This window comes from Carassius carassius, chromosome 25 (genome assembly GCF_963082965.1).
Source record: "Carassius carassius chromosome 25, fCarCar2.1, whole genome shotgun sequence".
Classification (NCBI taxonomy): domain Eukaryota; kingdom Metazoa; phylum Chordata; class Actinopteri; order Cypriniformes; family Cyprinidae; genus Carassius; species Carassius carassius.
Genome location: NC_081779.1, coordinates 28,569,869 through 28,641,957, shown reverse-complemented (window position 1 = coordinate 28,641,957; position 72,089 = coordinate 28,569,869).

Sequence of the window (72,089 nt, the reverse complement as noted above, 5' to 3'; positions counted from 1 at the left end):
GGCATCAGGCTTGGTGTTCTTTGATCCCGGCCGGTACGAGAGGGTGAAATTGAATCTGGCAAAGAAGAGCGCCCAGCGGGCCTGACGCGAGCTCAGCCTCTTGGCCGAACGGATGTATTCTAGGTTCTTGTGATCCGTCCAGACCAGGAAGGGCTGCGCTGACCCCTCCAACCAATGACGCCACTCACCCAAGGCCAATCGTACCGCCAGCAGCTCTCTGTTGCCGATGTCATTGTTACGTTCTGCAGGGCTAAGACGATGAGAGAAGAATGCACAAGGATGAACCTTCCCATCATGGAGTGAGTGAAGTGACATTCAGCCAAGTATGGTGACCCATACTCAGAATTTGTGCTCTGCATTTAACCCATCCGAAATGCACACACACAGAGCAGTGAACACACACACACACACACACACACACACACTGTGAGCACACACCCGGAGCAGTGGGCAGCCATTTATGCTGCAGCGCCCGGGGAGCAGTTGGGGGTTCGATGGGCACCTAAGTCGTGGTATTGAAGGTGGAGAGAGAACTGTACATGCACTCCCCCCACCCACAATTCCTGCCGGCCCGGGACTCGAACTCACAACCTTTCGATTGGGAGTCCGACTCTCTAACCATTAGGCCACGACTTCCCCTTTCAGGTCCAGAGAGAGAGGCCATGGACAAGTACATACGTGAGTCACTTCAGGCTGGGCTCATCTGCCATTCCTCCTCTCCCGCTGGTGCAGGGTTTTTCTTTGTTCAGAAGAAGGACGGCTCCCTGCGCCCTTGTATTGATTACAGAGGTTTGAATGACATTACTATCAAGAACGCTGAGATAGAACTGCGCCAACCCCAACGTCAGAAGCATCAACCTCGACAATGAACTGGGCCTCCGGATCTGGAACCATCAGAATAGGTGCAGAGACAAAACGGGACTTTAAAATGTCAAAGGCTACCTGCGCCTCCCGGTTCCACCTGAAAGACACCTTAGTGGAGGTTAAGGCTGTCAGCGGTGCAGCGATCTGACCAAAATTCCGGATGTAACGCCGGTAGAAGTTGGCAAAACCCAGGAAACGCTGCAGAGCCTTCCGGGAGTCAGGGACCGGCCACTGGGCAACAGCTTCAATCTTAGCGGGATCAGGCTTGATCCCCTCCGTAGAAATAATATGGCCAAGGAACGTAACAGACTCAGCGTGGAATTCGCACTTCTCCGCCTTGACAAACAACTGGTTCTCTAGTAACCGCTGGAGAACCCGTCTGACATGCTGGGTGTGTAATTGGAGAGAAGAAGAAAAAATCAAAATATCATCCAAATACACAAAGACAAATTGATTAATCATGTCACCCAACACGCTGTTGACGAGTCCCTGGAAAACGGCTGGAGCATTGGTCAGACCAAACGGAAGAACCAAGTACTCGTAGTGTCCCGAAGGGGTGTTAAATGCCGTCTTCCACTCATCCACCTCCCGAATGCGCACCAAGTGGTAGGCGTTGCGCAGGTCTAACTTGGTGAAGACCCGAGCTCCCTGTAATAATTCAAAAGCAGAAGACATTAAAGGTAGGGGGTACCTGTTCTTGATAGTAATGTCATTCAAACCTCTGTAATCAATACAAGGGCGCAGGGAGCCGTCCTTCTTCTGAACAAAGAAAAACCCTGCACCAGCGGGAGAGGAGGAATGGCGGATGAGCCCAGCCTGAAGTGACTCACGTATGTACTTGTCCATGGCCTCTCTCTCTGGACCTGAAAGGGAATATAAACGACCCTTAGGCGGAGAAGAGCCCGGGAGGAGATCAATGGCACAGTCGTAGGGGCGATGCGGAGGTAGCGAGGTGGCCTGGACCCTACTGAAGACCGCCCGAAGATCATGGTACTCCGCCGGAACACCAGTCAGGTCAGAGGGATCCTCCTGAGGAACACAAGACACAGAGACAGGACAAAAAGCAGCACCCAAACATGACACGTGACAAGACTGACTCCAGGCTAAAACAGAATTATAGACCCAATCAATGTGGGGATTGTGCTTGTGCAACCATGGGTGTCCCAGAACTAAAGGAGCCTTAGGGGAATCAATAATAAACAGTTCAATCCGCTCATGATGACTGCCAGCAATATGGAGGTCTATCTTGGGAGTGACGTGGGTGATGGTGGTAAGGGGACGGCCAGCTAATGACCATGCTGAAACGGGGCTAGCCAAAGGAACAAGCGGGATCTTCCAACGTTGAGCAGAGGCAGCATCAAGGAAGTTCCCCTCAGCCCCTGAGTCCACAAGGGCGAGTCCAGTGTGTGAATGACTCTGGAAGGAGAGTTGGAACGGCAGCTGAGTGCGTGTTGCAGGAGAGCTTGAGCTGAGAACCGTGCCCACCAGGACGCTCCGCCTCACTGGTGGACCCTGGCCCTTTAATGGGCACTGAAGGGCGAAGTGGCCTCCCTTGCCGCAGTATAGACACGCCCCCGACAACAGACGCTCCTGCTTCTGCCGTGGTGTAAGCCGTAGACGACCCAACTGCATGGGCTCCTCCTCCGAGGGCTGTCGGCTGGCTAAACTGGCTGAAGAGGACTCTAGGTGGCGCCACGGGGCGGGTGTTTGCCGTTGTTTGCGGCGCCGGCTGAGACGACCCTCAATGCGGAGCGCGAGACTAATGAGCCTATCCAATTCCCGCGGGAGCTCTATGGCCGCGAGTTCATACGAAATGGCGAAATCCAACCCCTCAAGAAAACGAGCACGCAGCGCGCTCTCATTCCAGCCACATGCCGCAGCTAAAGTCTGGAACTGGATAGCATAGTCAGTCACGGAGCTCCTCCCCTGAGACAGTCGTGATAACTGGGCCGCCGCCTCGTCACCCTGAGCAGAGCGATCAAACAATTTGGCCATCTCTTGACTGAAACCGCGAAAGTGGCACAACAGGAAGCCCGCGATCTCCAAACGGCGATACCCCATTCGCGGGCACGGGCCGAGAGGAGTGTAAGGACGTAAGCCACCTTGGTCTCTTCATTAGCGTAACGCCGGGGCTGCAGAGAAAACACCAGCGAGCATTGGGAGAGAAACGCTTGACAGGCGTTAGGATCGCCATCGTAGACCGGCGGATTGTTGGCATGGGGTTCGGACTCGTGTGACATACCGGTGTGAGGAACGGGACCCCGGCTCGTTGCCTCTTGCTGAAGATCGTCCACCCGTGTGAGGAGTTCGGAGACTCGGGCACTGAGAACTTCCACATCCAGCGCGGTGGTGTTGAGCTGAGTGGCATGCTGCCCGATCAACACTCCCTGTTGAGCGGGAGCCGCGCGAAGCGGACCAGATCCCGCTGAATCCATAATATGGTCAGACTGTTCTGTCAGGAGAAAGCAGGCTGGATTCAGGTGCGGGTAAACTCAAGGCTTTATTCACAAAGCGGAGACAGAGAAGAAAGAGTCACGTTCCACAGGTTTCACTCGCAGTGACAGGATGAACAGCAGATGAGTCACGTTTCACAGGATTCACTCGTAGTGACAGGATGAACAGCAGATGAGTCACGTTTCACAGGATTCACTCGTAGTGACAGGATGAACAGCAGAAGCTACTAGGAGCTCTGGGCTTGTAAGAACTAGAGCAGAGAAATAAGCCAAACACACTGGAGCCTGAAGACAAGACACGACAGGGTGAGTACAAAGAGCTGCTAGATGATCGGAGCTATTGGAACGAATAACAACAGTCTGACAATAGACAGAGAAACACAGGGAATAATAAAGGGGAAAAAATTAGAAGGACATAGAGAACAGGTGGCGAGCAATTATGGTTAACAACGGGGAACAAGGGAGGCGGGGAAAACACAAACAGGCAGACGTGGTGAGCTGTCAAACCATCCCAACACACACACACACCCACACCAAAAAGACAGGTGATTAGCCCCGAGACCCGACACACACATATATATATATATATATATATATATACACACACACATATATATATATATATATATATATATATATATATATATATATATATATATATATATATATATATATATATATATTTAAATGCTGACATCCATAGTTTAATTTCATGCAGACAATTTAGGGATGTAATTTTCTTCACATGTGAACAATGAAAAGAAACCTTGCCTTTTAAAAATAGAACCTAAGGGCAGCATATACAGTAAGAACAAGATTGGTCTAAGAATTGAACCCTGGGGAACACCACAATTCAATGGAGAAGTTTTGGAATAAGATTGGCTGATGTTAACTGAAAAGGTCCTATTAAGAAAGAAATTATCTGAACCACTCAAGAGCCATATGCCTTGAATACCCACATGAGTAGGACCCTGCACATGTTGGACAAAGTTGAAGGAGTCAATTAAATCCAAAAAATCTTTAGCCAGTGGTTTTGATGAACAACTGACATGCACATTTTAGTCCCCCACTATTAAAAGTTTATTATATTTTAAACATACATTGCCCAAAAAGTTTAATTTAGTTTCTATTCTCCTTCCGCATCTCTGAGATTGCCAGTGTTACACAAAGATTGACATCCAACTCAACAGCCGAGTAACACAAAAAAACTATCCAATATTGGGTAAAAAAACAAACAAAAAAAACAATTCCAGTTCAATCCATCATTTGAATAGAAAAAAAACCCCAAAATTTTTTAATGTAAGACCCTCTAAAAATAGTGGATATAGACATTTAGTAAATGCAAAACTGTTGATTTGCAAATAAGCAGACATTTTATTTCCAAAATTATAGGGTTATTTCTCGTCTGTAAGGGGAAGGTGGGGACTCTCTATACAAACTAAATCAATAATAAACCGTAAATGTGTTCAGCATTCAGCATTCAAATTTTCTTGACACAATTAAAGTCATAAAGTGCACAGGATTTTATAGTTCATCGCAAGCTTTGGCAGGCACGTAAATTGATATGAAGTGGGGCAATTGTGTCGGTGTCCTCCCAAACTCAACATTGTCCCACAGATTTTACAATGTAAATGTGTGGTGAAAAGTGTAACTGCAGAACGCTCTAAAGCCCCGTTCACACTAGAGACTGGCGATGAGATTGCTAGTGGGCAATACTCAACACTGGTTGACTTGACAGCGAATCAGGTTTCCCACCTGAGTACAAACATTCTGGAGGCAAAAGACTAAATACAATCTAAATCTAAATTAAATGCGTACAGAAACACAAAAATGAATGAGAAACAGAGCCTACTTTCTTCCAATGCGTTTCACAAGTTCACGCTTACATATAATTAGCTGAGGTATGGTATGTGTATTTGGCGTGCTGTCTGGGGAAGGGCTCCGAGCTCAGGAATGGCCCGAACCTAGAGTACCCCTCCTTCCCCGTCTAATTATAAAGTGAACTCGAAGTGAGGAGATGGGGTGGAGGAGGGATGCTGATTAACCTTCAATAAATAGAGGTTAGTCAGTGATATTTATACTGTGGGATTGATTACTAGATTGTGGTCCACCTGTGTTGATTAGGCTAAGTATCTGATGCGCTCCTCCCGAACCTTGTTAACGAAAACATCATATGTTTATCTAAGTGCTGAGAGGAGAACCATAACATGAGCTCGACAATCTTCTTTCCTATTGGCTGTTGCTCCCGAAAGTCGCTATTCATTTGCATAAAGTTAAAGGATTCTGAACTTTGTCACGTCGCTGGACACACCCCATCTGGTCACCAACGGCCGCTGTTGCTTGCCAGCTCTCCATTGAAATTAATGGGATTGTGTCACTTTGATGTTGCGTGTTGCTTGTAGTGTGCACGGGGCCATTTGGGCAGTTTTGAGGCTGTCTCACTTACTTAAACGTTACCATATTTTGCTCCAGACAAGGAAGATATCAGTCAGCTTCAGCTATATGTATCAGGTCAGCAACTAGCTGGCATGTCTGTTTTTGCTACGTGGAGTAGTGTTTTAAAATAATGAATATGATAATCCTGATGTTTAAATATACTTAAAGCCTTTATATAATTCTGTTGTGTTTGTTTTTATGCTTGTTGTATTTATGTTCACTGAATATAAACAAGTGGAGTCCGCCTTTAGTTACTATGCCGCCCATAGTTGGAATCAGCATCCAGAAGAGATCAGATGTGCTAAAACATTAATCACATTTAAATCTAGACTCAAAACTCACCTGTTTAGCTGTGCATTTATTGAAATAGCACTGTGCGATGTCTAAACTGATTGCACTGTATTTTACATATTCACTGTATTTTATCCAAAACCATTTTCTATTTTTAACTTTTTTAAATTCATTTTAAATAAGTCGATTTCAAAATTATTTCCAGAGTTTCAAAATTGCTTGTTTTTATTTTTATTTTTGTGATTTTTTTTTCAGGATAATTTTACTTTCTTTTATTTAAAGCACTTTGAATTACCGTTATGTACGAAATGTGCTATATAAATAAACTTGCCTTGCCTTGTTTTGAGATGAGACGTGATATTCATTTCCTCACTTAAATTCCTCTACATTTTGTAATATTCTAAATCAACATTCAGATACAATATTAAGGCAATAATTCTATAGCATTCTCTCTCTCTCTGTGTGTGTGTGTGTACGCCAATCAATATTAGCGTGTAGCCTAGGCTGAATAACGCAAGGACATTAGATCTCTGCCAAAAGTGTGTCTGCGTGGTGTTCAGTTAATTCTCAGTTTATAGAGACTCTTTCACCTAGATATCACACGAGACTGTGTCTGTTCCCCAAACTAGAAAATACAAAAAACGTCCAAACCAAGTTAAGATAAACAATTTAATTGAGGTTCAACAAACAAAAAACAGATGCAATACGTATAAACAAATGATAAAGCTTGGCTTATTGAATATCAGATCCCTTTCTACGAAAACACATTTTGTAAATAATATGATCACTGATCATAATCTAGATGTGCTCTGTTTGACAGAAACCTGGCTAAAACCTCATGATTACATTCTTTTAAATGAGTCCACCCCACAAGATTACTGTTATAAACACGAGCTGCATCTAAAAGGCAAAGGGGGAGGTGTTGCTTCAATTTATAACAACATTTTCAGGATTTCTCAGAGGGCAGGCTTCAAGTATAACTTGTTTGAAGTAATGGTGCTTCATATCACATTATACAGAGAAACAAATATTAATGATAAATCCCCTCTGATGTTTGTACTGGCTACTGTATACAGGCCCCCAGGGCACCATACAGAATTTATTAAAGATTTTGGTGATATTACATCCGAGTTAGTTCTGGCTGCAGATAAAGTTTTAATAGTTGGTGATTTTAATATCCATGTTGATAATGAAAAAAATGCACTGGGATCAGCATTTATAGACATTCTGAACTCTATTGGGGTTAGAAAACACGTTTCAGGACCTACTCATTGTCGAAATCATACTCCAGATTTAATACTGTCACATGGAATTGATGTTGATAGTGTTAAAATTTTGCAGCCAAGTGATGATATCTCAGATCATTATTTAGTTTTTTGCAAACTTCATTTAGCCAAGATTGTAAATTCTACTTCTTGTTACAAGTATGGTAGAACCATCACTTCTACCACAAAAGACTGCTTTTTAAGTTATCTTCCTGATGTATCTGAATACCTTAGCATATCCAAAACCTCAGAACAACTTGATTATGTAACATAAACTAGGGAGGGACTCTCTCTTTTCTAGTGTAGCAGCATGGCCATAGGCAATCAGAAACTATAACACTAGACAAAGGACTATGCCACCCCAAGACTCGCACCCAGGGAAATACTACACACTCACAGGTGCTAATCAAGGCAATGCAGGTTCGGTTCCACAAAATAGAGCGAGAGACATGGGTACCAAAATACAAAGTTTTATTAATCCAAATAATAAATTACTAAAAAAGGGGAAAATCACATGAGCACTGACACACTTAATGTTTGGTTACTTGTTGCTGATCACACAAAAAGAGCAAAGATTACAGGGCTTTGGTCAGCTGGAATCAACTCCTAAAGAATCACAAAATGCAATTATCACACACTATCGGTGCACCCATTCACATACACACTCGATACCCAGTGAGATTTTGGTTGGTGATCTACACGCCACAACACTGCACACGGTGACAAGATAGCACCACCACCGCACACATGTGGAAATCTGCCTCCCTGCCCTTTTGGGGTTTGACCCACAGCACCTGTAAATGAACAAACCAGATCAAAAAAAAAAAAAAAAAGGAAGACAATTTACAATTCCAAACAAAACATTCACAAGAGAATAAAGAAGTTAACAAACTAAAAAACAAAAATGAAATACACACTGGGCTCAAAAGAAATGAACGATCAAATAATAAATTTAAATAATTAAAATCATCTGGCCTTCCACATTGAGTACATAGAGGGCAATATAAGCCATCCAACAAAGAAAATACAAAGCAAAACAAATGCACAAACAAACAAACTAGGAACAAGACAGCAACACTTCTTAATACTGATGTTCGGAGTGGCTTCTGGTTATTTGTTAATTTAGCCACTGTGCTAAATAAAAACCTTGGATTGTTTTGCTTATTTTCAATGAGTTTGTGGATATGCTTGGCCCTGGCAGTTTTTAGAGCCTTTCTATAGCTGGACATGCTGTTTTCCCATGCAATTCTAAAAACTTCCAAGTTAGTTTTTCTCCATCTGCGCTCAAGACCATGAGTTTCTTTCTTGAGAGAGTGAGTATTACTGTTATACCATGGCACAGTACATTTTTCTCTAACCTTTTTCAATTTGATGGGGGCAACAGCTTCTAATGTATTAAAGAAGATAGTACCCATGTTGCCAGTCATTTCGTCTAGTTCATGTCTATTTTTGGGTACACAGAGCAGTTGAGATATTTATATTATGCATTATGTAGTCTGGTTGCGTTTCAACACTGCAGAAACGCTCCACAACCGCAAACAAAGACAGAGATCTTGTTTTAAACAATACAATACAATACAACATAATAAATTTTTTTTGTCAACCATGGTTGAAATTGGTCTGACTAAACCAGCAAAAACCAAATACACATACAGACACGTACTAAAAAACACATACAAACCATCATACTGAATCACATAGCTTTTTGATTAATAAATCTGATCGCAGAAGGTACAAAAGATCTTTTATAAATATTTGACTGCATTAAAAATCATCTCCTAGAGGGCAATAAAACAAACTGATCACACAGAGGATGAGTTGGGTCTTTTAATATACACTCTGCTTTCCCAACACATCTTGAGATGTAAACCTCACCCAACTTACTCTGTGATCTGCCAATAATTTTACTAGCTATATTAGTGACTCTTGTCAGATTATTTTTCTGCTTACAATTAAGATGCCCAGACAGTGAAGTTCAATTATAGGTCAGCACACTCTCTACCAATGATTTGTAAGCAATCTCCAATCTGTTTTGACTTACTCCAAACCTACTGATTCTCCGTATTAGGAATAGATGTTACATGGATTTTTTTTTCAAAATATTATTAGTGTTATCCACAACACTCAGTTTACTGTCTATATATGTGCCATGATATTTTAAATGATACACAATCTAAACCTGGCGACTCTCTATCATTACAGGCATAACTGCAACATTTTGCCTAGTACGACTGATAACTAATTCATTGGATTTATTTATATTTAATTCCAGTGCACTATTATTACACCAGCCCAGGAGTTCCTCGACATATTTGTGGGAAGTCGTGGCCTAATGGTTAGAGAGTCGGACTCCCAATCGAAAGGTTGTGAGTTCGAGTCCTGGGCTGGCAGGAATTGTGGGTGGGGGGAGTGCATGTACAGTTCTCTCTCCACCCTCAATACCATGACTTAGGTGCCCTTGAGCAAGGCATCAAACCCCCAACTGCTCCCCGGGCGCTGCAGCATAAATGGCTGCCCACTGCTCCGGGTGTGTGCTCACAGTGTGGTGTGTGTGTGTTCACTGCTCTGTGTGTGTGCATTTCGGATGGGTTAAATGCAGAGCACAAATTCTGAGTATGGGTCACCATACTTGGCTGAATGTCACTTCACTTTCATATTTCATGTCACCTTTTTGGAGAAGTCCTCCCAAAGCAATCTGCATACTTAAAAAGTTTAAGATTGTGAATCATAAAATCATTAATGTTCAATGAGAATAATGCAGGGGATATGACACATCCTTGAGGGGGCTCTGTATTAACAGTGCATTCATCTGATAGCATTATACCATACCCTCTGAGTACGGGACAACGAAAAGTCCTTAATCTACAAAACCAGGTTCCTGTTTACACCCATAGATATTAACCATTCTAACAAAAAAAAAAATCTACCCTCATTGTGTTAAATGCTGATGTAAAATCTAAAAATAAAATTCTGGCATATGCATTTGAATTTTGTAAATGATAAATTACAAAATTCATCATAGTTAACACAGCATCATCAGTGCCCCTATTTCATCTATATGCAAACTGCAGACATTAGATGTGTAACAAGGAGTCAGAGACATTCGAATCCATCCGCAAGGCTTTATTTAGAATCGTCAACAGGCAGGAATAATCACCAGAAAACAGGAACAACGTAGGTAATCCGGAACACAGTTCAATAGATAGGCAATGGTCGCAATGGCAGGCAGCAGTAATCGTCAACGGGGTACACAGTCCAGAGTCATACACAGAAAATCCAACACAGAGATAAACGCTCAGAATTACGACCATAGGGAACGATAAGACTTCGCAAAGAACAAAGAAAGTCTGTGCCTATTAAAGGCAATAACTAATGAGATGATAAGCCACAGCTGAGACGGAAAATTACTGGGTCCGTGTGAGAAAAGAGTCCGGGCGGAACTAATATTCGGGTGATGGTTCCCGCTGTGTTCAGTCAGAAAGGGCCACAGAGGCGCTATTAGTGACAAGATGTTTGACAAGAATCCTTTACATAGTTTTACATACAACAGAAGTTAAAGCTATAGAGTGCAAATCATTCACAGTATAAACTGAAGGCTCATTTGGTACAGTGATTATCACACTTTATTTCCATAAGGAAGGTACAGTTCCAGCTTGCAACAAATCCTGGAATAGCCTTTATCTCAAACGAGAGACACTGTTTTGCAAATCAGGCAAAATTACTACCCTTATGATTGTAAAAATGTCTCTGCTTTATGAACTGTGGGCAGTTTTGATAAATGTTAGACATGAAATGCACTCTAGTGTAAATGTCATTGCACCGTTGGAAGGTGGTATATGTGAAAAGTGAGTAAAGTGCCTGGATGTCTGTGTGACAAGCATGAATAAAAAGGTAATTATTCTGGGATGAAAAAAAAGGTGTACAAATTACCATCTCACTATACCCACTGCAGCTGCTTGTCTGCAAATTATTTATTTTACTAATTTGCATCGAACACTGGTACTCAAACACTAGTACTCAAAGCCAAGTACCATGTCACATCATCAAAGTAAGTACCCCTAGTCACCGCAAGTGCTTACTGCATTTTCAGCATTAGGGAAACAGAAGTCTCTTTGACTGCAAGTCACGGAGTGTGAAAAGTATACACACAATGCCATATATTAATTAATATAATTATATAATTGTATTCCATTTCCTGCTCCTCACTCATTCCCCACTCACTGTTAGTAGCATTTACTTTACAGTTCTCTCTGAATATCTATGAATATCTATAGATGTCCACTAGTCATTAATTTCTCCATTATATTTTGTACATTTTGCATAATTATTGTGTGGGGGCAATGTTCGAGCAATTTTGGAGAAACTGTGTGTGATACTGCAGAAACTCTCCTTATTCAGATCATGCACCTCCCCACCTCACACCACTCACATACTCCAGTTAGATGCTAAGGTTGATGAAGAAACAGATGAAGCAAAATAAGGAGTTTTTCCAGACATTGACCTTGTGTACCCAACTTAGCTCACAGAAAAACATTACTGATTACAGTTATCAGCCTTAGGCGAAATTCCAATAAAACTGAACACATGGGTTGGTTAAGAACGAGATTTGAATTACCATTATGACAGTGTTTGTAAGGCACAATATATATATATATATATAAATATATATATTGTATATGCTATTGTAGTGCCATTTTATAATAAACTCAAGAAAGCTTATAGTCTTTTATAGTCGAACAAGTCAAGTCAAGTCGTCACCTTTATTTACAGTATATAGCGCTTTAAACAAAATACATTCTGTCAAAGCAACTGAACAACATTCATTAGGAAAACAGTGAGTCAATAATGCAAAATGACAGTTAAAGGCTGTTCATCATTGAATTGTGATGTGTCATCAGTGATGTCATCTCTGTTCAGTTTAAATAGTGTCTGTGCATTTATTTGCAATCAAGTCAACGATATCGCTGTAGATGAAGTGACCCCAACTAAGCAAGCCAAAGGCGACAGCTGTAAGGAACCGAAACTCCATCGGTGACAGAATGGAGAAAAAAACCTTGGGAGAAACCAGGCTTAGTTGGGGGGCCAGTTCTCCTCTGACCAGACGAAACCAGCAGTTTAATTCCAGGCTGCAGCAAAGTCAGATTGTGCAGAAGAATAATCTGTTTCCTGTGGTCTTGTCCTGGTGGTCATCTGAGACAAGGTCTTTACAGGGGATATGTATCTGGGGCTCTAGTTGTCCTGGTCTCCGCTGTCTTTCAGGGATGTAGAGGTCCTTTCTAGGTGCAGATCCACCATCTGGTCTGGATACGTACTGGATCCGGATGACTGCAGTGACCCTCTGATCTGGATACAGACTGGATCTGGTGGCTACGGTGACCTCGGAATAAGAGAGAAAAAGACAAATATTAGTGTAGATGCCATTCTTCTACTGATGTAGCAAGTACACCGGGTGTTATGGGAAGTGTTCACGGTTCCAGTTTACCTAATTAATGCAGCCTAAAAATCCTTTAACGGATTTGGATATTAAAAGCATATTAGTATGTTATGTGTAAGCCAGGTTAAAGATATGGGTCTTTAATCTAGATTTAAACTGCAAGAGTGTTTCTGCCTCCCGAACAATGTTAGGTAGGTTATTCCAGAGTTTAGGTGCCAAATAAGAAAAGGATCTGCCACCCGCAGTTGATTTTGATATTCTAGGTATCATCAAAATATCCTGAGTTTTGAGAACGTAGCGGACTTGGAGGATTATAATGTAACAGGAGCTCATTCAAATACTGAGGTGCTAAACCATTCAGGGCTTTATAATTAATAAGCAATATTTTAAAATCTATACAATGTTTGATAGAGAGCCAGTGCAGTGTTGACAGGACCGGGCTAATATGGTCATACTTCCTGGTTCTAGTAAGAACTCTTGCTGCTGCATTTTGGACTAGCTGTAGTTTGTTTACTAAGCATGCAGAGCAACCACCCAATAAAGCATTACAATAATCTAACCTTGAGGTCATAAATGCATGGATTAACATTTCTGCATTTGACATTGAGAGCATAGGCTGTAATTAAGATATATTTTTGAGATGGAAAAATGCAGTTTTACAAATGCTAGAAACTTGGCTTTCTAAGGAAAGATTGCGATCAAATAGCACACCTAGGTTCCTAACTGATGACGAAGAATTGACAGAGCAACCATCAAGTCTTAGACAGTGTTCTAGGTTATTACAAGCGGAGTTTTTAGGTCCTATAATTAACACCTCTGTTTTTTCAGAATTAAGCAGTAAGAAATTACTCGTCATCCAGTTTTTTATATCGACTATGCATTCCATTAGTTTTTCAAATTGGTGTGTTTCATCGGGCCGCGAAGAAATATAGAGCTGAGTATCATCAGCATAACAGTGAAAGCTAACACCATGTTTCCTGATGATATCTCCCAAGGGTAACATATAAAGCGTGAAGAGTAGCGGCCCTAGTACTGAGCCTTGAGGTACTCCATACTGTACTTGTGATCGATAGGATACATCTTCATTCACTGCTACGAACTGATGGCGGTCATATAAGTACAATTTAAACCATGCTAATGCACTTCCACTGATGCCAACAAAGTGTTCAAGTCTATGCAAAAGAATGTTGTGGTCAATTGTGTCAAACACATCACTAAGATCCAATAAAACTAATAGAGAGATACACCCACGATCAGATGATAAGAGCAGATCATTTGCAACTCTAAGGAGAGCAGTCTCAGTACTATGATACGGTCTAAATCCTGACTGGAAATCCTCACATATACCATTTTTCTCTAAGAAGGAAAATAATTATGAGGATACCACCTTTTCTAGTATCTTGGATAGAAAAGGGAGATTCGAGATTAGTCTATAATTAACTAGTTCTTTGGGGTCAAGTTGTGGTTTTTTGATGAGAGGCTTAATAACAGCCAGTTTGAAGGTTTTGGGGACATATCCTAATGACAATGAGGAATTAATAATAGTCAGAAGAGGATCTATGAATTCTGGAAGCACCTCTTTTAGGAGCTTAGATGGTATAGGGTCTAACACACATGTTGTTGGTTTAGATGATTTAACAAATTTATACAATTCTTCCTCTCCTATGGTAGAGAATGAGTGGAACTGTTCCTCAGGGGGTCTATAGTGCACTGTCTGATGTGATACTGTAGCTGATGGCTGAATGGTTGCAATTTTATCTCTAATAGTATCGATTTTAGAAGTAAAGTAGTTCATAAAGTCATTACTGCTGTGGTGTTGGGAAATGTCAACACTTGTTGAGGCTTTATTTTTCATTAATTTAGCCACTGTATTGAATAAATACCTGGGGTTACGTTTGTTTTCTTCTAAAAGAGAAGAAAAGTAATCGGATCTATCAGTTTTTAATGCTTTTCTGTAGGATATGTTACTTTCCCGCCAATCAATACGAAATACCTGTAGTTTTGTTTTCCTCCAGCTGCGCTCCATTTTTCGGGCTGCTCTCTTTAGGTTGCGAGTATGCTCATTATACCATGGTGTCAAACTGTTTTCCTTAACCTTCCTTAAGCGTAAAGGAGCAACTTTATTTAAAGTGCTAGAAAAGAGAGAGTCCATAGTTTTTGTTACATCATCAAGTTGTTCTGAGGTTTTGGATATGCTAAGGAATTTGGATACATCAGGAAGATAACTTAAAAAGCAGTCTTTTGTGGTAGAAGTGATGTCTCTTCCATACTTGTAACAAGAAGTAGAATTTACAATTTTGGCTATATGAAGTTTGCAGAGAACTAAATAATGATCTGAGATATCATCACTTGGCTGCATAATTTCAACACTATCAACATCAATTCCATGTGACAGTATTAAATCTAGAGTATGAGTTCGACAATGAGTAGGTCCTGAAACGTGTTGTCTAACAGCAATAGAGTTCAGAATGTCTATAAATGCTGATCCCAATGCATCTTTTTCATTATCAACGTGGATATTAAAATCACCAACTATTAAAACTGTATCTGCAGCCAGAACTAACTCGGATGTAAAATCACCAAACTCTTTAATAAAGTCTGTATGGTGCCCTGGTGGCCTGTATACAGTAGCCAGTACAAACAAAACAGGGGATTTATCATTAACATTTGTTTCTCTGGATAATGTTAAATGAAGCACCATTACTTCAAACGAGTTATACTTAAAGCCTGCCCTCTGAGAAATCCTGAAAACATTGTTATAAATTGAAGCAACACCTCCACCTTTGCCTTTTAGACGCGGCTCATGTTTATAACAGTGATCTTGGGGGGTGGACTCATTTAAAATAATGTAATCATCAGGTTTTAGCCAGGTTTCTGTCAAACAGAGTACATCTATATTATGATCAGTGATCATATTATTTACAAAAAGTGTTTTCGTAGAAAGGGATCTGATATTCAATAAGCCAAGCTTTATCATTTGTTTATCCATATTGCTTCTGTTTTTTATTTGTTGAACCTCAATTAAATTGTTAATCTTAATTTTGTTTGGACATTTTTTGTATTTTCTAGTTTGGGGAACAGACACATATCTCTATAGTGTGATATCTAGGTGAAAAAGTCTCTATGTGCTGAGAATTAACTGACCTCTGTGACGGGAGGCAGCTAGCAGACGGTCCGTTTAGCCAGTCTGTCTGCTTCCTGACCTGGGCCCCAGTTAGTCAAGTATAAACACTAAGACTATTTATTGACTCACTGTTTACCCCAGGAGGGATGAAGACCATCTCTTTTAAACAGGTCAGGTCTGCCCCAAAAGCTCGTCCAATTGTCTATGAAACCTATGTTATTCTGTGGGCACCACTTAGACATCCAGCCATTGAGTGATGACAATCTGCTATGCATCTCATCACCACGGTAAGCAGGGAGGGGACCGGAGCAAGTCGTGGCCTGGTGGTTAGAGAATCGGACTCCCAATCGAAGGGTTGTGGGTTCGAGTCCCGGGCCGGCAGGAATTGTGGGTGGGGGGAGTGCATGTACAGTTCTCTCACCACCCTCAATACCACGACTGAGGTGCCCTTGAGCAAGGCACCGAACCCCCAACTGCTCCCCGGGCGCCGCAGCATAAAAAATGGCTGCCCACTGCTCCAGGTGAGTGTTCACTGCTCTGTGTGTGTGCACTTCGGGTGGGTTAAATACAGAGCACAAATTCTGAGTATGGGTCACCATACTTTCACCTTTCACTTTCACTTTCGCATATTACAGTGTCTGACATCATGCTTGCAAGTTCACACACCTCTTTAATGTTATTTTTAGTGATCTCTGACTGGCGAAGTCGAACATCATTAGCGTCGACATGAATAACAATCTTACTATATTTACGTTTAGCATTAGCCAGCACTTTTAAATTTGCCAAGATGTCAGGCGCTCTGGCTCCCGGTAAATATTTGACTATGGTGGCTGGCGTCTCTATATTAACTTTCCGTACAATAGAATCACCAATAAATACAGCACTTTCATCAGGTTTCTCAGTGGGTGCATCACTGAGTGGGGAGAACCTGTTTAATGTTTTGATCGGAACAGAAGAGCGGTGTTTTGACCCACGACTACGCTGCCTCACCGTCACCCAGTTGCCGTGCTGCAGGGGCTCTGTTTCCGGAACCGAACAATGTACAGGAATCCCTGAGCTAGACGCATCCAAAGCCATATCTAGAGCCCTAACATTCTTACTGTCCTCAATTAAAGTTTGGATGCGCCTCTCTAATTCTGAAATCTTCTCTGTCAGCCTATTTCCCAGCATTTATCACATGTGAATCCCTCATCAGCGACAGAGATAGATAAACCGTACATGTGGCAAGAGGTGCAAATAACAATAACAGGAGAAGCCATTACTCACCGTGCTTGATGAAATATTCTTACTGTGGTTGTTTGATGAACTTGTGAAAAACTGGAGCGAGAGAGAGGAGAGGAGAGGAGAAAAGAAAAACAGCGATAGGTTCGAATGAAAACGCTAATGACAAGCTAACGAGTGCTAACGCTTTGCAGGTGTACTGCACTCATGGATATAAAATAAAAGTGAACGATCAAAGACAATCTGATAAGATTGATCAATAATATCAGAAATATGGTGTGAATTAAGTTATATTTTACCACTTTAAAAAACAGAGAGTGATAGTAAGATAAAGATTCTAGAGAAAAAATAAAATAAAAACAGCTACACGGAGCTACGATTTGCTACAGAAGGCCAACAGGAAGTAGAGAAAACCTACTGTTACTTCCTCTACAGTCAAAAATCTGGGTGTTATATTAGACAGCAACTTGTCTTTTGAAAACCATATTTCCCATGTTACAAAAACTTCATTCTTTCATCTTAGAAACATTGCCAAGCTACGAAACATGTTACCTGTTTCTGATGCAGAAAAGCTAGTTCATGCATTCATAACCTCTAGACTGGACTATTGTAATGCACTTCTAGGTGGTTGTCCTGCATCTTCAATAAACAAGCTACAGGTAGTCCAAAATGCAGCGGCTAGAGTCCTTACCAGGTCAAGAAAATATGATCATATTACCCCAATTTTACAGTCTCTGCACTGGCTACTTATTAAGTTTCGTATCAGTTACAAATTATCATTACTTACCTATAAGGCCCTAAAAGGTTTAGCTCCTGCATACCTAACTAGCCTTATACCACGTTACAATCCATCACGCTCCCTAAGGTCACAAAACACTGGACTTTTGGTAGTTCCTAGGATAGCAAAGTCCACTAAAGGAGGTAGAGCTTTTTCACATTTGGCTCCCAAACTCTGGAATAGCCTTCCTGATAATGTTCGGGGTTCAGCCACAGTCTCTCTGTTTAAATCTAGATTAAAAACGCATCTCTTTCGCCAAGCATTCAAATAATGCATCTTTTAAATTTTGACTGCAGTTGCATCTGATCAAATGAGCATTCTTATTCTTTTGCTTGGGTTAAACTAATTTTACTTTGTTGGAGCAGCAGCTATGCTAATTATGTCTCTATTTGTCTCTCTGTTTTGCCACCGCGATTTACATCCCATGGTAACTAGGATTTACACAAGCTCCAGTCTGGATCCAGAACACCTGAGAAGAGATGATGCTGACCCGTCAGAGGACCTCAGTTGATGCTAACCCTGAAACAACAAACAGAACTAACAAATATATTTCCTGGTTTCATCACAATGAGATTTTTTCTAGATCCTATAGCAGATTTATTATTTGATCTCATTATTTGGGGAACAGACACAGTCTCTATCGAATGGACTACACATGTGCTAATATCGATGAAGTTGGTAGAACTACAAAGACTGTGATTTGAGGTTTCACTTACTAGTCATACGGTGTGTAGTGTCTTGGAGATGTTTTATGACAGAAGACCCACTCCTGTTCTGCTGGGGTGCAGGCCATCAGCACAGAAGAGCCTAGTTCGCGCCCAGAAAAGATTCCAGTTATTAACACAGAGCAGGTTCTGTTCATTACACCATGACATTAGCCATTCATATAGCAAATATAGAGCAAATAGTCTACTGAACCTTTCATTTCCTCATTGGATTGTCGAAAGCGGACCCGAAACGATGATCCTTGTCGTTGTCGTCTTGATCAGGCTCCTGAAGTTCTGCTTCAGAACCTCTGGCTGCCACAGCCTGATGTTGTTCCCCTTCACGTGCAGCACTACAGCACCAATGCTCTTGTCGCCCTTCATGATCGCAGGTACCTGCGCTGCAACATTGAGAACATAAGCACCAAGAAAACAATAAATGTGCACCTTACATAGTTGAAGTAGCATGGACATGCTGGACGATCGAGTCACCGATAACAACAGCATAGTGTTCCGTCTCGGAGGGCCTGGCTTTTGCCTTCTGCTGCTGAAACACACCGAGTCTGTGGTGTCCCAGCACCGGAGTGAAGACCAGGCACTGACAAAGAAACACACTGAGTAGAGGTGGTGGGAGTATTCACATCTTGCAGAAGCTTACTGTGGATTTGTGGGCATCAGACCAGGATGTCTCAAGTGCTGTTCTCTGCTCTTGCAGCTGGGCCTGCTTCTCCAGTAGATTGTGGATCTGCTTCTCCACGGCCTCCAATTCCAACAGTGTGCAGATCGAACGTGTCCTCACCTGCACTCAGAGGTTGACAAACTTCTGACACATTCACCATTTAAAACAAATAACAGTAAGTTTCTGAGTAAAAAGTGTGTAAACAAGACAATTGGTAGCTGGGAACCACACTGCTGATGCTAACGGGCAAAACTAGAAGCGGATGTTTGGAAAAATGGGAAAAAAGATTTAAACTATCTTTTGTTGATGTTACTGTTAATACAATCTGAAAAATGTTTACCCACTGTAAAATAAGAAAATAACAGGTTATGGTTTAGTTTAAACAATAAATTTGACGGAGCTTCCAATTCAAACCAGTGACAGCATCACACGTGTGCGCAGTTGATGCTGAGAAAAGGGAAAAAACTGCAACAGTGAGGGAATGAAATAAAAAGCACTGGCTTTGACACAAATTGCAATTAATGGAGGTTTTTCTCTAAAATTATTATTTTTTTCTCTTAAACTCCAGTCCACACTTTATTGTATTGGTGCCTCTTGCCCTTTAATATCTTAAGCATATGGCCCATATCACATGACTTTCTAGAGGTGAAATCATTTCCAGAACACAGTATTGATAGTAATATATTTTTCTTACTTTCTCTTATTTTTAGAAGACTTATCTAATAGCAGAAAACATAAGTCCACCCTGTTGTGTCGATATATACTGAAAATGCTTGTATTCTATATATTCTTCATAAAGGCTAATCTACTACCATGCTGTTCTTTCCTGCCCAGCATTGTGTTTCATTAACTCAGAAGCTGTTAAGGTCTACCATGTTACACATTGCATTGTGAAATATTTATGTAACAGGGTTACACAAGCCTGAGCTTGATCAGTGTTTTTTTCTGATAGACATTCTCTTCCTCTGACTACACACACACACACGCGCACACACACGCACACACACACACACACACACACACACACACACACACACACACACACACACACACACACACACACACACATATCCGTAGGAATGAATGAGGCTAAGATAGGCAGAATGTGTGTTTTGTAGAGTAGTTTAACAACGTGACAATAGTTGGAACATTCGTAAATTGCAATAAAATCAATAATCTTTAATATTCAATTGTCAAAAGTACAAAGAAAATATTTCCAAAGTTTTCACAGATCAACTTAAATGTATTTTGTAAATAGGGTTAAGTACGTAACCGAGACGTTCCCTATCTGTCGGTCACTACGAGTTATGTCATGACGACATTAGGGGTCTATGGAAAACGCCACAACCTGAACACTGTCACAACCCTGTGGCACTGTAAATGTTGACAAGCTGTAGCATGTTAAGACAAAAGCTACTCTAAAGTCTTTTCCAAAGCCCCAGTGCAAATTCACTGACCTTGGTACTGAAGGGGACCAATGGTTAGTACATCAATGCTGGAGAATGCCATGCGGCTGTTCTGTCCACTTCCAAAAGTTTTTGGAAGGGCTTTCAACCTCCAGTGAAGATTGCTTCAAATCTTCCCTATTTGTTCTTTCAGCCTGGCAGAACAATGGGGAAGTGAGCCTTAAGAAAAAGGTTGCTACGTAGACCACATCCTACCTGTAGGGAGATGATATGTGGAGATACTAATATGGACTGACCCAGGGGGCAGTACTACATATGTAATGGGTTTCTGATGTAGGTCTTAAATTAGATTAGGGATGGAATGACTGCCAGAAGAGACTGACAGAGCAGGTCTGTCAAGGGTAGACACAAAGTTACAGAGAGGGAAACCTTACCCTGGAAGAATACATATATAGGGTTATCCATAGGGAATCAAGCTATGTGGACACCAAGCCCTGTACAGGGGCTGACCAGGACTCCGGAAATGCTAACACCAGTACTGAGCCTGGCATCAGACTGCTCCACTAAGTCTGGCTGGTGGGGGTGCTGAAGAATGCTCGACCAGGTTTTGCCAACCAGAGAACTCCACTAGGAGAAGAAAAGCACTCACATTCCCTTGTGAGGGGGAATTGTGCAGCAAGCATGACACTGAGCCAGACCTTCTCGCCAATTACCTGTTACCCAATACAGGGGATGAAACCAGTGTTGCCCAGCCTGCAACTCGACAGATGTCTGCCATAGAGGAGCCATGCACCAATGCCCAGGAGGAGCCAACACCATGAGTGGAGTGAGCTCTTAACCCCAGGGGCAGGGCCGGCTCTAGGTTATTTGGTGCCCAAGGCGAGAGAACCCCCCCCCCCCCCCCCCCACCCAGGAAAAAGAAACTCCACAGTTATTCCATAGATATTCATTTTTTATTCTAAATGTTCACACAACAACTCTTTAAAAGCAATCCCCCATCATTTAAAGCGCTAAAACCAGCTGTCAGATGTTTTCGCGCCACTCCCGGTTGCTGAGCAGCTGAGTTTGACAGCTGCCTGTCAGAGTGACTCAGTCGTTTTTTAGGATTGTAAATCTAGTAAAAGAAATGGACAAATACAAGCAGTGTGTGGACAGTGCACAGTAAAAGTGTACAGTGTTTGCGCAGCTTTCATAATACGATACATACATTTAATTAACTTTTTTTTTAATGCTGCAATTTTGCGGCCCAGGCGGCTGCCTGTGTCGCCTGTCGGAAAAGCCGGCCCTGCCCAGGGGCCATGGCTTGCCTTGAGATTGGTCCGCCAAGGTGATGGTATCCCTTATCCAGTGGGCCAACCTCTACTTTGAGACAGCCTTCCCTTTCTGCTGACCTCCAAAGCAGACAAGGAGCTGCTCAGAGCTTCTGAAGCTCTGGGTGCAGCCCACTTATAAGCATAACGCTTACAGGATACATCAATGCCAAGGCTGTATCTGCCTCCTACGGGGCCAGTGCTTGCAGATTCACCACCTGATTTCAGAAGGGAGAGGTGGGAACCTTGGGCATGTATCCAGGCTCTTTACTTACCGAAAATTTTTGGAGTATACCAACCCTTTTGATGGAAATGAGTGCAACCAGGAACGCTGTCTTAAGAAACAGGAACTTCAGCTCAACTGAATCCAGTGTCTCAATGGGACCCCTCTGTCCAGCCAGGACAACAGATAAATCCCAGGATGGTATCAGGGGTGTCCTAGGAGGTGTCCTCAGGAATGATCAGGTCATGTTTCCCCAGGAACTGGCCATCCACTGCATCAAGATGTGCTGTGATAGCAGCCTACGCTCCAAGCTTTCTTGCAGGAAAGAAAGCACAATTTTAATTGAGCATCTCTGGGGGTCTTCTCCACAAGAAAAACACCAATTCATGAACAGACTTCACTCCAAAGCACAGACGTGCCTTGTAGAGGGAGCTCTAGCCTGAGTGATAGTGTCTACCACAGCTGGTAGGAGATCACTTAGGTCTGCAGTGTGCCGTCCAGGAGCCACACATGGAGGGTCCAGAGATCCGGACACGAGTGCCATATGGTGCCCAGCCCTTGAGAAAGAAGGTCCTTCCTCAGGGGGATGCGCCAGAGAGGTGTCTCGAGGAGCATAAGTTCCAAAAACCAGGTCCGGGTGGGCAAATAAGGTACAACCAGCAGTGTCTGTGTGAGCAGGCTCACAGGACGAAATGCATACTTGCACAGAGTGCCAGTGCATCTGTGACGAAGGGGCTTGGGTCAGGGAATAGTACAGCCGGCAGTAGGAGTACTCATGGGAAGCAAACAGGTTGACCTGAGCTTCCCCGAATCATCTCCAAATCAGCTGGACTGCATGGCAATGGATTTGCCATTCTCCGGGGAAAGTGAACTTTCAGGAGAGCGTATCAGCTGCACAAATGAGTTCCCCAAAAATGTGTATGGCACGCAGCAACTTGAGCCGAGTCTGACTCCAGATAAATTTTGGGTGAGTTGAGACATGCAACATGATCGTAGACAACCCTGCCGCAGTGTCTGTGCGGACAAACATTTGCTTGTCCAGCAGAAGCAGCCAGAACTGCCGCAAGGATATATGTACTGCCACAACTCCAGACAGTTGATGTACCAATGCAGTCAAGATTCAGTCCAGGACACCAAGGCTGGCTGCCCATTTCACGAAGAGCCCCAGCCTGTATTGGAGGGATCTGTCATGACAACGACATGCCAGGACACTTGTTCTAAGGGCACCCCAGTCCGACGAAAATATCCCCTTGGAATTATAAGGTTCTAACTTACATTTTTGTCAAAATTTAGTTATTCCCATATTGTTATTCTGTGACAATTTATTTACATTATGTGATAGATTTTTTTTTATGTTGTATACATTATGGGATTTTTATTTAAAAAAAACAATAAGGTTTTATCTACACAGTCGAATGGAGTGCAAAAACCTTGAAGCTCAATATCTCAAAACTACTCGGAATGCAGATAGAACCTTATAATTCCAAGTGGACGATATGCCCCAGGAGCCTCTGAAAGTGTTTCAGTTTCCCTCCTGCCGCTGAAGGAACTCAGGCAGTTCAGGACCGACTGGGCACCTTTGTTGGCAAGACATGCCATCATACACATAGAGTCTAGCTCCATACAGTGCCCTCTGCGACTGCGACGTGAAGACACAGGGGGACAGGGAGAGCCAAAAGGGGAGGACCTTGTACTGTCATGTCTGACCCTCTAATGCAAACCCTAGCAACGGTCTGTGACAAGGAAGGATAGATACATGAAAGTATGGATCTTTCAGGTTGATGGCTGCAAACCAATCCTGGGCTTGAATGCATTGTATAATACGTTTCTGTATCAACATCTTGATCATGAGCCTGTGAAGGGCCCGATTCAAGACTAGCAGATCCAAGATAACTCGAAGGCCACTGCTTTTCTTGGGTATGATGAAGTAAGGGCTGTAAAGCTCCTTCCTCATCTTGGTTGGAAGGACTGTCTCGATTGCATGCTTTGCTAACAGGACAGCAATCTCCTTGCACAAGACAGAGGCATCTCCCACCGAAGTCTCGAGAACACCATTGAACTTGGGAGGTCGCCTGGCGAACTGAATCATGTAGCCAAATCAAACTGTGGAATGAGCCAGTGGTTTGGGTTTGGAAGTGCAATCCACACTCCAAGGGAAGTGGTGGGGAGTTGTGCTGTGCTGGGTGGCCCAGAATGCACTGCGTTCTAAGTCATCACAGCAAAACTCCCAGTGTCACCGGAGGGACCAGCTAGAGAAGTGTGGAGAGGCATGGCATCTTCGATCAGTTTTGCATCAAATTAGATTGGGCAAGAATTTTGCTTGCAAAACTTAACAATTAGTCCTCAATTCACAAACATTGAAATTAAAATTAAAGTTGATACGGTAGTAAACATGCCTCTCTCCCAACTTTTTGGAGTGTGTTGCAGCCATCAAAATTGATTTGTATTTACTAAATAACATTAAGTTGGCCAGTGAAAACATTGGAAATGCTTTCTTTTGTAATTTAGTCAATTAAATAAAGGTTAAAGAGAATAAACAAAAAAACATATTCTTGATTTTATTGGCATTTCACAAGACATCCCAACTTTTCTGGCATTGGGGTTGTACATTTTTACAGAGTATGCACTATTCTAAAGACTGTAGGCTATCCCCTCACAGCCTCATTTTCATCGACATAACATTTAATTCATACATTCAAGCAGTCCATGTGGGATCTCACCGACTTTGAGCTCTTCCCATCCAAACCCTCTGTGCCTCTATGTTTGAACCCACACCCTCAGGCCATCTAACACAGACAGAAAAAATAGAGATGAAGCACTTTTGAAATCTTGGCAAAGCACCAGTCAGTGTGATGAAGAGCATTTGTCCTCTCTGACCTAATTCATTCACACCTAAACAGTTTGGCTTCTCTTCTCAATCTTCTCTTCTCAAGTCAATTTGTCCTCTGTTAAAAATACAATGCATAATTGATGAAGTAGTGTCACCTGAACCTTAAAATAGTCTGACGGACATGGTAGAAATTTTAGGCTGAATCTCACAAACACTGTCAAGAAATGACTGGGACAAAATTAAAAGAAGAAAATAAGATGACAAAAGCCCACTCGTTCATATTACTGTAATGGGAAAATTGTATGCTTATTACTTTAATTTAAACAAAATAAACAACCCCAGCATTTCTTTGTGAGATTTGCCCTTGTGATTTAATTCTTGCACAAAAAAAATCTATAGATATGTACAGAGAAGGGAGAGCAGAGATATTTGGATTTTGTTAGAAAACGTCATCCTGTTGATGGAGTCAGTTAATCATGAAATAACAAGTGTTGGTATCATGCAAACACTTTCAAGAAAATCTTGGAATACAGACCATTAGCATAATGGTAACCGTGTACTTAAAGCCTTTATAAATAATGTATTATAAAATTATTGAATGCATTAATTATGCCTTGTAATCCACCGTATAATGCATTGTATCATTGTAAACACAGTTATAATACATTATAATAACTCTCAAGTATTATAATGTATTTTAACTTAGGCTACAATTATTTATGATAATATATAATGTGTTATATATAATGTTACAACCTACATTATAGATACCTTTATAATGCATTATACATAAGGTAAAGCATGATATATTGTTTCTGCTTCCCTTAACAAAACTGATTCTAAAAACCTGTTTTATCACATTTATGGTTTCTGTCAATTTATGGCCACTAAATGTAATGTTTGATCTCAAAGAAAGAAAGAAAGAGTCTTTCAATTCACCAAGGGGTTACTGACTTAAAAGTTAGAATCTTAGAAGATCCTTGCTTTATTCCAAATCATTAAATCTTTAAAAAAAGTACATGATCATATGATTTGAAAGTTTAATGACATTTATAAGCATTAGAAATAACATTAAATAAATATATTTTAATTCTTATATAATGTTTATTAAGTACATTAGTAAACATTGTTATTTCATATTTCAAGCAATGTGAATTTATATAAACTAATGATCTGTTAAGCATTATATAATGTTTGTTAAAGACATATTTATGAAAGTTATTCTAAAGTGCTACTGAAAGGGCAGACAGGGACAGTGTGATATGGTGAAGGTGGCTGACAGTGATATGTGACCTTATGACAATCAGCTAGCCACTGGCAAATATAATGGCGGCCTTACATAAATGCTTAGTTTCTAATTTTGATTCTTGAAAGGCCAATAGCATAGCATCAGCTCAAACCCTATGGAATGACTAGACAGATCATGAAATGTCAAGTTTTCAGCTTTCGCCATGACATTTCTGCTCTTGCTGACAAAACGTCATTCTTCTTATTTTAGATCTGAAAGTGCTCTCTCTCGAAAAATATGCTCCCGCCCCCCACCAAATAGCTTGCCTGAGGAGGACAGGCAAATTTGTGTTTCACAGATGTACTCTGCGATTTTAATCTTGTCTAACTCAAACGTGTCTCTGTTTTTCTTGCATATCTCAATGAAATTGATATAGCAAATTACCTACTTTTGTTCAGTTCACTTGGAATCCTGAATCATGTCCAGACAGGAATATTGTAATTGTGGTTTGTTATCAAAAATCTTCTCACTTATTTTGACCTTTGCCAAATACCATTACTGAAGCAAAATGTCCCACTGAAATGCCTAATACACTGTGAAACCATAGGCACCTTACCACATACTGTTTGAGGTTTGCTTGCAAAGTTTAATTTAGCCAGTATTTTATATATATATATATATATATATATTTTTTTTTTTTTTTCCTCCAGGCATAAGATGACAGAAATACTTCAGGCTGGCACAAAAGCACTTTATTTTTTTAGGTTTGGAGGCTGACTGGCATGATATGTTTCTCTTTTCTCAGTAATCTCTTGCAATTTGAGCCTCTTCGATGTGATGCTTTGACCAGATGCAAGTGGTTTTAAATGACTGTATTTGGTCTGTCAGATGCTATAATTCTCTCCTTCAATAACTCCAGCAATAGCCTTACAAAATGCTTTCAAATCAGATTTTGGATAACATTTTGTCATACAACATGAATCTTCCATATGTATTCTCTTCAATCTGTAATCAAAAATTATATTTGTACTAATCAGTTTTGCCTTTTCAAAAGCCAGTTGCTTAGAAATGCAAGTTCATGACTGCTGTGGAAACATTAACAAAGAAAGTTTAAATTGCAAACAGCAGAGGGCACAATCAGGCCAGAAGTTATTAGCAAATGCTATAGATGGAGCCTGGATGAAGATGCGTCTAGAGCTTACATGAGATGTTGTCTTTGGAAGGATCTTTCTGTTTCCGCTGTCAACAGCCTGAGACAAAGCCTGAGTCCTAAAGAGTATAAAATAAAAATTTCTGAGGTAACGGCTGGTGTTAATTTTGCTCTCTAAGATAACCGAATATCTAGAAATTCTTCTCTACATCAGAGATGCCAAGACTCGCTGATAGTTTAACTCGTCAGACTCTAAAGCGCTACAGATCAATCTGCATCTCAGATGCGTCACTGCAAGCTTTTTTCTGTCTCTCTCTCCCTCTCTGCTGTTTGTTCTCTCTCTTCCTTCTAGGGTGGTCATTTCAATAACAACAGAAAGGAGGACATGTTATTCAGTGAAACCAGGATAAAAGCTAAAAAATAATCCCAAACCTATAAGCAGTGACAAAAATCTACTTTTTCATTAGGAGGTGATGTTTGCACCTACATACGGAAGTCGTTGCCTAGTGGTTAGAGAGTTTGAATCCTAACCCTAATGTTGTGGGTTTGAATCTCGGGCCGGCAATACCAAGACTGAAGTGCCCTTGAGCAAGGCATCGAACCCCCAACTGCTCCTCAGGCACCGCAGCATAAATGGCTGCCCACTGCTCCGGGTGTGTGTTCACAGTGTGTGTGTGTTCACTGCTGTGTGTGTGTGCACTTTGGATGGGTTACTTGGCTGAATGTCACGTCACTTTCACTACAGCTGATTTTAGGAACTGTGTTTTTTTTTTTTTTACTTTTTAACTTCTGAAATGAATGCATTCTCTTTAAGAATCTAAAATAAATTTGTACTGTAGAGCTGTTGCTAATCAAAACTAAATCAGCATAAACAAAATCCCTCTTCACACTGCAGAGGTGGCACAGAAGCTGCATCTGAAGTGGCATACATTTATTTACACAGACTGTTTAATGCAGCTCAGAGACGCCCTGCATGCATTTGCACTGCAGTTAAAAATGCATAAATAATGTTACGAGACTAATTGTCATTCAAACACTCACACACTGGAAGACTGGTAAATTTTGAAAGCAAATCCAAAACACTTTATTAACAGAAGTGAATGCCAATCTTAGAAGGCAGAGCACAGGATATGATGGAGATGGGAGATGGATAGTGACTTGACACACACACACAAACACACACACACACACACACACACACACACACACACACACACACACACACACACACACACACACACACACACACACAGGATGATGACAGAAAAGTGTGGTGATTGTGAAGTGTGTGCAGGCAGGTGAAAGCCAAGGGGGATTGTGGGAGATGTATTGTGCAGAGGTGACAGGCACAAAATGTATTGAATATAGTAAATGCAATGCAATGCAAAAAAAAAAAAAATAATAATAAATAAATATATATATATATATATACAGAGTACAGACCAAAAGTTTGGAAACATTACTATTTTTAATGTTTTTGAAAGAAGTTTCTTCTGCTCATCAAGCCTGCATTTATTTGATCAAAAATACAAAATGTAATATTGTGATATATTATTACAATTTAAAATAATTGTTTTTACATTTATTATACTTTAAATTATCATTTATTTCTGTGATGCAAATCTGAATTTTTAGGATCATTATCACATGATCCTTTAGAAATCATTCTAATATGATGATTCATTATCAAAGTTGGAAACAGTTCTGCTGCTTAATATTTTTTCAGAACGTGATACTTTTTTAGGATACACTGACGAATAAAAAAAAAGAAGAAGCTATGTTTTTAAAATATTAAAATTTTGTAATAACAATATACACTACTGGTCAGTAATTTGGGGCCAGTAATTTTTTTTCTTTCTTTTTTTTAAATAAAATCAATACTTTTATTCAGCAAGGATGTGTTAAATTGATAAAAAGTGATAGTAAAGAAAATATATTATTAGAATATATATTATTAGAATTTTTTTTTATTTTGAATAAATGCAGTTCTTTTTAACCTTTTATTCATCAAATATATTAGACAGCAGAACTGTTTCCAACACTCATAATAAATCAGAATATTAGGATGATTTCTAAATGATCATGTGATAGACCGGATGTCACATGTGACACTGAAGGCTGGAGGAATGATGCTGAAAATTCAGCTTTGCATCACAGGAATAATTTTTTTTCTTTTTTAAGTATATTCAAATAGAAAACTATTATTTTAAGTTGTAATAATATTCACAATAATACTGTTTTTTCTGTATTTTTGATCAAATAAATGCAGGCTTGATGAGCAGAAGAAACTTCTTTCAAAAACATTAAAAATAGTAATGTTTCCAAATTTTTGGTCTGTACTGTATATATATATATAAATATATATATATATATAAATATATATATATATATATATATATATATATATATATATATATATATATATATATATATATATATATATATTTATGACATGATATTTATGATAATTATATTTTAAGTCACTGTCTTAGTCATTGATTCCTTCAAAAAAAAAAAATAATAATAAAATAAAATGTTTTCTGTGTTATGTTTCATCTGCAACAGCAATGCAAACTTTTATAAACATTAATTTGTTTGTTAATTTTTAAATGCATCATTATGCAGAAGATATGAACGTAGTTCTCCGCATAAAGACCTACCGATATGGTAGGAAGTTAAATAAAATATAAACTTATAAAGGATATAAACTGTGACAAGATGATTGACAGGCCGGTTTACAGTGACAGGGTGCATGTTATTATGCGATGAGTTGTGTGTCGTGATAGTATGTCCCAAAGCTTGCCTATTCTTCTACTACACACTCAAAAGTTTGTACTTTTTCTTCACCAAAAAAGTACATACTTTAAGGGTGTAGTATAAGTAGGAACAGGGACATAGCATATGTCTTTATGACTGAGTCATTGAATTATTGACTAACCCAGTTAGTTTAAAAACACTGAATCATTCATGAAGGAAACATAGCTTTGTTGATCAGAGGTACAATGGTTCTACTGTTTTGCTGATGGAATAAAGCAAAATCAATCAATATTGACAATAATGTGAAACTGTATGCCATTTAATATAAACCTAAACATAACCTATTCTAACATTTATTTATAAAGTACGTACCACGGCATAAAGTGATGAATGATCTGAAAAGGATGTGTGTTTCAAACCCAGACTGTTCAACCTAAACCTGGCCAGATGGTTTTACTCTCCCCTTGTCATCTCATCATTCAGGAATTCATGTCGGGAAAGCAGCCGAATAAATAAGTACTATGTCAAACATGAGGTTACGATCCCTTCAAGTAAATAAAACCAGATGACTTACTGCAGTGCTCTAGTCTGGGTTCATTGTGTTTGAGGCTTAATTGCTATTTCAGAGCATAATGAATTAGAGTCTCTATTTACATATAACTTTTTATCTCTGTGTTAATTGCCAATTGTGCTGATTTGCTCCCCTCCACAAAGTTAAGAGGAAGAATATGGCTTTAATTAGCCACTAGCACAAAGCAACCTGTGTGTGTTTATGACTGGAATGAGAAGGCACAGCTCTGCACCAAAAAGCATTACTCATGCGCTCTTGTGAGACAAACTTCATGAGATATGAAAAGAAGAGTTTTGTTGGATCTGACGACTCTTATTAAATCATATGGACCAACTATTTGTATAGAACTGTTATGTGAATATATTTAGACATTGAGAGACAGTGTCAAGTGATTTCTAAACATGCTGCAGCATTTGCATTATTGATTGTTCCACAAGGTATACAAGTACTGTGTGTGTGTGAGAAGGAGTGGAGCAACACAAGGTCAGATTAATTTGTAACTATGGAAATGAGCTCTGCATGTCTTATTTTCACTCTTGACATCCTGCTGTCAGTCATTCAGGCTGAAAGCATAGAGAGAAGGGAAATAATGAGGACTATTATGAGCATTTTCATCACTAGTACTTCATTTACACACGGTTAAAGTGTCTTTATACTGAGCATTACTCATAAGGGGAAGAATATTAACCCCAAATTGCATTACACACAAACTGAGCTTGCCTTAGGCTTTCTACATACCTTAAATTGTCCCAAATGATCCACTGTCTATTGTGATAGACAGCTCAAACACGATGGTTAACGAACCACTAGTGATGTGACATTTGAACCGAGGCGTCGGAGCTTGTGTCGAGAAATAGGGGCGTAACAGATGAAGCCGCGATTCGAGGCTTGTGTTGTTAACATGGAAATCACGTGACTGATGACAAACGAGGCCTCGGTTTGTGTGGACACGTCATCGGTTGGGTCTGACTGTCGGTTCCGGATAAAGGGGTTTCGAAACTCACGCCACCTTGTGGGTGTTGTCAGAAGTAGATGAATCAGTTGTAGTAGAGTCAGAGAGTCAGAGTTAGAGTTAGATAGTTGTGTCGTCATCGTTGTTGTGTCATAAATGTGTTAGGTATATTATTAGATTATATCAGGTTATATTAGTTATAGTATATTGTTATTATTAATTAAAGTACTTATACTATAGTATTGTTATATTAATTAGATAAGATTTTTTGGATTGCTTTGGTTTTTTGGATTTGGACTGGAGTGCTTCTTGATTTGGATTGCCCTTTTGGATTTGTTTGCTTTTTGTGGACTCTTCCTTTTTCCTTGTAATGGAGCTCGCAAGAAAGAGGAAATCCTCCCCTGTCTGGGAGTTTTTTTAAATGGTGGGTCACAATAAGGTATGTGTATTATTATTGTTTTACTGTCCTGATCTAATAATAATACTCACTATAAGGCTGTATTTTTGTGGGAAGTCGTGGCCTGGTGTTTAGAGAGTCGGACTCCCAATCGAAGGGTTGTGGGTTCGAGTCCCGGGCCGGCAGGAATTGTAGGTGGGGGGAGTGCATGTACAGTGCTCTCTCCACCTTCAATACCACGACTTAGGTGCCCTTGAGCAAGGCATCAAACCCCCAACTGCTCCCCGGGCGCCGCAGCATAAATGGCTGCCCACTGCTCCGGGTGTGTGCTCACAGTGTGTGTGTGTGTGTGTGTTCACTGCTCTGTGTGTGTGCACTTCGGATGGGTTAAATGCAGAGCACAAATTCTGAGTATGGGTCACCATACTTGGCTGAATGTCACTTCACTTTCTCATTATATGTCATATCTATTCGTTTATGTTTCTAGGTGAAATGCTTGCTGTGCCTAAAGGAGCTGACATACAGTACAACAATAACACCTCCTCCATGCTCAGGCATTATCGAGCACTGCACGAGCATGCACAGATTACTAACAATCTTTATCAATCAAATCAAATCAATATTTATCCAAAGTGAATCTCACAAGTTTTGAGGATCCACTAGTATATTGGGCTCAACATAAACACATGTATCCTCATTTATACCAGCTGGCACTGAAATTCCTCTGTTCCATGCGAAAGGACCTTTTCCAAGGCTGGAGAGGTTCTGTACAAAAGGAGGAATTGTCTAAGCCCCAACACACTTGAAAAAATTCTGTTCCTCAATAAAAAGAATATGTGATCCTTCCTTCACCCACCCCAAACTGCAGTGTTGCAGTTTGTTCCTCTAAATCCATAGTCCCATAAGCACAACACTGCACTAAAACTAGTAACAGTTTAATGCACAAAACACACCAGAAACAATTCTTAACCTTTCCCACCCCACACTTTTCTGTTGTAATTTGTGTTATTACACTCCCTCCATCATAAGAACTACACTCAACACAGTCTCACTTTTGTTCCTTACTGTCACTATCCAAACAATTTATGAATAATGAATGGACTGTGTGTGACAGTTGTCTCTGCACAAGTAAATTCAGACAGAGAGATAAACATATTTTATTTGATACCCAGGCAATGGACAAATGTCTGCTCAGGTCATTGATTCAGTATTTTTGTATTGGTCTGCTATTTCTTTGCACAGTAGCTAGGTTTCACTAGTGAGCAATAATGAATTAAGCTTCGAGTAATGAACCTTTTGGTGAAGCAATGGGCTGCGAGGTCTCAGTGGTTCAGGGAGCCTCATTTGGCCATAACTACGAACAACATAATGGAACTGTATTGGGAGGACAATCTGTTTGGGGTAACATACAGTCATTCTAACCAAATAAACCTCTCGACTGTTTCCTAGAACAGGTTATTATAAATTGGTAACAAGTCTCACAGTCTTCTGTCTTGCTGTAACTGTCTTCTGTGAGTGTTGTGTTTGTTTGGTGCCATGTGCTCTCTCCTGTCTTTTTCTGACCCCGCCCACCTTGTCACCTCATTACTGTTTAGTTGCTCCACCTGTGTTTCTCCCTTGCTCCCGGACTCATTACCTTCACTCCGCACACCTGCCTCTCAATCACACACAGCTGTTGCTCATTGTCATGGACTATATATTCTCTTCTCACATACCACTCTGTCTGGCTGTATTATTGTTACTTGTCCTGGATATCTGTTCGGTTCGTTTTTTGTCTTGTTTGCTTTTTTTTTTTGTTTCATTTATATTAAAGCATTTTCTTACCTGCATTTGGACCCAGACCCTATTTCTTCCTGCGTGTCCTACCGCGTCGTGACAACAAGCTAGTATACAGGGGAGACCAGGGCTATTTATCACAGTTACTTCATAACATGGCAGAACACTGCCAAAAATGTTCAAATCATATCCTGGTGAAGGCAAAATGGTTAGCTGCATTCTGTTTGCAAAAGTGGAAAGTGATAAAATATTTAAAACTTAATTCACACTATATTTCTGTTATTATCGATCAATCTTATCAGATTAATTTTGATCGTTCACTTTTATTTTATATCCGTGAGTGCAGTACACCTGCAAAGCGTTAGCACTCGTTAGCTTATCATTAGCATTTTCATTCGAACCTATCGCTGTTTTCTTTTCTCCTCTCCTCTCTCTCGCTCCAGTTTTTCACAAATTCATCAAACAACAACAGTAAGAATATTTAATCAAGCACGGTGAGTAATAGCTTCTCTTGCTACTTTTATTTGCACCTCTTGTCACATGTACAGTTTATCTATCTCTGTCGCAGATGAGGGATTCACAAGTGATAAATGCAGGGAAATAGTTAGGCTGACAGAGAAGATTTCATAATTATAGATACGCATCCAAACTTTAATTGAGGACAGTAAGAATGTTAGGGCTCTAGATACGGCTTTGGATGCGTCTAGCTCAGGGATTCCTGTACATTGTTCGGTTCCGGCAACAGAGCCCCTGCAGCAGGGCAACTGGGTGACGGTGAGGCAGCATAGTCATGGGTCAAAACACTGCTCTTCTGTTCCGATCAAAACATTAAACAGGTTCTCCCCACTCAGTGATGCACCCACTGAGAAACCTGATAAAAGTGCTCTAGTTATTGGTGATTCTATTGTACCGAACGGGAATATAGAGACACCAGCCACCATAGTCAAATGTTTACCGTGAGCCAGAGCGCCTGACATCTTGGCAAATTTAAAAGTGTTGGCTAATGCTAAACGTAAATACATTAAGATTGTTATTCATGCCGGCGCTAATGATGTTCAACTTCGCCAGTCGGAGATCACTAAAAAAAACATTTAAAGAGGTGTGTGAACTTGCAAGCACGATGTCAGACACTGTAATATGCTCTGGTCCCCTTCCTGCTTACCGTGGTGACGAGATGCATAGCAGATTGTCATCACTCAATGGCTGGATGTCTAAGTGGTGCCCACAGAATAACATAGGTTTCATAGACAATTTGACGAGCTTTTGGGGCAGACCTTATCTGTTGAAAAGAGATGGTCTTCATCTCTCCTGGGGTGGCGCCACTCTTCTCTCTAGAAATATGGCAAATAGTCTGTGTTTATACTTGACTAACTACTGCCCAGGTCAGGAAGCAGACAGACTGGCTAAACCAACCGTCTGCTAGCTGCCTTACGTTACAGAGGTCAGCTAATTCTCAGCACATAGAGACTCTTTCACCTAGATATAACACTATAGCGACTGTGTCTGTTCCCCGAACTAAAAATTCAAAAAAACGTCCAAACCAAGTTAAGATTAACAATTTAATTGAGGTTCAACAAATAAAAAACAGATGCAATATGGATAAACAAATGATAAAGCTTGGCTTATTGAATATCAGATCCCTTTCTACGAAAGCACTTTTTGTAAATAATATGATCACTGATTATAATATAGATGTGCTCTGTTTGACAGAAACCTGGCTAAAACCTGATGATTACATTATTTTAAATGAGTCCACCCCCCAAGATTACTGTTATAAACACAAGCTGCATCTAAAAGGCAAAGGGGGAGGTGTTGCTTCAATTTATAACAACGTTTTCAGGATTTCTCAGAGGGCAGGCTTCAAGTATAACTCGTTTGAAGTAATGGTGCTTCATATTACATTATCCAGAGAAACAAATGTTAATGATAAATCCCCTGTTATGTTCGTACTGGCTACTGTATACAGGCCACCAGGGCACCATACAGACTTTATTAAAGAGTTTGGTGATTTTACATCAGAGTTAGTTCTGGCTGCAGATAAAGTTTTAATAGTTGGTGATTTTAATATCCATGTTGATAATGAAAAAGATGCATTGGGATCAACATTTGTAGACATTCTGAACTCTATTGGGGTTAGACAACACGATTCAGGACCTACTCATTGTCGAAATCATACTCTAGATTTAATACTGTCACATGGAATTGATGTTGATAGTGTTGAAATTATGCAGCCAAGTGATGATATCTCAGATCATTATTTAGTCAGTGCTCGAATTGAGTCAAGTCTTATGGGGGGTCCCCAAGTTTTTTTGGGCGGGGGGTTGGTTAGTCTCGCAATATACACTTTATACAAAATATACAATATATTTGATCATAATATGCATAAATATATACTATTTATTAAAAACGCTTGAATTCACATACATACATACATATATATATATATAAGTAATCTTCTTTTAAATTACTTACTTGAGAAATATGGATTTAGAGGGTGACAAAGCAGCAGACTCAAAAGGGCAGCTATGGCAAATATACCAGGGCACTACATATAAGGCACTTGAACACCCGTAAAAGCAAGTGACTTCAAAACACATTGAAATGTCTCAAAAACAGTAGAAAATAATCAGATGGCTTCCAGTCTCACTGGATGGTATCACTGTTAGATTCAACAGTGGCAAAGGGATAATTATTTCATAATGTCTCCGAAAGCAGTGAAAAGAGAGCAGTCAGTAACTTCAAAAGGATATCTATCTTCACAACTTTTTTATTACTTAAACAGTAGCAAAAGAATGGAAAAATACTATCAGGCTGTAATGATGTAGTATGAACCCAGGTGCGGGAGTTTTACTCAAAGAGTGCGGGAGTTTTACTCAAAGAGTGCAGGGCAACTGGGCAAACAGGATACAGTCTTTGGAATAGTTTATAAGTTTAACATAGGGATGTCCAGGAGATTCTCAAAAGTCAACTGTTATTCATCCATAACAGACATCAAAATAATTTCAGGAACCAGTGGGTGAAGACATAAACTTTCTTCAAAGACAAATTTCTTCAGAAACAGGGATAACGAAAATCTCAAATGAGAAATGACCTCTCAAACAAATATATATATATATATATATATATATATATATATATATATATATATATATATATATATATATATATATATATATATATATATATATATATATACATATATAAACTCAGTCTCTTTTCCCACAACTGAAATGGAGAACTGAACATAACTGTATATATATAATGTGTTACATAGAAATGTAGAAAACGTATCTGCTCAGATTGCAACATTGTTTCAGCCCAGGTCTGGCCCACATCTGACACTTGGGTGGACCGCTCCTGTTTGCCAGATCTGGGCCGGATCTGAGCTGAAACAATGTTGCTATCTGGGTGAAGTCATCTGAGACACAAATAACATCCAGGAAAACACAAGACGAAGAGTCCTTACTGTACATGAGTGCACAGAGAGTAAGTATTTACAACATTCAAGCCAGACAAAGACTGATTGCCACTGCAGTATTTTTTACCAGTACACCAAATGCTTTACTAACAAGCATCAGGAGTGGCTCTTTAATGCTCTGGGAAGCGCAAGCAAGCAAACAAGGTAGATGTCAGAGCAAAGTCCTGAGTTCACATGTGACAGGCAATGTCGGTGAAAGAATAAATGTTAATCTATAACTTTTCCACCTAGAACAGACCACAGTGGTCTGTCTGGTTTTGTCTGTGCTTGCCTTCCTGTCTTGGTTGCAGTTGACAGCCGATGGCCGTCTTTCAACCAAGAGAGCACAAATGATTTTGGGTCAAACTGCTCCACTGGAGGGCCATTGACGTCCAGAAACAGGACAGAAGAAAGGCTTTTGGCCCTCAGGGAATTTCTCTTCTTGTTAGCGGTATCACTAATGGCTGAAAATCCACGTTCACATTCAGCTGAGGTGGCCAGGTAGGTTTTGCTAGCTGTTATCAGCCTCTTGATCGTCTTCCCAGGACTGTCGCCTTCAAGTTTCCACAACCTATACTCTTCAACAGCAGCTCTGGTGGTTACTCCTAGATGCTTAGCAAGATCATGAATTTCCTTTTCACCATACAGGACAAGAGAATTACGATCTTTGGGCCAACAGGATGGTTCGAGTGGAGTCAAAAGCTCAGTAAGCTCTGAGTCAGGGAGACGTACAGAGAGATTATCAATGACAGCCTGTAGGAACTGCCCCTTGTTGATGTTCTCTTTGGAGGCTTCTAGTGTGATGCTTTTGAACATGCATGCTGTTATCCTCCCTTCTGCTTTTGCAAGTGACTTTCCTGGTTTTGTTTTCATGGCCTCCAGGACCTCCATAGTCAAAAGAGTCCACCGACTGGCATCAGTGAGAGATGTGTTTCGATTCTGCAGTTTCAGAGAGAGGCTTTGTAAATCGCGCAGCACATCTTTCATCAGTGCAAGGTCTTTAACAAAACCTGTGCTGCCGAGTTTCCTCAATAGTCCACTGCATTTTCGTCGATCCAAATCAGTGCGGGAAACATCCACAGAAGCTTTCTGCATTTGTGTGGCAAGTGCAGGAAAGTCCCGCCAAACAGCTCTGACAGTGCTGAAACTGCTGGCAACCCAGCGAATGGAGAAAATCTGCCCAATCCTCAGCAGTGAGATGTTAACATGAGTGGCAGCATCATAGAGCAGTCTGGCATTTTTTGGAGATTGGTGGTAAAACGTATACAACTTTGAAATAAAGATTTCAAAGTGGTTACATCCAGTTACAGACTTGCATGCATCATGCACTGCCAACTCTAGCTTGTGTGCAAGACAATGAATGCTCTTCAATGAAGGGAAGTCTTTTCTTAACTTTGCAATCAGTCCACTCTCTCTTCCTGTCATGACTGATGCTCCATCTGTGGCAATGCTGATCAGGTGTGATTTTAAATATTCATCACCCAAGCCTGCTGTCAAAAGGGTATTCTTAAGAGCTTGATACAATGCTTCGGCTGTTGTTCCCTTATCTAGCTCTACAAGATCAAGGAAAATGTTTTCAATGTCATCTCTGCCTGTCACATCTGCTCTCAAGTAAATTATTGAATAGCTTTTGCCAAAGTTACTGCTTTCATCAACTGTCAAACTCACAAAAGAATCATTGGACTTCAATGCGGATATCATTGACTTTTTCATTTTAGTGGCAATGTGTTCAATCATAGCAATACACGTATGATCCGATCGGTGTGAAGGGCCCATTTTTCCTCCACTGACCTCTTGTAGTATTATCAGTCTGCTCATTTTACTGAATGCTAATCTCTCTTTTGCCACAAAGTAGGCTGTTCTTATACTGTTGGCTGTTTCTCTGACAAGCTCATCGTTAAGCTTCTCTGTTAGTGTGGGGAGGATCTCTTTTTCTTTCTGGGCTTCAATTTCTAGAGCCCTCTGATGAGCCTGACTGTCCCGGTGTTTGTATATTTTTTTCCTCATGGCACGTACATTCATTGCTTGGACCCTCCCTAAAGCCCACTCTTCTGCCACTTGAACACCTTTTTTGTTTGAACACATTCGTTTAACATCTCTACATGCAATACATCCAATTTTGTTTTCATTTATGTACAGCCATGGGGAGTATTGTTTCCTCCATATTTCTAACTGATTTCTCCAGGTATCAACTTCCTTGGAGAAGCTGCTGAATTGCTCTGAGTTTTTGTTTTTGTTGAGCCGTTCAGAGCTGTTGGTGGGAGTTAGCTGTTCTGAGCTGTTGCTGACCTGCTCTTCGCTTTCGTTGATCTGTGCTGAGCTGCTGTTATCACTGCATTTGCCCTCTTCTGAGATCTTGTCGCAGCTAACCTGTGCTGAGCTCCTGCCACTGGCCTCTGCTGAACTGGAATGGACTGTGCTTGCCTTAGTGGAGGTCCTCTTTACCTGCACACTAATGCCATGTTTTGGTTTCAATATTTTTTTTAAATAAATACACATAATGAAATGAAATATACACTACCGTTCAGAAGTTGAGATCGATAAGATTTTTAAAATGTTTTAAAAAGAAGTCTCTTCTGCTCAAAGCTGCATTTATTTGATAAAAAGTAATATTGTGAAATATTGTGACTGTTTTCTATGTGAATATATAGTAAAGTGTAATTTATATCTTGTGATCAAAGCTGAATTTTCAGCATCATTACTCCAGTCTTCAGTGTCACATGATCCTTCAGAAATCACTCTAATATGAGGATTTGATGATCAACAAACAGTTATGATTATTAATGTTGGAAACAGTTCATATTTGTGTGGAAATCAAATCAAGTATATTTGTATAGCGCTTTTCACAATACAGATTGTATCAAAGCAGGTTCACAGTATTAAATTAAAATAAAATAATACAACAAGGTTTGTTTCTAGTGGAATTTATTGATTGATAGAATAAAATTAAATATCCCCAAAATATTCCCAACTGAGCAAGCCAAAACCATCATACATTTTATTTTTCAGGATTTTTTGATGAATAGAAAGTTCAAAAGAACAGCATTTATTTGAAACAGAATCTTCTGTTACATTATACATGTCTTTACTGTCACTTTTGATCAATTAAATGCAACCGTACTGAATAAAAGTATTAATTTCTTTCCCAAAATTTTTTTATAAATTCTAACCACAAGCTTTTGAATGGTAGTGTATAATGCTACAAAAGTTTATATTTCAGATAAACTTTCTATTCATCAAACTAAATTTTTTTTAAAATACTGTAAATAACGGTTTTCAACATTGATATTAATCATAAATGTTTGTTGAGCATCAAATCATCATATTAGAAGGATTTCTGAAGGATCATGTGATGAACACTTGGAGTAACGATGGTGAGAATTCAGCTTTGATCACAGAAATAAATTATATTTTATTGTATTATTATTTTACATTGTAATAATATTTCATAATATTACTGTTTTTACTGTATTTTGGATCAAATCAATGCAGGCTTAGTGAACAGAAGAGACTCTTGAACTTTTGAATAGTGTACATCCAACAGAATGATTCTAGCTTTATTTACCAATGTAGTATTTACCCTAAAAACAACTGGATGATTGATGTGACAATGTGATAATGTTTGTTCCAAAAGACTTGATTAAATGCATGAAACTTGTTTATTATAAATTGTGGCAAAACATGCTGTCAGCCTGTGTGTTGGTTGGGATTTTTCAACTATTTCAGCACATACGATTTTTAAATAGTTACGTCTAGTAGGTGGCGATAAAGCACTGTCATAAGTGAGTGAGTCAGCAGACTATTCAACCATTTCAGTGAAAAAGGCTGCTTTATTCATAAACAAACAATACTATGGCAATCAAAATAAATCATTGCTATTTCAAGAGTGAATCCCGCATAAATGCGTATGTAATTCCCAAAACTTTGCCGTGTTTATACAGCCTTTGGTTCTAGCAGCATGAAAAACAAGTCATATACAAATAAATACAAATTCTGAATGGATATTAGAAAGCATAGAAAGCGCACAACGAGCGCTCCCTTTATAATTACTAAAAATCTGTTATCCATCTTCATCGAGATCTCTAGCACTAGCACTCCTGTAGAACCAGGACTGTTAATTATGAAAAAAATAGTAACGTAAGCCTAAATGTTTCCAATAGATGCTAGGAATATAAAAGCCCCGACATGGAGTGGATAACTGTTAGATATAAAGTAGAAAGATATATAGCAAGAGACAATTACCCCTCAAAAAAGTCAGTAAGAAGCTTTCTCTTCCCGACTGCGAGTGGAGGTTTATTTTTCTCCATATTTTAAAAGCTAAAATTAGCTTCACCGGAGCGGCGCCAAACAAACAATCCTGTCGACGATGTCATACGCCCGCACAGCGCTCTTTAGGCGGGACGTTTACATTTTAAAGAGACATGACAACTAGCCTATAAACACACTTAAAATAAATTATTGTAAATAATCAATTCACGATATTTACTGTATCCTTTGCATGCATTTATTTTGATTTGTCATTATTATTTTTACTAAAATAAAAATATCAGAGGGACCCCCCTAATTCTATTTTTTACTTCTTATGGGGGGTCCCTAATACCTTATGGGGGGTCCCGGATCCCCCCAGCCCCCCCTCAATTCGAGCACTGTATTTAGTTTTTTTGCAAACTTCATATAGCCAAAATTGTAAATTCTAATTCTTGTTACAAGTATGGTAGAACTATCACTTCTACCACGAAAGAATGCTTTTTATGTTAACTTCCTGATGTATCCAAATTCCTTAGCATATCCAAAACCTCAGAACAACTTGATGATGTAACAGAAACTATGGACTCTCTCTTTTCTAGCACTTTAAATACAGTTGATCCTTTACGCTTAAGGAAGGTTAAGGAAAACAGTTTGACACCATGGTATAATGAGCATACTCGCACCCTAAAGAGAGCAGCGCGAAAAATGGAGCGCAGCTGGAGGAAAACAAAACTAGAGGTATTTCGTATTGCTTGGCGGGAAAGTAACCTATCCTACAGAAAAGCATTAAAAACTGCTAGATCTAATTACTTTTCTTCTCTTTTAGAAGAAAACAAACATAACCCCAGGTATTTATTCAATATAGTGGCTAAATTAAGCCACTAAAAATAAAGCCTCAACAAGTGTTGACATTTCCCAACACCACAGCAGTAATGACTTTATGAACTACTTTACTTCTAAATCAATACTATTAGAGATAAAATTGCAACCATTCAGCCGTCAGCTACAGTATCGCATCAGACAGTGCACTATAGACCCCCTGAGGAACAGTTCCACTCATTCTCTACTATAGGAGAGGAAGACTTGTATAAACTTGTTAAATCATATAAACCAACAACATGTATGTTAGACCCTATACCATCTCAGCTCCTTAAAGAGGTGCTTCCAGAAGTCATAGATCCTCTTCTGACTATTAGTAACTCCTCATTGTCATTAGGATATGTCCCCAAAACCTTCAAACTGGCTGCTATTAAGCCTCTCATCAAAAAACCACAACTTGACCCCAAAGAACTAGTTAATTATAGACCAATCTCGAATCTCCCTTTTCTGTCCAAGATTCTAGAAAAGGTGGTATCCTCACAATTATATTCCTTCTTAGAGAAAAATGGTATATGTGAGGATTTCCAGTCAGGATTTAGACCGTATCATAGTACTGAGACTGCTCTCCTTAGAGTTACAAATGATCTGCTCTTATCATCTGATCGTGGGTGTATTTCTCTATTAGTTTTATTGGATCTTAGTGCTGCATTTGACACTATTTACCACAACATTCTTTTGCATAGACTTGAACACTTTGTTGGCATTAATGGAAGTGCATTAGCATGGTTTAAATCGTACTTATATGACGATATCAGTTCGTAGCAGTGAATGAAGATGTATCATATCGATCACAAGTGCAGTATGGAGTACCTCAAGGCTCAGTACTAGGGCCGCTACTCTTCACGCTTTATATGTTACCCTTGGGTGATATCATCAGGAAACATGGTGTTAGCTTTCACTGTTATGCTGATGATACTCCGCTCTATATTTCTTCGCAGCCCAGTGAAACACACCAATTTGAAAAACTAATGGAATGCATAGTCGATATAAAAAACAGGATGACGAGTAATTTCTTACTGCTAAATTCTGAAAAAACAGAGGTATTAATTATAGGACCTAAAAACTCTGCTTGTAATAACCTAGAACACAGTCTAAGACTTGATGGTTGCTCTGTCAATTCTTCATCATCAGTTAGGAACTTAGGTGTGCTATTTGATCGCAATCTTTCCTTAGAAAGCCACATTTTTAGCATTTATAAAACTGCATTTTTCCATCTCAAAAATATATCTAAATTACGGCCTATGCTCTCAATGTCAAATGCAGAAATGTTAATCCATGCATTTATGACCTCAAGGTTCGATTATTGTAATGCTTTATTGGGTGGTTGTTCTGCACGCTTAGTAAACAAACTACAGCTAGTCCAAAATGCAGCAGCAAGAGTTCTTACTAGAACCAGGAAGTATGACCATATTAGCCCGGTCCTTTCAGCACTGCACTGGCTCCCAAAATCAATCCAAAATTATCAAAATCAACTGCGGGCGGCAGATCCTTTTCCTATTTGGCGTCTAAACTCTGGAATAACCTACCTAACATTGTTCGGGAGGCAGACACACTCTTGCAGTTTAAATCTAGATTAAAGACCCATCTCTTTAACCTGGCTTACACATAACATACTAATATGCTTTTAATATCCAAATCCGTTAAAGGATTTTTAGGCTGCATTAATTAGGTAAACTGGAACCGGGAACGCTTCCCATAACACCCTATGTACTTGCTACATCATTAGAAGAATGGCATCTATGCTAATATTTGTCTGTTTCTCTCTTATTCCGAGGTCACCGTAGCCACCAGATCCAGTCTGTATCCAGATCGGAGGGTCACTGCAGTCACCCGGATCCAGTACGTATCCAGACCAGATGGTGGATCAGCACCTAGAAAGGACCTCTACTGCCCTGAAAGACAGCGGAGACCAGGACAACTAGAGGCCCAGATACAGATCCCCTGTAAAGACCTTGTCTCAGAGGACCACCAGGACAAGACCACAAGAAACCGATGATTCTTCTGCACAATCTGATTTGCTGCAGCCTGGAATTGAACTACTGGTTTCAACTGGTCAGAGGAGAACTGGCCCCCAAACTGAGCCTGGTTTCTCCCAAGGTTTTTTTTCTCCATTCGGTCACCGATGGAGTCTCGGTTCCTTGCCGCTGTTGCCTCTGGCTTGCTTAGTTGGGGACACTTCATCTACAGCGATATCGTTGACTTGATTGCAAATAAATGCACAGATACTATTTAACTGAACAGAGATGACATCACTGAATTCAATAATGAACTGCCTTTAACTATCATTTTGCATTATTTACACACTGTTTTCCTAATGAATGTTGTTCAGTTGCTTTGACGCAATGTATTTTGTTTAAAGCGCTATATAAATAAAGGTGACTTGACTTGACTTGTTTGCAAATAAATTGCATCCAAATCCAAAACACTTCTGTACATGCTATTTATAATTATAAGACATCAAGGCATACAGTTCACAAATATATTACATTACAATTCACTTGATTATACATTTAGTCAGGAATTAGGGGAGAATGTGTGAAGGTGTGTAGGTGTGAAAGAAGCATTATATCGATGAAATTTCTCACTCTTCTTCTACTTCTAGCTGCGCTTAATTTTCCAGTCTGTTCTCCTTAGAGCGAGAGTGTGCTCGATACACCACGGTGTAGGACTGTTTTCCTGAATCTTCAAGTGTAAAGGAGCAACTGTTTCTGTCACATCAAGTTTTTCCGAGCTATTGGACTTGCTGAGGAATTGAGACAAATCACGTAGATTATTTACAAAGCAGTCTTTTGTTGTAGAAGTGAGCTATATGGAGTATACAAAAACTAGATAATGATCTGAGATATCATCACTCTGCTGCAGGATTTCAACGCCATTAATATCAATTCCATATTAAATCTAAAGTATGATTACAACAATGTGCAGGCCCTGACACGTGTTGTCTAACCCATTTCAAAATGTCTATAAATGCTGATCCCAATGCATCTTTTTCATTATCAACATTTATATTAAAATCACTAAGACTTTATGTGAAGCCAGCACTAACTCAGATAGAAAATCTGAGTCGGTATGTTTGCCCTGGTGGCCTGTATACAGTATTATTGTGATTATAGTGATTATAAAGTATCATTAACACTTATTGCATTAGATAATGTTATACGAAGCACCATTTCTTTAAATTAAATTATACTTGAAACCAGAGTTCTGATAAATTATGAAAATATTACTACAAATTGTAGCAACACTTCCCCCTTTACCTTTTAGACATGGCTCATGTTTATAACAGTAATCTTGGGGAGTTGTCTCATTTAAAATAATGCAACCATCTGGTTTTAGCCAGGTTTCTGTAAAACAGAGCACATCTAGGTTATGAACTGTAATCATATCATTTACAAAAAGTGAATGTCATAGAAAGGGATCTAATATTCACTAAACCAAGCTTTTTTCATTTGTTTACCTGTATTATATATATTTTTTACTTATTTATTTGTTGTACATCTATTACATTGTTACACTTAAATTAAAATGGTTTGTAAGGTTTTATTTATTTTTTATATTTGCTAGTTTGGGGAACAAACTCTCTATAGTATGGTATCTAGGATAAAGAGTCAGTGTGTGCTGAGAATTAATGTCAATCAGAATAATGTATACTGATCCATTCAATTACAAATCTTAATAAAGACAACTCCCTTTTCTAAGTGGACAATCTCTGTGCAAACTAAAGCAGGATTTTACATAAAAATGTTTTTTAATGAACAATTAATCCATTGAAAATTGGATTATTGGTATTGTAACGTATATATTGTAATAACTTTGTTATTACCTTAATGCACATTGTAACTCAAAGCTTTCAGACATATAATGCCCCCCCTCCCCCCCCAAAAAAGCCATCATGTGTCATTTTAAATTATTTTGTATAACATATGCATAATCTGAGAATTTATTTCATTTATTTTTAATTAAAAATGTATTGAGGTATTTTTATTATTTAACTGTATCCCCACCACCAATAAAAACAATTCGTTTTTTTTGTTTGTTTGTTTAATAAATACAATTCAGTGTATCAGTACAATTACAATCACATATTCTATACAGGTATTGCAGTGTAGATAAAGCTTTTCATTTTGAGTGGAAGTCACATATGCATATTATTATTATTATTATTATTATTATTGTCAATTAATTAAATGTAAAATTAACTTACTAAATAATAATAATAATACTAATAAAAACTATTAATTAATAAATATATAAATAAATAAATAAATTATTTATTTTACTATTATTTTTATTATTATTATTTACTAAGTTAATTTTAAAAGTAAGTTCATACTAGTAAGTTCATTTGGCATATGGGATGGTTGTGCTTTTTCAAACTAATATTTTCATTGTGACAGCTTTGTATGCTCCCTGGCTTCTCCCCTCTATACCTGCCATTGTGCATTGTGCCTCATCACTGTTCATTATGAAGCCCCTGTTGTCCCATTATGACCCTGCCTGCAGGGTGCTGAACGAAGGGACATTATAGCACTGACCCAAAGTGGGATGGTCACTCCGTGGCACCTTCTAGTGCAAACTGCTTATGTAAAGCTCTCTCTCTTGGTGCTAATAGCCTGCAACTTTCCCTATTAGACCCTTGGCCCGCAGCAGTGCATTTGTCTAGATGATTACAATGCGAGCACTCAACCTTCCCTTAAACTCTTCTGCGTGTTCTGAGTTTAAGAATGGTATCAGCTCTGTGAGAGCAGTCTCAAGCAATGCACAGTCACCAAAACCATTAATCTTTTCCTCCTACAGGACGAGGTTCATTAAGAAGCTATTGCCATGATAACTAGAGGACACACACTAGTTTAACCCAGCCAAAGGCAGGGCATCCAGAGCCAGAGCCAGAGCAAGATCGATCCATCTGTTGCCATTGGGAGGATCCAGAAGTCCACAGTAGTTGTTTAGCAGGACCAAAGGACCACAGGGGCAAAATAACTGAAGCCTAATTTCTTCTGGATGGTCCAAGCTGACAATGGTGCCACAGTGAGGACTATATCAGGTAACGGGGAGGGAAAATTCATGTCAGGCAAATTGCGAGGAATTAATGCGAATGCCTCTGTGACAAATGCCAAATGCAGCAGACCTGACTGGTGTAAGTAATTGTACCCAAATGAACATGTCAGGCTATTTGGAAAACATTTCACTGGATCTGCTATCAGTTTAACATGATTGCAGTGAAAAGATGGAATAATGCTATAGGACAAAGGAGTTAACATAATGCATTACCTTTGCCTTAATTGCATGTAATGACCACTACTTGAATTACACTATATGCAGAATATTTAATATTGGATGATTTATACACAACAGCCTTAAAACTCACATTTCAGGCACTTTCGCCTTAACCAATCAGATGAGGGAGGAGGGGGGAATTTGTCTCAGTTTCTCTACTCCACCTTCCCCTTCCTTCTCATCCCTTCAACATTTTAATTTATAGATCAATTGTAATTTGGTTAACTATTTCTCCATTTGTTATACACGTATCTTCTGGGAAGGCTTTACACTGAAAGAAAGAATATTTGACTTATCCAAAGAAGTGTAAAACTGTGTATCTATCGAAAAATTGCAATATTGCTCTGTACACAAGCAACCTGGCAATGTTAAATTAATCAATGAGTTGTGGAAACATTTTATTTATTTTGTTTAGTTTAGTTTAGTTTTACAAGCATGTAATGTTTTTTTATGCATTTTGCCCATTGGAGTAAATTGGCAGTCTGCATATACTCAAAAGGGTTAAAAGCATTGAAGAGTAACATTAATCTGTGATTCACTTAAATTTATGTTGTTTTGGCACATTACAAGAGTCCTTAAATATCCTAAATGTTTTGATGTTGAGTGTATATAATGCATTGTACGAATGAGACAGAACACTTCTTTAATTTGATGCTATTTTTAAATAAAAGGTTAGTGTAGCACATACATCAAAATATTTTGTTACTGTGTTCACTGATCTACAGTCTACACTTTTGTATTGTGTTTGAATACAGGGTATCTTTAATTTAAAGCTGTAAATAAGCAAGATAACAGTTATGTCTTCAGTGAAACCTGTAGAGTAAAATGTTGTTATGAGCTAAAATGATAATTAATTAGAAAAGAAAATTAAGGGACAAAGCATAAAAGGTGTAAAAACACATCCAGACTGTAACTGCGGTCGTTTATTAATCTACAGTTACGGTACCATACTACCCTGTTTGAGGCAGGTAATCTATAAGTCTACTGCTGGTAAAGAATAAAAACATGTATCCTTTGCTAAAAATCTTACTGTCTGCTTGGGAACTGAAAATTTATTTATTTTTTATTCTTATGTTTAGCCTAAGCTCCGACCTCAACAGGAAAGGAAGTATCATTCACTGTGATTTAATCAAGCGCCTTGTACTTTCGCTCACTGTTATTCTGCAGGATGTTAACATTAGAAGTGATGAATGTTTCTAACATTTGCCTTAGTAAAATAAGTGGCGTCTCTTTCATCTGTGGAAATTATATTCTGAGAGCTGTTTTCAAGCAAGCAGTTCAAAATGTCTCAGCTTTGAAGCAAGCACTTTGAAAGAGAATTCATTTTTCATCCTCCAGGTCTGAGAAATTTGTCTGTGACAGTGTTGTTTAAAGGCATAAAGTACTGAATGCTGAGAAAGTCTTCACCCCACAGGAAAGGAGATCTGAGGATGAGCATATTTGAGTTGTCTGTAAGTCTGCAAATAGTTTGTTTTAATGATTTATTGATATTGTAATAAGATGCAGTTCTGTGTTTGTTAGTGGTGTTTCATAAGAAAAAAAAGAAAAATAAAATAACCGTAAATCAAAAATGAAATCTCTATAACATTTATCCTAGGCCAGAATAAGGTTAAGTGATCATCAGATGGAGACATTTGCTTTTGACTCAACCTGTTTCTCACATTTCCTCTTGAGAAAATTAGTCTATTACTTTTTTTTTTTTTACGAAGAGATCAGTGTTTTAGTTGATTAAGTAAAACATCTATATTTTAGTATATTATAATTTAAAAACTGAATTTACAAGAAAAACATTTGCATGTTAAATAATAAAAAAGTCATGCAATAACCTTGAAGCTCTGGTATACTATTCTACTATTCTATACTTACATTTGTTAAATGTGTATTGATCTTATACAAAAAAAAAAAAAAAAAAAAAAAAAAAAAAATTTTAATGCTATTTACAAAGAATACAAAGATTTCTTTTAAGGTTTTGTAGAAAAAAAAACCTTTTGAAGACGGAGTAGATACCTGATTAAGAAATAATAGAATCACTTGAGCTTGTAAAGCAAGGCAAATTATTTATTTATTTATTTTTTAATTATTCAGTCTTAAAAGGCATGAATGCAAGACAATAAAATATCTCCCATTTTACCTCATACCACATTCTAAGTTTGGACTTTTTTTCTCTCTCAATGGTTTCTCATGTCTCATTTATGTATATTTTTGCTTCTCCAAAAGAGTTTTAAGAGATCCATGTGAAGACAAGAAATATACCTAAATGAGACATAAGAGAATCAAAACTTCATATTCTGAGCATAAAAGCAAACATCTGAGCAAATAAATGTTGCTACAGATATTACAAGCAGACAAAATGAGATCTTTTATATTTCTCATGCCACTTTCTCCTTTTCTGTCATCTCTTTGTCACGGTTGGTAACCGTGATCTCTGGGTATTTGCACTTTGTGGTGAAGTCTGTGTGTTTCGCGTCTAAACTTGAGGCTACTATCGGGTGGGATCTCCGGTGGGAAATCCTCAACAACATCATCAACACTCCTTCAGGTGAAACTGCGGTGGAAGAATCACTCTCACTAATGTCATGCCCTTCTGGACTCCAGAGCCGAAGGTAACTTCATTGATTCTTCCCTTGCACATAACCTGAACATTTCTGTCCTACCTGTGTCTCTCCCTATCCATGTCATCGCACTCAACGGCCAGGAACTGCCTCATGTCACACACCACACAGAACCCATCACACTACTCACTTCTGGAAATCATTGCGAAACCATATCCTTTTTTCTCATGGACTCCCCTGTTGCTCCCATTGTGTTAGGTCACCCCTGGTTAACTAAACATAATCCACGAGTGGAATGGGGTTCCAACACAGTCACATTGTGGAGTGAAAGTTGTCATGAGTCTTGTCTGGTTTCTGCTTGTCCTGTTGTCCCTGTGTCTGTTTTTCAGAAGGAGAACATGGTTTTGCCAAACGTGCCCGTAGATTATCTGCTTCTCTTCCTCCGCATCGTCCCTACGACTGTGCCATAAATTTAGTGTCAGGTAAGTCTCCGCCTAAGGGCAAGTTATACTCTCTTTCGATTCCTGAGAGGGAGGCCATGGAGAAATACATTTCTGATTCCTTAGCATCTTGGTTCATCCGTCCTTCCTCTTCTCCAGCGGGGGCGGGATTCTTTTTTGTGGGTAAGAAGGATGGTTCTCTGCGACCTTGCATTGGCTACCGAGAGCTGAACAACATCACGATAAAGAACACCTATCCTTTACCACTCATGTCCTCAGCTTTCGAGAGGTTGCAGGGAGCATCCGTATTCACAAAATTGGATATATGTAATGCTTATCATTTGGTCCGCATCAGAAAGGAGGATGAATGGAAAACCGCCTTTACTACCCCTAGAGGGCATTTTGAATACTTGGTGATGCCGTTCGGGCTCTCCAACTCGCCCGGGGTTTTCCAAGCACTCGTTAATGACGTGTTGAGAGATATGGTAGATCAGTTTATATATGTTTACCTGGATGACATACTGATTTTTTCTTCATCTCTCCAGGAACACGTTCAACATGTCAGTTACTTGAGAATGGGCTTTTTGTCAAGGCGGAGAAATGCGTATTCCATGCACAGTCTGTCCCCTTCCTAGGATATATCGTCTTGTCCGAGTGAATACGTGCGGACCCTGACAAGGTTAAGGCTGTGATAGATTGGCCATCTCCACATTCCCGTAAGGCCCTACAGCAGTTTCTGGGGTTCGCCAATTTCTATTTGTGTTTCATTCGCAATTTCAGCCAACTAGCCTCACCTCTGACAGCCTTGACCTCTCCCAGTACTCCGTTCAGGTGGTCGGACGCAGCTGAGGCTGCGTTCACTAACCTCAAAAGCCGATTCGTTTCGGCTCCCATCCTTTTGGCCCCTGAACCCACAGGGCAGTTCGTGGAGGAGGTCGACGCGTCAGAGGTGGTGGGTAGGAGCAGTGTTGTCCCAACGTGCTGCTTCGGACGATAAGGTACATCCTTGCGCGTTTTTCTCTCATCGATTATCTCCTGCTGAACGTAATTATGACATTGGCAATAGAGAGTTGTTGGCCGTCAAATTAGCGTTAGAGGAGTGGCGTCACTGGCTGGAAGGTTCAGGTGTACCTTTTATTGTTTGGACCGATCATAAGAATTTAGAGTACATTAGAACTGACAAAAGACTCAATTCCAGGCAGGCTCGGTGGGCACTTTTTTTCAGTCGCTTTGAGTTTACTTTATCGTACCGCCCGGGTTCCAAAAATGTCAAACCTGACTCTTTATCATGTCTTTTTGATCCCTCCTCCCGCCCGGTGACTCCCTAGTGTATTTTACCTGAGAAGTTAGTGGTCTCAGCACTCGTATGGGAGGTCGAGTCAAAGGTCAAGACAGCCTTACAAGCCGAGGTTGTCCAGTGGGGTCATTGTTTTAATGTAGCTTGTCACCCAGGGATAAGTAGAACTAATGGGTTGGTTAAACAATGATTCTGGTGGCCACATATGGCTCGTGACGTCCGCGATTTTGTTTTGGCTTGCTCAGTTTGTGCCAGTGGTAAGTCATCTAACCGGCCTCCTGATGGGCTTCTTCAGCCACTGTCTGAGTGAGCCAACCAAGATTTAGAGAGGACGTTGCGATGTTTGGTCTCCAAGAATACTTCTTCCTGGAGTCAACAACTCTCTATGGTGGAGTACGCACACAATTCGTTGCCAGTGTCAGCTACGGGCCTTTTTCCGTTTCAGTGGAGTTTAGGTTACCAGCCACCAGTTTTTCCCAGTTTGGAATCTGAAGTCGCGGTCCCCTCCGCTCACGCATTTGTCCAGAGGTGCCACCGCACCTGGACCAGAGCCCGCGAGACTCTGCTCCGGGTGAGGGAGTGCACTAAGGCCAAGGCCGATCGCCACCGGTCAAAGCTTCCCATTTACATCGTGGGTCAAAAGGTGTGGCTTTCTACCAGTAACATTCCTCTGCGTTCCGTCTCTAATAAATTAGCTCCCAAGTTTATTGGCCCGTTTACTATCACCAAAATCATTAGTCCGGTGACAGTCCACCTCAAACTACCTCCAGCGTATAGGAGGATACATCCCGCCTTTCATGTGTACAAAATTAAACCCGTGTTTTATGCACGTATTAATCCGCCTACTCCAGTTCTCCCGCCACCGCGTCTCGTAGATGGGGAACTGACTTATTTGGTTAATCGTATTCTGGACTCGAGACGGAGGGGACAAGGATTCCAGTACCTGGTGGACTGGGAAGGTTACGGTCCGGAGGAGAGGAGTTGGGTACCTGCTAGGGACATATTGGATCACTCCCTTATTGATGAATACAATCAGCAGGTAGGCCCTTCTGGGAACTCCAAGAGGAGCTCTTAGAGGGGGGGGGGGGTACTGTCACGGTTAGTAACCGTGATCTCTGGGTATTTGCACTTTGTGGTGAAGTCTGTGTGTTTCGCGTCTGCACTGATTAGTTTGTGGGCATCTCCGTTAATTGTCATCCGCAGCAGCTGTCACTCATTACTCATTCCCTATATATTGGCTTGTCTCACGTCTTGTGTTTGTGAGATCGTTGTTTAATGTCGCTTACCCTGTTTGTTTGGCTTCAGTGTTGTCTACGTTTTGGATGTTCGTTTTTTCCCGGAACCTCATCCACTCTACATACTTCCACTCAGCCACAAATACTTACCTTCGGCTCTATTCCCCGCAGTTCCTGTGCCATCCTCTCCTGCTGCCTTCTCACCGTCACCTTCCGGATTCCTCACCACCTCACCACCATCTTGGATTGTCGTCTTCCCAGCATCATTGTCTTTTTCCTGTTTGTTTATTTATTTTCATTAAATCATCTAAATCGCTATTGTTTCCAGTCCTTCCTTCACCCCACCGTCACACTCTTTCTCATGTCTTCTTTGTGAATATATTTACGGACCCACTTTATATTAAGTGTGCTTAATTAATTTTTACTTACATTCAAATGAATAATTTGATACTTATTGTGACATCAAGATCAAGATTACAATTATCAAGATTACGCATACAATTATAGTACAGTAACAATGAACACTGAACAAAAACAGACATGAGTGCATCTAAATCTATTTATTTGTGATTTTAATATCAATACCCACTGTCCAACCTCAAGACTTTGACACTGACTTCAAAACTTTCTCAGGAGCTGGAGCCATCACTGGAGTTGACTCAGGGGCTGGAGCCAACACTGCGTCTGCTCTCTTAGTGGGCTTGAAAACTACATATTCCTCTGAAGTAGGTTCTGGAACAACTTCCTCTATAGTGGTCTGTTGTACGCAAAGATGGCGGCGTGCATAGACACAGGGGCTTCTACGGCTCCAGCTAAGCAGACAAAAGCTCACCATGGTGTTGAACGATCCAGCTATCTGGGAACAGAGTGCTGCGAGAGAAACCAGAAGCGAGGCAAATGAGCTGGTGTATGCTGGAGTCTAAAAGCTGACCAGCTTTTTCTCCACTAATCATAGCTGACCAGCTTTTCCACCAGTACTACTGGCTAATATATGCTCTCTGGAAAATAAAATGTATCACCTTAGACACCTAATGACCACCTAGTCTGAAACAAAGAACTGCTGTTTGTTTATCTTTATGGAAACATGGCTGCAGAGCAACATCCCTGACACATCCATCCAGCTTGAGGGGGTAATATCGTTCCATGTGGATAGGATCACTGAGATTCTGGTCAGAGCTGAGGTGGTGGAATCTATAGAGATAGAGATTCTGGTGGTGAAATGCCAGCCGTTTTATCTACCATGGGAATTCGCAGCTATTATCATAGCAATGTATATCCCTCCCTATTCTAATGCTAGTACCAATTCTAACAAGGCACTGTGCAAGCTTCATGACGCCATCAGTGAGCAATAAATGGCCCTCCCAGACGTCTTTTTCATTATTGCTTGGGATTTCAACAATGCCAACTTGAAAACTGTTGCACCAAAGTTCCACCAACATGCCAACTTTGCCACAAAAGGAGACAATATGTTGGATTTGTTTTACACAAACATTTGTGACTCACACAAAGTCATCCCCTGCCTCCCTCTGTGTGCTGATCTTCCCAGCATACAGGCCACTGCTGAAACTCTCCAGACCGGTAAGCAGGACCATCAAAGTCTGGACAGAAGGAGCCACTTCAGCCCTACAAAGCAGCGTCTCATTCCTTCAAGGAACCAGGGTTACATTCGTAACCTTGAGACATTCCTTTTCACGGAACTCGAGCTGCGTCAAGCGCTTTGGGGAACGATGTACCCATGCTGCCAGACTTCCAAATCCCTGCCTAGTGTGTATCTGAAGAGCACAGCTAAGGCGAGAGAACAGAAGAGCCCGGAGTGGCTCGCATGTCAAGGTCATAAAATCTGACAAATGTAGAGGGCGTGGACCACCCCGCAGCGTTGCAGATGTCCAAGAGGGACACACCTGCTGAGAAGGCCTTAGAGGCCGCCATACCCCGAGTAGAGTGAGCCTTGGCTACCGAAAGAAGAGGAAGACCAGAGGACTCATAGGAGACATTGATAGCCTCGACTATCCAACGACTTAGGGTTTGCTTGGAGGCAGGATAACCCTTTTTAGGAGGACTGTGGCAAACAAGCAATTGGTCGGATTTTCTCCACAGGGCCGCTCTGTGGACGTATGCATCCAGTGCTCGCACTGGACACATACAATTTAGCTTTTCCTGGTCTGGCGCCCGAAAGGGAGGAGGACAGAAGGCCTGCAGTACGATAGGTTGTGGTCTAACAGAGGGAACCTTCGGAACATAACCCGCTCGAGGATATAAGAATGCTTTGGCCATACCAGGGGCAAAGTCTAGATAAGTAGGGGCCACCGAAAGGGCCTGAAGATCTCCAACTCTCTTTAGTGAGGTGATTGCCAGTAACAGGGCAGTTTTAAGTGTCAGATGTCTATCTGAGATATCTTGTATTGGCTCGAATGGAGCTTTACAAAGAGCCTCTAAAACCACAACCAAATCCCAGGGGGGAACACGGGATAGTATTGGAGGTCTCAGCCTCAGCACACCGCGGAGGAAACGTGTATCTAGGGGGTGTCTACCCACTGACTGATCATTGAAAGGGACATGGTAAGCAGCAATGGCCGCCACGTACACCTTTAAGGTGGAGTGGGTTAACCCCGCAGAGAGCCTAGCTTGTAGAAACTCCAGCACTGTACCAACTGGGCAGTTAACAGGGTCAGGCTGGCGGTCTCTGCACCATGAAGTGAAGAGTTTCCACTTCAGGGTGTACAGTCTCCTCGTAGAGGGAGCTCTGGATTGGAGGAGGGTCTCAAGAACCTCAGTTGAAAGACCGGATTCTATGAGCTGTGCCCCCTCAGGGGCCACACCCACAGTTTCCACAGCTCCGGGCGAGGGTGATTTATCGTGCCCTGCGCCTGTGAGAGTAGGTCTGTCCTGATCGGTATCTCCCACGGAGAGCCGTCGAGGAGCGAGACTAGATCTGCGAACCATACTCGGCCCGGCCAGAACAGGGCTATTAATAACAGACGGACCCCGTCCCGGCGTACTCTCGCCAGAACTCCCGGGAGCAGAGCGATAGGGGGAAATGCGTACAGACGAAGCCTCGGCCAGGTCTGTACCATAGCGTCCAGTCCCAGAGGAGCTGGATGAACTAGAGAGAACCAGAGGGGACATTGCGATGTCTCCTGAGTCGCAAAGAGGTCCACCTGGGCTGTGCCAAACACTCTCCATATCTGTTTCACCACCTCGGGGGGAAGTTTCCATTCCCCAGGCCTCGGCCCCTGCCTCGACAGTATGTATGCTCCCACATTCAATCTCCCAGGAATATACACTACTCTGAGCGAGAGGAGTTTGCCCTGGGACCATAGAAGGATCTGGTGTGCCAGCTTGTACAAGGGGCGTGAACGCAGACCCCCTGGTGACTGATATAAGAGACCACTGATGTGTTGTCGGTGCGCACCAACATGCTCGATAGACTGCTAGCATCTCTAGGCAATTGATGTGCCATGTCAGATGGCGACCACTCCACAGACCGCGGGCAGGGTGGCCACTCATGACCGCACCCCAACCGGTGAGGGACGTGTCTGTCGCTAGTGTTACACAGCGCCAAGGAGCTCCCAGCCCCGGACCCTGACTCAAGAACCAAGGTTTCTTCTACATGTCTAAGCCACGAAGGCATCGCCGCGTGACCTTGATAACTCGAAGTGGATTTCCCCTCGGGGAAAAGCCCTTGGACTTGAGCCACCACTGTAGGGGTCTCATGTACAGCAGGCCAAAAGGTATCACGTTGGACGCAGCTGCCATCAGACCTAACAATCTCTGAAATTGTTTGACAGTGAGTGACTGGCCCTCTTTGACTCTCTCGACTGATGTGAGAATCGACTCGATCCGAGCAGGAGACAGACATGCCTGCATCGTGGTCAAATTCCACACTACGCCTAGATAGGTGGTTCTCTGAACTGGAGAAAGTCCACTCTTCTTGGCGTTTAGTCTCAAACCCAGCTCCCCCATATGTGTGAGAACGACATCTCGATGTCGAACCCCCATCTGCTCAGATTGAGCTAGAATCAACCAATCTTCGATAAAATTTAGAATGCGGATACCCTGCATACGGAGGGATACCAGAGCCGCATCTACACATTTCGTGAACGTGCGGGGTGAGAGTGCGAGGCCAAAGGGAAGTACTCGATATTGATAAGCTTTGCCCCCGAAAGCGAACCTCAGAAACTTCCTGTGTTGTGGAAGGATGGATATGTGGAAGAATGCGTCTTTGAGATCTATCGTGACAAACCAGTCCTCGGATCTGATTTGAGCTACAACCTGCTTGACAGGGAGCATTTTGAACTTCAGTGGCATAACTGAGCGGTTCAGGTGACGTAAGTCTAAGATCGGACGCAACCCCCCATCCTTCTTTGGAACTATGAAATCCCGGCTGTAAAACCCGGATTCTTTGTTTAGAGGAGGGACCACCTCGATGGCCTCCTTCCTTAATAGGGTATTCACTTCTTGTTCCATAACCAGAGCCTGCTGGGGGCCGACCACTGTCGGTGTAACCCCATTGAATTTAGGCGGTGGATGACCGAACTGAATGCAGTAGCCTTTTTCTATTGTACGCAGGACCCACTGAGATACATTTGGCAGTAGCTCCTGGGAGCAATAACTGGGAGCTGCGCGCGCTGGAGGCCGCTGTGCCCTGAAACTCTGGCAGGGTTGGCAGACCAACCTCCTGAGGGCACTGAGGTGAGGCAGGCACCGAATAATGAGGTGGACCACGCTCTACCCCAGTAGGGGCTACCCTCAGGACCCTTGAGCCACTGGCATCAGGATCTTTTTGTTGAGGACTTCCGGGCCTCGATAACAGGTCTTAAATCAGGCTTAGCTTTGGAAGTCCACGACTCAGAGCGTCGCTGAGGCCCTCGGTCCCGTCTTGGGGGAGCACGAGCGGTGACACTCTGTCTTTTCGCTTCCCTGTATGAGGAGCCGGTATGTGGCGTGGCCATCTCCCGCCCAGATACACCACGAGAGCGACGAGGGGGGAAATTCTGGAACGCCGCCACCTGTTTTCGTGCCTCCTGGAACCTGTCGATGACAGTATTGACTGTGTCACCAAACAGGCCAGAAGGCTAAAGCGGGGCGTCCAGGAGGCAGACCCTGTCTCTTTCTTTGATTTCTGACAGGGTCAGCCATAAATGCCTCTCCGCGGCCACTAAGGCTGCCTTAGACCGCCCAATTGCGCGAGCGGTCTCTTTAGTGGCGCGGAGGGAGAGATCAGCGGTCTTTCTAAGCTCTTCAGTATCTTCAGACTTGATTCCCTCTCCCTCATCGATATCTCCCAGCAGGTCGGCCTGATAAGCTTGTAGGACAGCCATGGTGTGAAGGCAAGCCCCAGCCTGACCTGCTGCCACATAACTTTTGCCCACTAGCGATGATGTAACTCTAAGTGGCTTGGTGGGCAACGTCGGAGCCTTTAGAGACGATGCCGAACCGGGCGACAGATAGCCCGCGAGCGTCTGTTCGACCTGTGGCATCCCTCTATAACCCCGCTCTCCCAGCCCCATAATGTTGCCATAATATAGTGAATCGGGGCCAAAGAGGCGGGTCGAAAACGGATGATTCCACGATCTCGATATCTCGTCGTGGAGATCGGGAAAATAAGTTAGGCTCTGACGTGGAGGTGGTTGCCTCGGCCGCAGAAAGCATTCATCTAATTTGCTTCTCTGCGGCTCAGAATGTTTCTCAGCAGGCCATTCGATTTTTAATTTATCTACTGCGCGTGTAACCACCTCCAAAAGCTCCTCATACTGGGGCGACAGGGGTGGCGAATCCCCAGCAACAGTCTCCACATTGACCTCCTCGGAGGAAGAGATTCTCCTGTCCACCCTCAGAAAGATGGGCATCTCTGGAACTGCACTCCTGTGGGTTAAGTCCTACCTCTCTGACAGATCCTTCAGTGTGTCTTGGAGGGGTGATGTTTCAAAGTCACACCACCTTGCTACTGGGGTTCCTCAAGGCTCAGTACTTGGACCACTTCTCTTCTCCATCTACATGACATCATTAGGATCTGTCATTCAGAAACATGGCTTTTCTTATCACTGCTACGCTGATGACACCCAACTCTACTTCTCATTCCATCCAGACGACCCGACGGTAACTGCTCACATTTCAGCCTGTCTGAGAGACATTTCTAGCTGGATGAATAACCATCACCTTCAGCTTAACCTTACGAAGATAGAATTTCTGGTGATTCCAGCTAACCCATTGCTTCATCACTACTTCTCTATACAGCTGGGCTCATCAACCATTACTCCTTCTAGGACAGCGAGAAACCTAGGAGTTGTGATGGATCATCAGTTAAGCTTCACAGACCACATTGCTACAACGACCTGGTCCTGCAGGTTTGCCTTATACAACATTAGGAAGATTAGACCCTTCCTGTCAGAGCAAGCAACCCAACTTCTTGTCCAAGCTCTTGTTCTCTCCAGACTGGACTATTGTAATGCTCTCCTGGCGGGCCTTCCTGCATGTACTGTCAAGCCTCTGCAGTTGATCCAGAATGCAGCAGCGAGGGTTGTCTTCAAAAAGCCGAAAAAAGCTCACGTTACTCCTCTCCTCATCAGGTTACACTGGCTACCAGTAGCCGCTCGCATCAAATTCAAGGTACTGATGCTTGCCTACAAGACGACCACTGGCACGGTACCAACTTACCTAAACTCACTGGTTAAATCTTATTTGCCCTCCAGAAGTTTGCGCTCTGCAAGTGAACAACGCCTTGTGGTGCCATCCCAAAGAATTTCAAAATCACTCTCACTGACCTTTTCCTGGACTGTGCCCAGCTGGTGGAATGACCTCCCACTCTCAATTCGTACAGCTGAGTCTTTACTCATTTTCAAGAAACATCTAAAGACTCATCTTTTTTACCTGCACTTAACCAACTAACACTGGCACTTTTCCTTTTCTTTGTCTTTTCATTTATAAAAAAAAAAAAAAAAAACCTGGCTATGTGTTCTATACTAGACTAATTGAGACTTGTCATGGCACTTGTATACTGTAGTTGTTCTCTTGTTGACCTGACTGCTTCTATTGTTCTCATTTGTAAGTCGCTTTGGATAAAAGCGTCTGCTAAATGATTAAATGTAAATGTAAATGTAAGAGAAGTGAAGAGCTGATCCCTCACCCTGGGGGGAAGAAACCGACGAGCGTGCTTCCGAACCCAGGGTTTGGTCGCCGGATCTGGCAGATGAGGAAGGAGATAAGGACTGGCCCGTCTCCATTCCCTCTGACAGATCCACCTGCGAACCCCACGAGTGCAACAGCCGTTCTGCCTCGGCAGAAGCGGGGCCAGCACCACGAGGAACGCTGGTGAAGGCTCCCTCCTTGAAGAGAGCCCTCCGGGATCGAATCGTCCGCATTGGCAATCGTTCACAATGTGGACAGTCGGCCCCCTCAAGAGCCGACTCAGCGTGCTTCGATCCCAGGCAAGCCACGCATAAACTGTGTGTATCCCCACTCGTAATGTAGCGAGGGCATGGAGGAACACACAATCTAAAACGTGGCTTGGAATCACCCTTAATATGTTTGGTCTTTGCTTTTACTTTAGGCATATTGAGCTGTTTTAGCAATCTTTTAATGGCTAAGAGACAGACAACAATAAATAGGACCAACGGGACAGACTTTTGACATGCACACACAGAGCGCTTGCTGACAGACACACGTGCTTTTATAGCTTCCTGGTCGCTACGTCACTCCGCCCGTGATGTCACGCCCTTCCGTTGGACAGATTGCACACGATATTCAGAGTCGGTCTCGTTAGGGACGTTCCCCAAAGCGCTTGACGCAGCTCGAGTTACTGAAAAGGAACCATAATTATGCGTGCCAACCAGAAGGCATGGCTAACAGCTGAGTTCCATGCAATGCTCAGACAGAGTGATGCTTCCTTCAAACTGGGGGAGGAAGGGCCTCTCAGGTCAGCAAGAGCTCAGCTTTCCAAGGCCATTAGGAAAGCAAAAAGCCAGTATGCACAGAATGCTGTTCATTGACTTCAGCTCAGAATTCAATGCAATCATTCCACAGCAACTAGTGAGCAAACTCTCTCTGCTGTGTCTCAACATGCAACTCTGCAACTGGATTTTATAATTCCTGACAGAGAGCACAGTCAGTGTGCATGGGTGGCAGAACATCAGGCACCATCACATTAAGCACCGGTGTCCCTCAAGCTGTGTTTTCAGTGCTCTGCTGTTCACGCTGCTCACCCAAGCCTGCACAGCCAAATCAGAAATCAACCTTGTTGTCAAGTTTGCTGATTACACAACAGTAGTGGGCCTTATCAGCAACAATAACGAAACACCATACAAAGAGGAGGTGGAAAAACTGGTGAGCTGGTGCTACAGCAACAGTCTGTCTGTTAATATGTACCAGAAGAAAGAGATTGTAGGGATTTCAGAAACGGTTTAAATGATCATCCTCTCCTGTTCATCAGTGGCTCAGTTGTAGAGAGAGTCAGTTGCATCAAGTTTCTTGGTGTGCACATCTCTGACGACCTCACCTGGTCCATCAACACAAACTCCACTGTGAAGAAGGCACAACAATGTCTTCACTTCCTGTGGAAGCTGAAGAGAACCAGCCTACCACCATCCACCCTCACCACCTTCTACAGAGGGACTGTGGAGAGAGTACTGGTCAGCTGCATTACTATGTGGTTCGAAAAACTGCAAAACAGCAGAACGCAAGACCCTCCTATGCATAGTGAGCACAGCTGAGTGGATCATAGTGGTAACCCTGTCCTCAATCCAGTACCTCTATCAGGCACACTGTGTATGCAGAGCCTATGCCATTGTGAAAGATTAATCTCACCCCTCCCACCATCTGTTTGACCCTCTGCCATCAGGCAGAAGACTACGCAGCATCAGGACCCAGATGACAAGGTTCTGCAACTTCTTTTTCACCCAGGCTTTCAGAATCATGAATAAGCTGACACCAACCAGCATCCTACTCCCATCATCTGCCTTAAAAAAACACTCCAATGGACATTCTGCACTCTGCACTTTTACTAAACTTTGCGTTATAGCCACTCTTGCACAACTGCACCATGGTCAGTTTACATAAGTCCGCACCCCACCGGGACAAGACCAGAGGAAACAGATGTTTTTTCTGCACAGTCTGAGTTTGCAGCAGCCTGGAATTGAACTGCTGGTTTTGTCTGGTCAGAGGAGAACTGCCCCCCCCCCCCCCCCCCCCCCAACTGAGCCTGAATTCTCCCAAGGTTTTTTCTCCATTCTGTCACCGATGGAGTTTTGGTTCCTAACTGCTATTGCCTCTGACTTGCTTAGTTGGGCACACTTCATTTACAGCAATATCATTGATTAGATTGCAAATGATAGCACAGATACTATTTAAACTGAACTGAGCTAAATGATGACATCACTGAATTCAATGATGAACTGCCTTTAACTGTCATTTTGCATTATTGACACATTATTTTCCTAATTAATGTTGTTCAAGTTGCTTTTGATCTTTTTTGTTTAAAGTGCTATATAAATAAAGGTGACTGGACTTGACTCAACTCACCCAATGTGCACTAAAGAAATTCTGTGCAAATCCACATATTCTAACATAATATCTGCTCTGGGCCACCCCCATTGTGCACAAGCACTTTATTGATACACTTCTAACATTTCTTACGTTCCTAAAATTTGACATTTCTATCTCATTCAGCACTTCTGCCTCGTTATATTAATTGTGCTTGTCATGTTTATTGCTCGTTATATTTAATGTGCTCTTATGTCTAATTCCTGTTGTCATGAACAAGTGTGTATACTTGTTTTGACAGTTTCCTTGCACCTTGGTCCGTCAGAAATGACATAGAGTTCTTCTGTATACTGTGTTGTACAAGAATGACAATAAAGTTGAATTGAGTTGAGGATCTGAGGGCTCCTGGAATGGAGCAGAGTTTGGGGCTTCACTTTCAGGAATTTCATACTTGGTGGCCACCTTAAGTTTGACAGCCAACCTGAAAACCGGTATCATATCTATTTTAGATGAGAAATATGAAGCTCTGCCTGAAGCAAGCCGACAGCTAAAGTGCAAGACAACATTTCTGGACCCGCGCTACCGTGATGACCTCTATCTGAATGTTGAAGAGACCAAGAAACGGTCATCTTTGGTAGGAAAGCACAGTCAACATGAGAGAAGAGAGAAAATGAGGAGAATGCCGACGTCGAGTCGCAGCCAAAAAAAAAAAAAAACACTCTGCAAGCACTGTTAATAAATGCCAATTTAAAGTGTTTTAGAATGCTGACTTTTCATTTATGTAGGCTAAGCTTATTTGGGAAGTTTTTCTTTTACATTCTTATTTAAAGGCTATTTCGATTACCCCATTACAGTTAGTGCTATCATACAAATACACTTAAACGCACAGTGTGGACTTTTTGGCCACCAGGGGTCATCAATCAAAATAATAACATAAGACGTACTTTGATGACGTCGGGAAAGAGCGTAGGCTCATGGGAGTTGTTGTTCATTGGAACACGCGCTCTGTCGCTCCCCACATTCCTCACTCATTTTAACGGAGGCCGGCGACACACTGGATGCGTGGCGCAAGCGTCTCAGCTGCGTGGCGTGTCAGTTTTTAATTCGGCTCCCATGTTAATAGGTTAGAGCTTGCAGACTGCCTGTGTGAGCCGCGCGCCTCAGGCGCGGCTCGAGCCGCGCGGAAAACATGTGCATGCTAGAAATAGAACCGACGCCTATTTTTCACGCGACACGCACGCGTGTTGGAAGCGTTTCCAGGCAAAATATAATAGGAAAATATGTTTATATGTAATTTTGTACACAAATACATATTAATTCATGACATTTTGATGTTTGAAGTCTATAGGTTGACATAAATTCAGATATAAATGTAATTTAAAAAATAAATAAATAATTATCGATTTTCAAATATTGCACCTGTCAAACATCGTCTATTTTGCCGTCAATACTGTTGACGGTGTCCTTTATCAGTAGGCTTTATATTTATGTTCAACATGAAGTATAGATATTGTTGTCATGAAGACAAGAGCCTGGTCTGTCAGCGGTCTCCCTTCACCTACAGCAGCAGCAGCCTAGTATTTTGACAATCAAATCTTTTCGAACGGAGAGATATTTGAATTATCAGACCCCTATCAAATCAATATTCCATCTAGCTAGTAGTAATATATGTATAAAACACAATATATGTTAAAAAAAGCTACTTTATCCAGCTAGATATAGAACACATGTAGATTTACATTATACTCTACATGAGAGCTAGTCCGTCTGCGTTTTACACAAGACATCATCGTTTCACAAAATATACGGATAGATACAGTTAGCTGAATGGATGCATACCTGTTTATTAGAATGCAAACATCTCTCTGTAGTTTCAGCTTGTCATGAAGCTCTCTCTATCTTGGAAATGCAACTCCAATATTTACCCGTGTCTTGTTTGTTCTCTTGTCCCAAAACTTTCTCAGGTCATTTATTTCACCCGTACGTTTGCGCTTCACAGAACGTGCAGGCAAAGCATAATCATGATCCATAACTAAGTTATTGATTTAAGTATAAATACGAATATAAACAATATAAATATAAAATATAATAGTCTCGATCAAGACTAGCTACTACTTTTTCTTCTTCGTCTCGTCTTTGCTTCTGTTCACCTTTGTATTTGGCGGTTCCGCAGGAAGTTAGATAAACTAGAGGGGTCAAAGTTTATATGACGCCATAGACGGGCGACAAAACGGAAATAAAGAAACGTGCCTTGTCTTCTAATTAAACTATAATTTTCTCCGGATTTTAAAGTTCGTGGAAACTGTCGGGATAATGTAAGTACACAACTAAAAAATATATATAACATAGATATAGTCATATCTGCTATTTTTAAAGCAGAAAAATTACATATTGTGCCTTTAATTATATGTTATATAACCTATAGGTTTAAAATTCTACATATGTCACATTTAATGTCCAACTATAAATATTGTTTTGTCCCATGTTTTAAACTTTAGTTAGTGTGTAATGTTGTTGTTGTTAGAGTATAAATAATATCTGTAAAATTCTAAAGCTCAAAGTTCAATGCCAAGCGAGATATTTTATTTAACAGAATTTGCCTACAAAAAACGACCCATTTGGACTTCTTCCCTCTAGTTCCTGCAGTAATGACGTCACTAAAACAGTTTTTTGACTAACCTCCGCCCACATTATTCACAAAAAGGGGCGTGGTCTTGTTGCGCTCAAACGGAGAAGAGGAAGAGCTGCATTTGTGTTTGTCGCCATGTCGTCGAAACGCTGTTATTTTCATCTTTTCATCCAATCATCTTTGTTTGGCCTTCCCAGGGACGCTGTACTTGGAGATTCATGGTTACAATTTATGTTTAACTTGGTTCCCGAAAATTATAATCAGTGTTGGGGAGTAACTAGTTACATGTAACGGCGTTACGTAATTTAATTACAAAATTATTGTAACTGTAATTAGTTACAGTTACTAAGAAAAAATGAGTAATTAAATTACAGTTACTTATGAAATTTTTAACGATTACAAAGGGGATTACATTTGAATATTTACACACATCCACATACAGATTTAACTGATTTATTTCCCAAATTGCACTGACTATTCTGAGACATACCGCCCTAATAATTTCCCGGATGCGGAAATACAGTCTGGTTCGTAGAATCCAGTCATAAAAACGGAATGCCTAACGCGGACGGAATATGCCACATTTTGGATGACTAAATCAAAAGTAGGTCAGTACACTTGAATCAAAACATGACATGGACTAGTGTCTGTGAATATAAAGCCCCAAAAATGCAATATATGACTTGCACATTCTCCGTGTCTGTGGAAATCAGGCGCGGACTATACACCGGGAGAACCGGGACAATTACCGGTGACCTGGCAGCCGATTTTGCCCCACTATTTAATATCATTATTGTATAATTGCCTGCCGAATGTACTAAAGCGATCATTTGCGAATCCGCCATTTGATAATTAAATCTCTAATAAGTCATGAAGTGTTAGTTGTGACTCGCGCGCTCTCCCCGCCTCCGCCAAACGGTTTGGATCAGAGTAATCAATGCCAGTGGACTGTAGAAGTGCACAGCTGGAGCAAAGAAGCAGAACTACTGTTCAGGGTTTCAGGTCAGTTTCATCTGTAAAGATGCTTTTTTGTCTTAGTTTTTTTATTTATTTAATCAAGCAGCAGCACGTTGCTCATCAGTCATCACTCAAAATACTATATAAAGGACATCATTATTATCTGTTGTAATGTTACAGTAGGAATTTAGCTGAAAAAAAAATCAGATTTTTTAAATAGGTTTAGGGGGAGCTACGACAGACAACACAACCCTTACGAAAATTAACATTTTAATATTTAACTATAAATCCAGAGAAAATGGTTACTATTGGTTAACTGTGGTAACCAAAAATGTAAAATTATTTTACAAGTGTATTTATTTAAAAATAAATACAAATCCATTTGCAAAAAAAAAAAAAAATGTTATTTTACTTGTATATAGGCTAATAAAAGCATGGTTATTTTTTGTAAGGGAAAAATATGACTCGTGTACAGTATTATGATTTTTCTATAAAGATATTGTAGTATTGTAGAGAGTATTGTATTGTAAAGTATAGTTTTGTTCAATCTTGAGTATTAAAGTCATGAGAGAGATGCATAACAGGTCAAAATAAAGAGACTGAAGAGAAAAATGGAAGTGAAGGTGCAGTTCAGGAGACAACTTTTAATTATTTTGCATGTCCCCAAATTAAAGTTTTAAACTTTTTTTGTCAGGTCCATACAAAAATAGTTTTGTCCATTAATTTGTTTGTATGAGTTTGAATTTTCCAGTCTGAATTTTTTTCCCAGTCCGCCCCTCCTGTAAATTAATGGCAAAGACATGGTTTCATTTACTATAGGCCTACTGAAGCTCGCAGTGTTTTCAACCTCTGCTGCCTCAATATAGGAGTACACGAGCACATAAACTTAATTTCTAGAACTGCTCTGTGTCACTTCATGTGCATTTTACTTATTTTGAGAAAACTATCATCATATACAAAGACAGCAGTTTCAAAAAAACACCAATGTTTCAGGAGTTTATTACACAGAATACGTCACATGCTTATTAGATAACTGTATTTAAGTTGATGTATATGCTTTTATTTATTATTCTTTAATTTTCACAAATTTATAAAAGTAATCAAAAAGTACTCAAAAGTAATTAGTTACTTTACTTTAATAAAGTAATTGAAAAAGTTACACTACTATTAGATTTTAAACAAGGTAACTTGTAATCTGTAACCTATTACATTTCCAAAGTAACCTTCCCAACACTGATTATAATCCATATGTAAAACTATGTGCAGCACATTTTGCTGAGGACAGCTTGCTGAGGACAGCTTCCTCAATCTCAATCAGTTTAATGCCGGATTCGCACAAAGATTATTCTTGAAAGACGGAGCAAAAGATGGTTCCCTCTTTGTCTGGAGAAGGCGTTGTTTATGGACCACAACCAGTAAGTGTATTTTATTATTTAAGTTGGTGCGTTTAACAGTTTCTGTAACTTATTACACAAAGGACAATGCTGTTTAGCTTTGTTAACTAGATGTTAGGGCTGTGCAAAAAAACGAATGCGATTTTCATGCGCATCTCGTCAGTAAAAACGCTCCTGTCATTATAAGTACATCTCCAGCACATGCTCCTGCCCACTTGCTTCTCAAAACTACTCCAATCGCGTTTCCAGGAGGGCAGCATGTTCTAAGCTGCTGTCGAATCACAACACAGGAACCGCTGGCCCAATCAGAACTCATTACATATTTCTGAAGGAGGGACTTTATAGAGCAAGGAAGTCATCAGCCCTTTTTTATGACAGTGAAAACAGCAGTATACAGATAGGTGAATTGTGTGAAAAATACTGTGTTTTTTTACATGTGAAACATGAACACATGTTATATTGCACACTGTAAACACAATCAAAGCTTCAAAAAAGTGCGAAAAACAGGATCTTTAGTGCTAAATTGAGAGCTATATGGGAACCATTATCAAGTGTCCTGAGCTTAGGAAAAGTAACCTCTCTGAGCAATATTGGTTTCTTCTGGATATGGCCACATTCACACGGTGGCAAAACACAGTGGTCAGTCATGTTTTAGAGGGCTAAATATGGTTATGTCACACACAGTTTAATTGTAATAACAACTACATTCTATAACCAAACTGACCTTAAATTTGTAGGACACACAGCTGCAATTTTCAGGGTGAATTCAGTCAACCTGAGCTGTCAAACTGTCAGTCACATCATACAGTCAGTCACTCACTCTGCACTGCACACTTAACTCATATGTGGTGTGTGTTTTCAGGTGAGGTCAGAGACAGAAATACTCTCTGAGATGTGTGTCTTCCAAAGGTATTATATCTAATCACTGTTTTTCACAGTTTTTCTCTGATAGACCTGTGCCTTGATTTCCCTCATTTATTAACTAGACCTTTCAGATGTTGCTTGTGTGTTCATAACCTATTACAATTGCTATATGATTAGGGTTAGGGCTTAGTATTAAACTATGGGGCCAAAAAGCAAGTTCAAACTGCCACAATGAACTTCAACAAACACAGTAAAAATATAAATAAATAAACATAGATTTAAAATGGGGGGTGTACTGTATATTTAGAGAGCAGAATATAATAGAGATTTGCCTCTTTTGACTTGAGCCTATAGAAACCACCAAGAACTGCAAATATAACAATTTTGTTTCTTGCTCCTCTCTTTTGTAAAAGTGCAGCACCTGACAGGAGGCATTGATGTATGGGTGTTAAAATTGCTCAGCTCTGCAACTATTTAATTTTATTATTGTTGAGTTGTCTGTGACCATTGGCAGAGAGCAGTGTTATTATGGTTGTCATAACAACATGTAAACATTCAAACCTCCTTGCTGCCCTTGATGCACTTTGTCTTTGGAGGGAGCGCTTGAAATCAGTAGAGGGAAGCACTGCTGTAATCATGTCCACAGTTACTTGTGCTTTTTGTTTGGTGCCTGTGAGCTCTTGAAAATACATTGAAACTTTGGAATTGAGCCAGTGCTGTTTTGTTTTGTGACCAAAAAAATTTGATGGGGTGGTGAAATTGAAATGAATACAAGTGGAAAAGACAAATAAACAAACCATGATCAAACATTTCACATATGGAATATGAACTTGCAGATGCATTCAAGGATAACACATTAGAGCATGTGAACCGCAAACAGCATTTTGCTTTTCTCCTGACTTCGCAGCCTTAAACATGCAAACACAAATAGAGGGACAGAGTGCTCATATCTTTTTCAAAAGAGTCTTCAGACTAGCTCTCTTTCTTTATAACTTGAAAAGAGTACTGACTGCCAATTTATGCATCTTGTGTAGAACGTTATGTTATTCTTGCACCAAGCTTGACAACATGCAAAAATTGCAAGAATGCAAAAAAAAAAAAAAAGGACTATGAGGAACTGGAAAATTAGGGCTTAAATATTAACCAGAACAAAGGAAGATCCAAACTAGACACACCTAAACTCAGGACTCAAATTATTCAGCAGCAATAGAAACAAACAAGCAAGGAAAGAAGGCGAGCTAATATCCTAACTAGAAAACTGAGACTAAAAGAACAAGACATGAACACTAATCAAAATCTCTAAACAGACTGAAAATTTGACAGTGTTGGAAAAGTAACTTTTAAAAATAATGCATTGCAATATTCTTTTACTCCCTAAAAGAAGTAATTAATTTCCTTATTACTGTTTATGAAAAATAATGTTCCATTACTTTTTCTCAACTGGGCTGAGCTTGCATATTTGTTTTTTTTATATAAAAAAGTTATATTTTTGACAAATGTTAAAGTCCTTTTACACTAAGACAGAAAAGTATAAGAGTCAGGAAGAAGGAAATGTAAATTCACATCTGTACAGTAGAGGTTGCAGCTCAAATAAACCTGCCATTCTGGATTGCATGAAGAATAGGACACAAGAGAAGAAAGTTCAACACTTCCCTCTCTATCACAAAATAATAATATTGCAGTAATAATTATGTTAATCTAAAATCATTTTTGCTTATTAGTATGGTTAAATTGCATCACTGAAGGTCAGCAGCAAAGACATTGGTTAATAAAATGGGATAAACAAAGGATATCTGTGTTATTTAACATATTTAATTATTTTGAGTTTGCATTTCACTGTTTTAATTTATTTTGAGCAATACTGAATCTGTTTTTGTGCAAATGAGATGAGTAACTGCATGTTCACATTAAGTCTACTGTAGAACTACAGTAACATCATGTTCACACAACTCTCACAACGCTTCTGCACTCACTCCTGATTTCTATCAACATGAGGACAGGGGAGCTGACAGTCAATACATGAGAAAATAAAGTAACTGGCATTACTAATTTGATAAAAGTAACTCTGATATATTCTTGTAAATTAAAAAAGAATGAGTTACATTACTATTATTTACTGTAATGTTTTACCCCCAACACTGCTCACCTCTATTCCAAAGATGTTATACTTGAATATTATAAGTTGTACTGATTAAATACAGCTGGATAAAACAAAAACTGTGTCCATATTAATTTCTGTCACGATTATGGGGCTCATTCTTCGTACCTCGCTTAACCTGGCATACACATAATTCACTATCGCATTTCTATAATTTAATCCATTAAAGGATTGTTAGGCTGCATTAATAAGGTCAGCTACACTTCCTATAACATCCAGTATTTGCAACATCGTTAGAAGACTGGCATCTATGCTAATTTAAGTCTCTTTCATTCTTATTCGTAGTTCACCATAGCCACCAAATCCAGTCCGTATCCAGTCCAGATGGTGGATCAGCAATTAGAGATGACCTCTACAGCCCTGAATGTCAGTGCAGATCATACCAACTAGAGGAACTCTAGAAATAGATCCCATGTGAAGACCTCGACGACCATCAGCACAAGACCACAGGAACCAGACAATTCCTCTGCACCTATGTTGAAGCCTGAAATTAAACCATGCCGTGCTGGTTTCGTCTGGCCAGAGGAGAACTGGCCCCCCGACTGAGCCTGCTTTCTCCCAAGGTTTTTCCTCATTTCTGTCACAGATGGAGTTTTGGTTCCTTGCCACTGTTGCCTTTTGCTTGCTTTAGTTAAGAACGTTTGGCTGATTGTACAGACACTATTAGAAGAGAGCTGAACTGGATGATGACATCACTGAATCCTCAATGAACTGACTTTAAAAAGAAAATACAAATAAAAATAAATAAATAAATAAAGGACATACAGCCAAGTATGGTGACCCATACTCAGAATATGTGCTCTGCATTTAACTCATCCTAAGTGTACTCGAGGGCACCTTAGTCATAGTATTGCTGGCCCGATACTCAAACCCACAACCTTAGGGTTAGGAGACAAACTCTCTAACCACTAGGCCAAGACTTCCCCTTTAGCTGGAAAAATGACTCTTTGTTATTTTCCTCTTGCATTATTGACACACTATATTACTGCTTGACACTGTAATGCTGCTTTGACACAATCTATATTGTATAAAGTGCTATATAAATAAAGGTGACTTGACTTGTTTTTTGAAGGCAACTATCTGAAATAAAATATAATATAATTGGAATATGCATCCATATATGCATCCATTCACAGCATATGAACATATAAAATCACACACATAACATTGTTCTTACAACTTCTGAGCTCATAAGTACAAAATTCTCAAGCAGCAGAGGAGGAGGGAAATAATTACAGTAGATGTTTGATCTTTGCCATCTGACATCTGTGCAGCAATCAACAGCTTCAACTGTGCAGCTTCACTGTCACATCAGACTGTGTATGCATTTGTGTATGCATTTAATTCTAATGAAGTAATAGTTTTAGTTGGGTTTG